The 69,266-nt window shown below is 60.0% G+C and overlaps 1 protein-coding gene and 2 long non-coding RNA genes across 5 annotated transcripts; 2 read left to right on the forward strand and 1 right to left on the reverse strand.

The window, feature by feature from the left end:
* Positions 1-2,458: 2,458 nt before the first annotated feature.
* LOC309850918 lies at positions 2,459-43,818 on the reverse strand. Of its 2 annotated transcripts, XR_014304515.1 has the most exons (9): positions 43,604-43,818; positions 29,366-29,530; positions 16,661-16,976; positions 16,085-16,216; positions 10,490-10,543; positions 9,837-9,983; positions 7,660-8,798; positions 6,476-7,329; positions 2,459-6,330 (listed from the first exon to the last, which is right to left on the reverse strand). It is a non-coding gene; the product is annotated as an uncharacterized lncRNA (long non-coding RNA). The 2 variants fall into 2 exon arrangements; XR_014304516.1 differs by lacking the exons at positions 16,085-16,216; positions 16,661-16,976; positions 29,366-29,530; positions 43,604-43,818 and adding an exon at positions 23,592-23,789.
* LOC309850925 lies at positions 25,004-31,387 on the forward strand. The gene is made up of 3 exons (XR_014304529.1): positions 25,004-28,820; positions 30,287-30,430; positions 31,174-31,387. It is a non-coding gene; the product is annotated as an uncharacterized lncRNA (long non-coding RNA).
* ENPP7 (ectonucleotide pyrophosphatase/phosphodiesterase 7) lies at positions 34,944-41,759 on the forward strand. 2 transcript variants are annotated; one of them, XM_082705487.1, is made up of 6 exons: positions 34,944-35,732; positions 37,004-37,276; positions 38,449-38,594; positions 39,418-40,044; positions 40,694-40,943; positions 41,438-41,759. In XM_082705487.1, the coding sequence occupies exons 2-6, from the start codon at positions 37,024-37,026 to the stop codon at positions 41,518-41,520; spliced, it is 1,359 nt and encodes a 452-aa protein (XP_082561613.1). In that variant the 5' UTR covers positions 34,944-35,732; positions 37,004-37,023; the 3' UTR covers positions 41,521-41,759. The 2 variants fall into 2 exon arrangements, with proteins under 2 accessions (XP_082561613.1, XP_082561612.1); XM_082705486.1 differs by lacking the exon at positions 34,944-35,732 and adding an exon at positions 35,995-36,067.
* Positions 43,819-69,266: the final 25,448 nt, after the last annotated feature.

Consider the following 69,266-nt stretch of genomic DNA (forward strand, 5'->3'; position numbering starts at 1 on the left):
AAGTGCAAACAGTCGTTGCCTGAAACACCAGGCATGGTCAAGGGACACAAAGGAGGTGGGCAGGAACAGGCAGGGGAGGAGGAGACACGAGCTTGGCCACGCAAGCCGGGTCAGATGGGCAGCCCGAGCACATGTCGGAGTCACCTGGACCCTCTCCCGAGGACCCTGACCTGGTTATTCTGGCCTGGAGCCGCGCCTCAATTCATTGCTGCTTTTCTCTTTAAGAAATAACACACGTGCCCCCAAATGCACAGACCACGTGTGTGCTCCACGATTAGTCACGAGGTGGACCGTCCAGGCACACGTCACTGGGACCAAAACACAGAACATCAGAAACCGCCAGAAGGCCCCTAACTCCCCACTCACTTCCCCTTCCTCCTCCCTCAAGAGCATCACAGTCATGACCTTGCCTGTTCCTAAACCCTGTGTGAACAGGTTATGCGGCGGACACCCAACTTGGGGCCTGGGTCCTTCGGGCTACATTGTTTCTGGGAGGTTCACTGGCTGGTGGGTATCCCCCCGGGTGAGGTTTTATCACCAGGTTTGTTTGGCCTCTTGGACACCTCGCTGGCTTCCCATCTAGAGCTATGAAAACAACGGCGCCGTGCCCCATCTCCGGCGCAGGCACCTTGGCGTCCAGGCATGTCCCTCGGTGGATGTCCGGGAGTCGGGCAGGTGTACGCGCAGCTTCAGGAGATGCTGCTCAACGGTTTTGCAAAGGAAGACTGTTCCCGTGGTCCGCCTTCTTCACCGGCCCCGGGGGTCACCAGTCTACCCGTTTTAGGGGCCCTCCTGGGTTTCAGCGGTGTCTCCGTGTGCATTTCTCTGGTGGCAAGTAAGGCCCTTGGTGAAGAACTTGTTCAAGTCTCAACACCCGTCTTCCCACGAACCCCTCGGCAAGTCTGATCTCCAGAAACGTCTCCACCGGTTTTGTGCCTGCCTTTCCGCTCTCTGGATGGCGACGCTCGGTGAACAGGAGCCCTTCGTTTTAACATAACCCGTTTGTCCGTCACCTCCCTTACGGTTAGTGCCCTTTGTGTCATGAGAACTCTCCCGATGGTCTTCTGTATTATCTTCTAGAGGGCAGGACTGACTTCCACGGATGGTGTGAGGTAGGGGTCAAGCTTCTTGGGTTTTTCAGGCGGCGGTCCGCCTGACCCTGCGCCGCTGATGGCAAAGAGCATCCGTGCCAGCGCCTTGAAAGGGCCACCTTAGTCTGATGCGTCGTTTCCCTGTATATGCTGGGTTCTCTGCTCCGTCCACCGGTCTGTTGGGCTGGCTCTCTATTCACTGTTTCAACCTCTCTTGGTGGCCCTAACGTGCAGCCAGGGTTGAGAACCACAGATCTAGGACCTCGCAGTTTATGGCAACAGGTTTGAGTGTCAGTCTAAAGGCAAGTATGTAGATGCCCAACAAGGGATTTTCAGAGAAAAACGGATTAAATTCACAACGTGGGAAGAGCGATGCCAGAACCAGAGGGAGAGGTTCCGTGGCATGGGTGGGGAAACCGGGTAAGGGGCCGGAAGCCGAGATGCTCAGGTCAGGCCGTGCCGCTCCCCACCCCTTCCCTTCTGCCCTCCCCAGACCTCCAGATCCACCCAAGCCACAGTGCAAAACGCCAACAAAGGCCAGAAGAAAGTTTCCTGCCCGGGTCCCCAGCCACGGCTGCAGAAATCTGACCCCACTGGCAACCAGTTTATTCTCAAGTTGCCATGGCACTTCCTGTAATTAATGGCTAGGTTTTAATTAAACATTGATTAGCCACTAATTCGTCTCATGATTAGTCCTAGGGAGGAGACAGGACTGTCAGACCCCATAAAGGAGGCAGGAGAGAGAATGAAAGATTACGGCTTAGGTGGAGATGCTCTTCCTCCCACCCTCCAAGCCGAATGTTTTCTATGATTTTGGTCTTTTATAAACGATGCTTTCAATGTGAATTTTTCTAATCGGTTTGAGTCTGATGAAGTCCCAGGCGGTTGGTGCAAGGAAGATTGAAACCACTCGCCTTTTCATCAGACTTCAGCCTCTTACCGCAGCTAAAGAGCCTTTTCCCACTTAGAGAGGAATCAGTTTCTGTCTCCACAATGAAGTCATCCTGGGCTGAGGCCGTCCCCCTCCCACGTCCTTTGTGGGGTCCCAGACCTTGCCAAGGACTTCTGAGATGTGAGTGCAGCCGGGCTTCTCTCCCGGAGCGGATCCTGCAACGCCTGATGCCCCACGTCCCCCTCCGCTCACTCCCCGGCCCTCCGCCCTCCCCCAGAAAGAGAGGTTGGGCACCGCTCGGCGCCAGCTGCCTTGGAAGCCACCCGGTAGGAGTTCAGAACGCGGAGCATCTTCGCGGCAGACGGGGTGTGATGATGCCGGTTAATGAACCCTAGTGCCCTTTGTAAGTTTGGGTTTATGAACAACAATACAAAATTCCCAGAAAGCCCCGTGCTGAGCACAAAGCTCGGGAGAGAACAGAAGCATGGAAACTGCGAACCCGGGGAGGCCTCCAGGTCCGGGGGGAAGACGCCCAGCCCCGAGAAGGCAGGTCCTGACGAGCAGGACTCGCGAGCCTTCGAGAGCCTCGAACGCCCCAGCCTGGGTCAGGTAAGGCCTGAGAAAGACCTGGAAGCCGACAGAACGCTCACGCTGCTTTTCTTTCTTTCTTTTCTTTTTTTTTTTTTTTAAGATTTTATTTATTTATTTGACAGAGAGAGATCACAGGTAGGCAGAGAGGCAGGCTGAGAGAGAGGGGGAAGCAGGCTCCCCGCTAAGCAGAGAGCCTGATGCTGGGCTTGATCCCAGGACCCTGAGATCATGACTTGAGCCGAAGGCACAGAATCAATCCACTGAGCCTCCCAGGTGCCCCATGCTGCTTTTTTAAAATTATTATTGTAGTAAAATACACATAATATAAAATTGAGCATTTAACCGCGTACGAGCACACAGCTCTGTGGCTCCACATCGTGGCGCAGCCGCCACCACCATCCGCCCACGTCCTTGCGTCTCAGAGCAGAAACTCTGTGTCCATGAGACACCAACCACCTCCCGCCTCCCCCAGCCCGACACCCCCCGCCCACCTCCTGTCCCTACGAATCAGACGACTCCGGGGATCTCGCATCAGTGGGATCTTACGGGACGTGTCCTTCTGCGACTGGATTACTTCGATCCACAGAATAATCTCAAGGCGGCCCGCACTGTAGCCGGTGTCAGAAGCCACTTCCTCTTCAAGGCTGGGTAACACTCTGTGCGTGGCTGTTCCTGTGTTCATGCGGCCGTCAACAGACCCATAGCCGCTTCCACCGTCCGGCCGCCGTGCGGAAAGGTGGCACTTCTCCATCTAGCAAATGTTACCTGCGTCTTCAGGTGGAAGAGTGGGTGACACGGGACCCCGCAAGCCCCCCGGGCTCTGCTTCACTCTCCTGAATGGACAAGAATACCCAAGACCTGTGGCGGCTCCCGAGACACCATCCACGTTCTCACGCCTCCTCTTACCGAGTTTTCTCATTGTGTCCCGAGAGCTTCTGCCACACGAGCACGTGGGACATGTTCTGCCCAGACTTGGTCATCCTGCTGACACCTGCCGCGAGCTGGGGGAGGAGCCCTCTTCATCGGGAAGGGGGCCGGGGGCAGAGCCCAGAGGGAGGGCCTCGCAACCAGAAAGGGGGGTCGGAGCCCAGTCCTGCCCTGAGGCAGACAAGTCCTTGGGCCTCTCTTTGCTCAACTGTAAATTGGGCGCGACCCCAGGCCAGCTCTGGCGAAGCCACATGTGGGGCCGTGGGCCGCGAGCCAGGCCTGACGCGTGGCACCCGTGGGTTTCCTGGCTTTCGAGCCTGGGTCCCAGGAGCGGGACTCAGAGGGAGTGCTCGCTCTCTGGGAGGAGGAACCGGGCTGCGGCAGCACAAGAAGTGTCCTGAGCTGTCACCGGTGCCTCTCCAGGCACTTCTGTCTCCATGAAGCGCTGAGTAGCCACGGAAGGCAGATACGCACCTGGTGCCAAGCCTCACGAAAGCCCCTTTCCCGATGGTGGGACACGAATCCCCAAGATAGTTCTATTGTGCTCACTTCAAAAGTCAGGAAATTTGGGGCACAGAGCTGTCACGTACCGTGGCCAAGCTGAGCCTGAAGTCCCTGGCAGAGGCAGTGAGCGGGCCCCAGAGCAGGCGTCTGGGGGGCCGGCCCTGCCCACACCCCCACAGCATGCCAGCGAGACCAGATATCCGGTGCTGGCCAAAGAGGGAGGATTGGAAGGACGTGCTGTCACTTCCAGACTGAGGTGGCCGCGTCCTGATGGCCTGTCCCTATGTTGCCTCCACAGCCAGCTGAGTCCCTTCTGGGGACAAAGTCAGCTGGACATTGTGAGCAGAAATAAGCAGGCTGTGTGTTGAGTCCGTGGCGTCTGAGGACTGCCTGGCCAGCGGTCAGCAGGACTGACCGATACATCCTGCTCACAGTCAAGGCCACGCTCCCGGGGTGGCCTCCAGCCCTGCTAGGTGAGGATGAGGCATGGGTTTCAGAGGCAGGCTTCGGCCCTGACAGGGAGCACGGCCACGGCGCAGGCCGCGGTCATGCCCGCTCATCGTGGACGAGGCCAGCCCGTCGTCTAGCCTCACACTGGGCTCCGCAAAGGCTGCGCCAGGAACTGGCAGTCCAGAGAGAGACAGAACACAGCCTTTGGCCTTGGAAGCGGACAAGTTCAAGAGAGGGGGGTGAGGTGAGGTCCAGACATGCAGCGCAGAGGCTCAGGATTCCTGAGGGATTCCTCAGTTCAGTCTTAAAGGCGGACCAGCGGCAGAGACAGGGAGCGTCCGGACACACCAGGCAGAGGGCACCGGTGAGCAAAGACGCAGAGGCCCAAGGAGGCACGTGAGGGGCCCTTACTACGGGGCATGGCGGACCAGCAGACGGCAGGTGACAGGGACCCGCAGGCTGGGCTGGGCAGCCAGGACCACCAAGGGGCTGGGTGTGAGCAGAGGAGGGACCCCCGCCGGTTCCCACCCTAAATCTATCCCCTTAGCGGCAGCAGGGAGCATGGCTAGTGGCAGGGGGGACGGGGGGGTACCTGATGGTCCTATTGGCCACTGCAGTCCAGACAAGACGAAAGCACCCCGCGGCTAAGGGGTTGGCAGCCGGCAAAGGCCCGGCACCAGACGCCCAAAAGAAAAGAGGTCAGATCTAAGACTTGGCTTCAAAGTGTTGGCGCCGCAGCAGTATTTCCAGCCGAGGCCCAGAAATGAGGGGACGTTCGGAATCCAACTTCCTCTCAGAAAGAACCCAGACGAGGCCAAGGACAGTGTGCCATGACTGCACAGTTAGTGAGAACAAAAAAGCAGCCATTGTTACTGGAGACCACTAAGCACGCACCCTGAGCTCAGGGAGGAAAGGACCACTTCTAGCTGGAGACAACGGAAGGCTTCCCGGAGGAGGTGACATTTGAGTGGGGTTCTGAAGGATGTGTAGGAAGATTCCCAAGAGTGGAAATATCCAGGCACATGCCCCACACACAAGTCCTGGCCCAAGGGACGAGAAGCTCAGTGACCAGACACAGTGAGAGGGGACAGGACAGCCCCACCAGAAATGCACTCAGTCATTCAACAATCATGAATCGGCTGCCCAGGCCTGGGTTCAAGGCACTGAGACCACAAACTGAACTGAGCCGGTGGGTAACAAGGCTGAGCGTCGCCAGGGCAGGAGCAGATGGAAGGTGAAGCCAGAGGCAGAGAGGCCCCCGGCGGGCCGCTGCTGGAGACACCAGATGAGACGAGTGGCGGTCCAGCCGGGTCTGCCTGAGCTATTTTCCATCCAGCAGAAGCCCGCTGGGGTCCCGTGCGCCGTGTGTGGCTGACCGTCCCTCATCACCGTGCTGATTCTGGGGTGTGGCTCAGGCCGGGGGGGTGGGCTCTCTGATGGCCGGCCCGGGGCTCCCTGCCTCCCACTTCCCTCTGCATTCGCCTGCAGAAGTGCGCGGGTATTGACCGCCGCCCACGACTCATCGGACGCCGATCGGGGGATCAATGGGGTCAGGTCACAGGGCCGGCACCCCGACGGGACCTGGGCAGCGCGCTCCTTGCTGACTTGCATTTTAAGGATAAAGAGGCAGCTGTCCCTTTTGCCAGAAGGCATTTAAGGATTTTAATCTCTTCGCTGGGGGAGAAGAGGCGGGTCTCGGCCGTGGCACGGTTCGGCGCAGCTGCAGAGTGAAGCAGCCTCCTTCTGGGGTGAAGGTCATGGCTGGGACTCACTGCTGCTGGCCGCTCGCTGTGCAACGTGTCCAGCCGGCTCAGCAAACAGAACTGCTCTGGACATTCCCGATACCGTCAGTGCCGGCGAGGACTGAAGGCGGAGCTGTGGACAGAGCGAGGGCTGGGTGGGCAAGAGAGGCGCAGCCCCAGTTGCGCACACACCCCCCCCCCCCAGCTCCAGAGACCCACAGATGCTCCAGCCCCTGGGCACCACTCTGGTCCCTGGAGCCCCGGATACACGCACGCACCCCGTGATCTCGCCGTGCCGGCTGCAATCTGCTAGCGGCCGGAGGAGGCCAAGGCCCTGTCTTGTCTGCAAGGGACTCTTCCACTCAACGCTCCTTCCCCAGCAGCAAACAGCGCCTTGCAGACCAGAGCCTCGGCACACCCATGCATCCCAGGAGCTGGGGCAGAGGGCTCCAGACGTCCTCCTGGTGGGAAGGGTGAAGAGCAAAAGGTATTTCTCTCCGGGTGTCTGTGGCAGGACCCAGCGGCTCCCTGCGTGTTCACAGCCCTCTCAGCCTGGAGGGAAGGTGGGCAGCCTGTGGTGGGGCAGGTGGGGTCTCCCTGGGGCATGGTGCGGGGACCGAGGGCCAGCCCATGCCCATAGGCTGCCTTCCCCAGGCCAGCCCCGGAGCCGTGCCCTCCCAGCCACCCCCAGACCCCCAGGAGTAAAATGGACACTCGTGAACACATTTCCTGGTGCTTGGATCGCACTGGGCACCTGGAAACTGCTTCTGTCCCGGTGGCATCCAGAGAGCTGTTTCCCAGGATGCTGATGGGCTAGAGTGTGCCCTCTGCGTAGGGAAGAGGCCCGGCCCTGGTCACCAGCCCCAAAGAACACAAAAGGCTGACAGCCACACAGGTCAGAGACAGGGTCCAGATTCCCACTGTGGCCAAGGAGGAAGCCCACGGACCGCCTCGAGCCTCCAGAGAGCCAGGCCTCGGGCTTCCCCCGGGCACAGCACCAGCCCTTGAGGAGACACAGAGAACGTCGGCAAGAAGAGTCACCATGTCACCGCAGGTGCCTCTGAGTGCTGTGACAAGAAAACCAAATGCTGCGGTAGGAGGTAGCGGGCCAAGGGCAGAGACGCGTCAGCACCTGCAGGCGGACAGGAAGGAGAGCAGAGGACCGTGGGGCCGAGGCCTCTCCCCAACCCCTGGGTCAGCAGAGTCCCGGGAGCCTGGCCTGTGCACCTACACACACACGTGTACACAGAGAGGTGTGCACACCCACGTAAACACACACACACGTATATGTATGCACACAGAGATGTGCACATGCGTGTGTACACGCAGATACTAGACTCTTGTGCGTTGAGGTACATTCACACGGAGCCGTGTACATGCATGTGTATGCATGTGCGTCTACGCACACCAACACAGACAGACACGTGTGTACACACGTGCACATATACTTCTGCAGGGGTACCTTGTCCCGAGACCCGACACAACCCAGCTGCTCCCGGTCGCACCTCCCGGGGGGCCGATGCTGTGATGGCAATTATCGGCACCTTCCGGGCTGCCCAAAACCTTTGGGAAGACGCCTCGGGGCCTCACAAGTCCAGCGGAGCAGACGCTGGTGACAGTAAGGAAAACCTGGGGATCCGGGCCGCGTCGATTTCTTGTTTTGTTTTGCCCCACGTGGAGGTCATCTTACGGGCAGGGCAGGAAGGAATTATGTCCTCACCCCCCTCCAAGGAGACTCTGCTCTCATCCGGTGACACGAGCTTGGCGCAAGGCTTGGGGCCCCGGCCCCGCCGTGACCGGGGACCGGCGGCCTTGAGCAGCGGCCGCTCCTCCGACCCGTCCCTGCCGCCCCGGCAGACCGTTCGCGCCGATTCTGCGTCGTGTTGGCGGCTCCACACGCCTTCGTCAGGCACGCATCGGACCCCGGCGCTGACAGAGCCAGGCTGCTGGGACGATCAGGCCCGACACAGAGGGGTCAGGGGTGGTGCGGGGCCGCCAGGCAGAAGGCCGGGCAGCCGGCGGGCCCTGGCAGATGGGCACAGGCTGGAGTCGCCAGGGCAGACAGAAGGTTCCGGGAGACGCCCTCCACCCCAGCCTGCCTCCCCAGGCCGCACCAAGCCTGTTCTCGGCTAATGAGCCCTCATTAACATGTTGACGGGGATGTGCGCTGTTTTTATTTGGAAACTGTACCGTCTTGGTTGTTGCTTTTGTTGGATTCACGGGGCCCAGGTTGGACCCTCTCCTCCTTCCTGGCCTCCTGTCCCCAACCAGGACTCTGAGCCTGATCACCTCCCGGGGCCACGTGCTAGCTGCGTCCACGGCTCTTCTCCAGACCGTCAGGGGCTCCCGGCTGCGCATCCGGACTTCCAAGCCCAGCCTGCTTCCCTCCAGGCAACTTGTTGATCCTGGCACCTGCCTCTGGCTTCACCACTCTTGGGCTGGGACGTTAGGGAAGGAGGGTCCTCAGAGACCATTTGGATGAACTGAGGGCCAAGGCACCAGAACCAAGGTAAAACCCAGAGCCTGGACCGGCTCAGAACACTCTCGGGTACCGAGCGCCTCACTGAAACATCCAGGTGTTCTGCGGGGAGCAGGAGGCACCTGGAGTCATCCGGAGAAAAATACCTTTTTCCCAAGTTCTATGGCAATTCAGGAGCAAGCTTAGATACAGACGTCATGATAAGTGGGAGAAGGACTGTGCCCTCGGGTAGGGGATCCTCTCTGGGACCACCATTAGCTCGCACAGCCTGCTGCCAATGTGCTTCTCCAGCTCTGCCTCCACCTCCTCAAACCCTGTCCGGCCTCCCTGCTAACCTCACACACTCAGAGTTCTGCCCCCGTGCTCCCGCACCCCTGCACAGCCCTCCTCTCCCCGTGCTCCCGCACCCCTGCACAGCCCTCCTCTCCCCATGCTTCCGCACCCCTGCACAGCCCTCCTCTCCCCGTGCTCCCGCACCCCTGCACAGCCCTCCTCTCCCCATGCTTCCGCACCCCTGCACAGCCCTCCTCTCCCCGTGCTCCCGCACCCCTGCACAGCCCTCCTCTCCCCGTGCTCCCGCACCCCTGCACAGCCCTCCTCTCCCCGTGCTTCTGCACCCCTGCACAGCCCTCCTCTCCCTCTTCCAGACCCAGCGCCTGAGTCAGCTTCTCCCACTAATGCTGCATAACAAAATTCCCCCAAAGTCAGTGGCTTACAAAAGAGTCTGCCATCATTCCGACATGTCTGCAGACACATCTCCTTTCTGCTGGTTAAAAACGGGCTCAGCAGGCCAGCCCTGTCTCAGGATGGCTATCGCCTGAGCTTGACTCCGGGCTGTGGGCTTGGCCCAGGTCTGCTCCCCAGGTATCTCTCCAACGTCCAGGCTGGCGGGGCCCTGCTCCGGGCATATGCACCGGAGCACAGGATCCAAGCACACACTCTGCTTGTGCTTTGTCCACTGTCATCCCACTGACCAGCACAGGCCACTTGATCTCCCTTGGCATTGATGGGGAAAGGAAATGACCTTTCTTTCTCTGCCCACAGTGGGAGAGAGGCTATGAATATTTGCTAAAGAGCAACCCAAACCATCTCCCCTGTCTAAGTGCCACTTTCCACAAAGCCTCCCAGGCTTTCCTGACCACCCAGCCCTCCTCGCCCACCTTGGAACCTCCTGCTTCATGACAGCCTCCTCTGGTCCTGGCTCAGGAGGTGACGTGCGTCCTGTGGCCTCATCTGGATTGCAAACACCCTGCATTTGAAGCACCTCCCGAGGTCACATTTGCCCTCCACAGCCCGTAGCATAGTTCCTGGAACACAAGAGGTCCTCAGTAAATAAGTGAATGTGAGTTGTGCCTCTGACTCAAAGGTGACTCCACAACCATAAGGCTTTCTTCAAGTTACGTGCAGAAGGGCCAGGTTCGTGGGCGCCAGGCTCCACAAGGGAAGGAGCCTCCCCTGCCTGCTGGGATGGCTTTGACCTGCTGGCCCCACCTCTAGGCTCCCAAGGTCAGGGACAAGGAACTAGGATCTTTCTTCAGCAGCCAAAGATGACCGCAACAAGATGTTCCCTCCCTACAGACTCCTCCGGCCCGGGTACAATTGCTAACCATCCCCACACAGCTTTTCTACCATGGCAGCAACCCACGCTCTCTAAAAGGGATAAACCACCAAAACTACGAAGTCCAATTAACACCCAGGAATGGGATGAATACGCAGTTCTTCTGCTGATGGAAATGTGGCTTCACATCTCCCTGTGTGGGCAACCCTCTCACTGGCTCCACACAGTTGTGGGACACTGAATTGTCAGACTCACCCTGGCTGTGGGTGCTGGAGTTCTGGGAGCTGGAACCAGGAAAAGGAAGCCATTCTATAAGAGTTAAAGCAAATCAGTGAAATACTTGAAGGTCTTGTTAACACACAGTGGTCACCAAGGAAACATTTGTTGGATGGATGGATGGATGGATGGATATATGGATACATGGACCTCAGAGGTCAGATGGATGAATGGGTGGGTGGATGGATGGGTAGATGGTTGGATATATGGATACATGGACCTCAGAGGTCAGATGGATGGATGGATGAATGGATGGATGGATGGGTGGATGGTTGGATATATGGATACATGGACCTCAGAGGTCAGATGGATGGATGGGTGGATGGATGGGTGGATGGTTGGATGGTTGGATATATGGATATATGGACCTCAGAGGTCAGATGGATGGATGGGTGGATGGATGGGTGGATGGTTGGATATAGGGATACATGGACCTCAGAGGTCAGATGGATGGATGGGTGGATGGATGGGTGGATGGTGGATGGTTGGATATATGGATATATGGACCTCAGAGGTCAGATGGATGGATGGGTGGATGGATGGGTGGATGGTTGGATATATGGATATATGGACCTCAGAGGTCAGATGGTTGGATGGGTGGATGGATGGATGGGTGGATGGTTGGATATAGGGATACATGGACCTCAAGAGGTCAGATGGATGGATGGGTGGATGGTTGGGTGGGTACGTAGACGAGGCATTGCCTCTATTGTACTATGATGACAGGCACCTGGCATAACCAACCATCCTAGCTGGCCCAGCATCCCAGAGAGGTTTCCGAGATGCAGAAATCTCAGGACAGTTCCAGGCAAGTCAGGGTAAGTTGGTTGCCTTCCATGAAAAACAAAATCCATCAGGTCCTTCAGTGTAGCTTTCCTGTGCCTGGCCTTGGGGAGAGAGGCAGAAATCAGAGCCATTAAAGTGGGAGGTAGACCACCCCACCTGCACACAATCTTCCCAGGCAGGAAGAAAGGACCAGTTCCTGGAGGAACAGACCATTCCATCAGGGTGACTCTTGCTGATGGCACCAGCTCGCTGCTCCTGAGGAGAAACAGTGGAAACCCCTGGAAGCCAGGGAAGCAGGCTCTCATGGGCTTCTTAACTGCTAAGAGCAGCTGTGCTGGGAGAGAGCAGGCTTGTTTCTGGAAGAGCGGAAAAGCAGAGAACTAGGGATTGCCTCCAAATCTGAGGCTTCTGCCCAGCGCCCTCAGAGGTCAGTTGGCCAGAACCCAATGTTTATAGCAATGCAGGCTGACATCCTTAAACACATGTCCAACCACCGGAAGATGGGGGCTTGTGGTGCATTTGCACGCAGGAATTCTACCTGGCACTGAAAAGAAATGAACCACGTTTCGCATGCGTGAAGCTCAGAAAAAACAACGATGAATTAAAAAAAATAAAAATAAAAATAAAGGTGCAGAAAAAAATACAGGGTGACTCTATTCAACTGAAGTCAGAAATATACAAGTAAATCCTACGCCATTTGGAGTAGGCACAGAGCAGTTAGAACCACAAAGAAAAGCGAGTGAATGAACAATTCAAAACACAGGACAGAGTTCCCCTTCTGGGGACAGGGGATAAAACCGGAAGGGGCGGGGGGCTGGAGGCCAGGACCCCCGCCTGTGCCTCGGGGCCGGTGATGGGCCCACAGACACACAGTGCCTATTTATTATTTACACCTCGATGTCTATGCATATTTCATGACGCAAGCCAGGAACCGAAAGGAAAGGCAAGACGCTAACATGGGTAGACAGGGAGTGAAGGGAAGGTGAACCAGGCAGGGAAGAGCTGCCGACGTGATCTCCCAGCCAGGGGGGCACCCCCAGCCCGCCGATGGGGGTGCCTCCCAGCCCCACACGATGCTTTGTCCTCCTGTCTCGCAGAGGGGGCCATCTCTGAGTCTGACGTCCCACCAGAGCATGGCATGGGCCAACCCATCTGCCTCCGGCCCGGGGCTCCCAAGGTGTGACCCTGGGGCTCTCCCTAGGGCTGAACTGGGCTGGCCAGGGGTGCCGGCCTGGCTGCTGGTGGGACGTGTCCATGGGGGCACCGGCCAACTCAGCCTGGCGGGACCTGGCCTGGCCCCACCTTCCCTCCTTCCTCATTCCCACCCACAAGCCTCAGAATGGGGGTCCCTGCTGCTCTCCCTCCACTTGGGTGCATTGGGGACGGAGGAGCCGAAACCCAAGGCCCTCAGGGGTCACGCCTTTCTCTGCCAGGGGCATGCAGAAATGCCATCCTGTCCCCTTTGGCCCTACCCTAATTCGTGCCCCTCTCCATCTGCCCCAGGACGGACGCCCTAGAAGCCCACTCGGCACCCACATGCACGCGGCAGGAGAACGCCATGGGCCAGTCTTCTCTCTCCCTCTGGCTGGACAGACCCTCCTGACGGGTGCTTTATGGGACCCCCTGGAGGCTGGTCCTGGGAGCTGGGCTGTGCATCCCGCCTGGGGAGGCCCCTCCCCACTCCCCAAGAAACCAAGATCCTGCCTGTCCGGCTCTGCCTCCCTGTGATGCTGGGCTGAGCTCTCCAGGACACCCCCAGAGCCCCCGGCGCCCTGCTCCTCCGCACCCACCCTGGGGTCTAGCCGCTCCGCTGCACTGCAACGGACCCAACTCCGGCACGTGCGTTCGGTTTTACCGAGCACTGCGCGAAAATGCTGTGAAATCAGGTCCTGGCACCAATATCACGCTCTGCCCATCCGTCTGCTTTTATGCCCGGGGGAAGGAGAGGAACCGGGGCAGGCGGGGGCAGGGCGGGGGGAGCCTGGGGCCGTGGCTGGAGTTTCCGGTCCAGGGAATGGGGGAGGGAGGCGGAGGCGCAGAGGGAGGCCACGTGTGGTCCAGCCGCGCGGGGTGGAGGGTGGGGGCAGAGAGCGCGTGTGAAAGAACGGGGCTCTCGGACTCCGGCCCGGCCGGTGCACCTTTGGGCCTGGGCCTGCTGGTCTCGCTAATGCCACCAGCAGAGAGCGGCTTCTCTGGGGCCCGAGAAGGAGGGAAAGGGGAGAAGGGAGAGGAGGAAGGCGGGAGGAGGAGCGGGGGAGAGTGATCGAAGAGGGAGAGGGAAGACTGGAGGGGGAGCAGGAGGGAAGGGGGAAGGGGCGGGGAGGGAGGGGGAAGGGGGAGGGGAAGGAGGGGAGGAACCACCCACGGGCCAAGGCCAGACCCTTTCCCCCTGACAGCTGTTCTGAAGGGGTCCACGGGTCCCAGAAGCCCAGGCAGCCTCCCCTCCCTCACCAGCTCCACTCCGGGGCCTCTGGGCTGTGAAACCCTCCAGCACGAGTCTTCCCACACCACCCCCAGCCCCGGCCGAGCGCACGGGTGCGCAGGAGAACGGGGCACATGCGGCCCCAGCCACGCTCCTCCCACCCCTCGTCCCTCGTCCCTCGTCCCACGGCAGGGCTTCCTCCCCGCTGGCTCCCGCCGGCTGGGCTGGCACCGGACTCGGCCCACGCGGGGGCCGCCCTGCGCGTTGGAGGCGTTGGAGGCGTTGGAGGCGGTCAGTCCTGCTCCGCCAGGGGCAAGCAGCGGAGGGACTCGCCACAGCTCCCTCGGCCTGTCAGGGGTCGGGGTCGAAGGGAGACTCCTCCATGCCAGAGGCTCCTCCTGGCCGCCCCCCAGGAGGCCTGATGGGGGGCTCGTCAGGACAGGAGCGCAGGGATAGGAGCTGGCGGCCCAGCGGGTCAGGCTGCAGAGCTCAGCGGCCGGCGGGGCTCCGGGGTCACTGGGAGGAGAGCGAGACCCCGGCACCGCCGGCCGCGTGCTGCCCACCTCGCAGAGAGGGCGTCCCCTCCAGGAGAGGGTATCGGGCAGCTGGGATGCGGCCATCTCCAGCTGACCACCCCCCCCAACGGGTGTCGCTTATTTTAAGTAAGCACAACTCTGGCCAGCACGACCATCTGCATTGTTTGTCTGACTCAAAGGGAGAAAAAAGAAGCCGGTCGAGGCGGGAGGCGGGTGCCGGGAGTGGAAACCGGCCGAGCCCCACCCGGAGCTCAGGACCGGCCGCTGCCTTGCCCTAAATTTAACCAGCTGGAGATCTTTTTTAAGTCCCATCCTACTGAACCTTTTGAAATAAAGATTTGCCTTTTAATGGGAGATGTGCATTTCATTGTGCAGCGCGAGCTGAGCCGACGCCTGGCTTCGACTGCAAACCCAGGGAAGCTCCCGCGTGGGCACCCCCAGCGCTGCCCCTGGGCTGAGGGGCCGGTTCCCAGCCGGTGGGCACACAGGCTTCCTGGAAGCCAGCAGGGGACAAAGAGAGCCAACCGCGACGGAAAGGTGCCCGCCAAGAAAATAAATAAGACGCTCTTGCTCCTGCGGGACAGGCCCCGCGATCACGGGAGCCCACGGCACCGACCCAGGCCGGACTCCCAACCCTCCCCTGTGTCTCGGGCCTGAGAGCGGGGCCCTCCTCGTGGGCTGTGTGCGACGTGCAGCTGGACAGCCACAGACTGCGGCCCCACAGGAAACAGGAAACGTGCTCTCCGTGGGGACAGCGTGTCACCAAAGCCCATGGAGGGAGAGGTCGCAAGCACACAAGAAACACTCACTGCATTCGACTCCATGAGCTTGTGCGAGAGGCCAGCTGTGGGGAGCAGAGCCCGGCCCTCCCCGACCTCATGATCTCCGCGGAGATCCCCAACAGAAAGGGGGACCCAGTGCGGGGCAACTCCAGGCCCAGATGACACAGGGCAGAGGTGCAGAGAAGGGAAAGGAATGTAGGGCTAAGAGCCCCCGGGCCCTCCTGGCCGGCTCCTGCCTGGGACGGGGCCGCGGGCTCCCCACCCCACCACAACGCCGTGACGGTGTCAGGATAGGAGCCAAACCCCCAAAGCCTTCTTCCCCAAGGCGGCGAACGGGTCTCTCATTAACCACTGGCCATCTGTTTTCTGAGCTAGCTTGCCTGCCTGACTTCCCTCGTCCTTTTGCCAAAAGAGCAAACTTCACCATTTTTATCTCAACGGCCATGCGAGCCAGCAGCCGGGCCACGGATCGGCTGAGTTAGCGTCCTTTGTTCTGCGTCTGTACGTACGTACGACCTGGATGTGGCCGCGCCTGCCTGGCCCTGCAGGGGGGTGACAAGAGCCAGCCCTGCTGCCCCAGGTCCAGGGGCCACATCTGCCCCCCACTCCCTAGGCCCAGCTCAGTGGGACCAGGACGCGCCGTCCGCGTGAGCCGGGATGTCAGCCCACTGAACGCGAGCTGGAGGAAAGCCCGTCCATCCCTTGGACACGAGTTTATGGGTCAGGCCATCATGGCTCCCCCAGGGCCGAGACAAAATGTAGACAAATTCAGGCTGCAATGTCGTCCACACCCACACGCTGTCCCCAACAGTGGGACGATGCTGTCACCCGTCTGCCGGTCCCGCCGTCCCCCAGGGTTTGTGGAGAAGGCAGGCGAAGGGGGAGGAGCCGGCCTCTGGCTGTCCACCGGACTCCTAACTCCCACCCATGGCCTCGCCTCCTCTCTCCCTGCTTGGAACTCCCAGGACGGCCCTAACGTGCCAGGAGAAAGCGGGGCTCCGTGAGCGCATCACAGGAGACAGAGCCCTCCGGGCTGATGACAACTTACCCCCCAACAATGTACTGATCGTTCCTGGAGCTTCCTGCCTCCTGAGTGTGACGGGCGCAGGGGCAGGTGGACTCTGCCCACAGAATCCATCCTCCGTCCATTCAAAGACAAGGGAGCCACGGAGCCACGGTCCTGAGGAAGCAGAGACGCTGTTTCGCTTTGCCGCAGGGGCCCGCACACGTGGAGGCGGGCACAGCCCTGCTGGCATCCCGGTGTTGGGGCTCCATGGGCTGCCGTCCACAGGGCGGCCAGCGTGCGGTTTCATCAGAGGCTCGCCCGGGGAAGGAGCCACTTCCTAGCTCCCGCTGGCTGTCGGCGCAACTCCCTTCCTTGCGGTCACAGTCCCTCACGTCCTGCGGGCTGTTGGCTGGAGCAGCCAGCAGCACCCGGCGGCCCCCCACAAACCCTGCTCTCCCAGCCCCACGCCTCCGCCCGACCGCCCGTCCGGGAGCAGGGTCCTCCTGAGCGTCCTCGTGGCCTCTGAGCTCTGGGAGGCTGCGGGCGGGACGGTCAGGAGGACGGGCTCCAGGGCCCCCTGGACACCCACGCCCTGGGGCTCTCGGAGGAGACGCTCACCTGCTTCACCCCTTCCTGCCCCCAGCAGGGCTCTAGGGACAGACCCCGGGGGCGGTGACAAGTTCTTTGGCTTCAGGTGGCCCCATGGGCTCCAGAGGCCCCACATCACGGGCCCAGTGGCTCCCTCTCAGCCACCAGCACCCCACGAAGTGTAGGTGGGACGTGAAGATTCCTGATGAGCCCAGAGAAGCCGGAGGGTGGCCCCTGGGCCACTCCAAACCCGTCTTCTGTCTTGGGGCTTTTCCGCTAGGCCTCAGGGACCTAGAGCTGCAGCTCCATGAGAGAGCAGGGAGCAAGACGGCAGTCGGGAAAAATCCTATGAAAAAGGACACATTTCAATAAAAGGTGTTAAAAGATAAAGCAGAGATACACTTTTAAACATTTCTCACTTGTTTTCCTAAAGGTCTCCACAACGGGCTTGTAGAAGAGAGGACGGTGCGCTTTAGAAAGGTGATTTTGATTATCTCCTGAATAGCACCCTGGCCCCCCGCAGCCCACCCCCATTTATGGAGGTGGCTTTTCCAGCCCCCACTGGCGGCCCATCCGCCAGGGCAGTGACCGGGGGACCCGGCTTCACAGGCGGGCGACCCGGACATGCGCGGAGCCGCCCGGCCTCCTCAGGCTCATCACGCTTACCCGACGCTGGCCCCTTCGGTTCAGGGGCTGCAGAGCTTCTGTTCCCAGCAGAGGCAAAGGAACCAAAGGAATATTTGCAAAAAGCTGAGTTTAGTAAATATTTTATACCCGCTAATGCGATGGCTCAAAATGATGCGCAGGCTTGGCCCAGGGGTGGGGAGCACATGCCACGAAACGTGAAGAGGGTCCCCAGGGGGTCCCCGCTAGTGGCGAGCTAAACTCGCCCCCCCCAATTCTCAGTGTGCCGGCGAGGACTCACTCACCCCAGATACCCGCTGTGTCCCCTCGATGGCCTTCAGACACTGGCTTGGCTTCCAGGAGAGGCTAAAAGGAACAAAACATGAAGTCCTGGGGCCCGGGGCCCTTCCTAAGAAGGGGAACGTTCCCTGAGTTCCCTGAGTTAACGTGGCTCTCAAAGTGGGGTCCCTGGAGCAAAGGCCAGATGAAATGTGGAATCTTGGGCCGCACCCAAGACACCACGGAGTGAGGTGCTCTGGGCACAGGACCCCACGACTGGGCTGACCAATCCCTCCAGGAGACTCAGACACAAGAGCAGCGCCGGGCGCTGGGGGAGGGGGGCTAGCGGGTCCCGGGTGAGAGTGGTGGGGGCTCCCAGCTGGCGGCCGCCATGGCTGCTGCATGGCTACGAGTGTATTTCATAGCTGGGGGGGGGGGGCACATGCACCCCCCATCCCCAGCAGAGGGGGTTTGGGAAGGAGCCAAGGGATTGTGGCCACTCAGAGCTGGGTGGCACCGAAACTGCTAATCTGGGAGCCCCCACTGCCCTTCCCCACGGCCGGGGGCCTGGAATCTTGGGTGGGGCCGGGCATGTGGGGACTAAGCAGAAAGGCAGGAGCCCCGCTACAGTCGGAGGGAAGGAGAGAGCCGAGTCGACCCCCCAGCGGCCTGCCAGGGCACCTACACTGGGCTGTGTCCCTTCTGTGACACTGTCCTTGGCCTGACCCTTCAGGCAGAAGTCACTTTCCTCAGCAGGAAGCAGGAGCGGCCAGAGGCGGGGGAGGTGGGAGAGGCAGGGGGTCTGCAGCAGAGGGACAGCAGCCCAGCAAGAAGCCTCCACACGCCCCACCTGGCCCCAGGCCCCCCTGCCCATGGGCCCCATCTCAGGGGGCTCCGCCACGCCCCCCCAGGACTCCGAGCTGGTGCGTCCCCGAGGGAGGGGCCTTCCTTGCCGACGGAGGCTTCCCTCCCAGGCAGGTCGGAGGAAAGCCCAGAGGAGGGAGCCTGAGGCCCAAGGCTAACAGGGAGCTGGGGAAAGGGCCTGACCCCATGGTGCGTCCCTCCCTGGAGGCTTCACACCACAAAGTTCCTCTATCAGCTAGATGAGTCCGTTGGTGCCAGTGGAAGAGAGAAGCTCTCCTGGGCCTGGTGAGAAGGGGGCGGGTGGTGGGTGTTCTGCTTCCTTCTGGAGGGCCCTGAGGAGAGGGGACATGGCCTGGGGGAGGGCAGGGATGATGTTAGGAATAGCAGGACCCCAGGAGGGACGCGGAGTTGAGGGGGAGGGCAGGGTGCAGCGGGGGGAGGGGAGGGCTGGCACAGACGCCAGCAGATGTCTCAGGTGCCGCCGTGGGGTGCCGTAGGAGGTGCCCCGACTCTCCCTCCTGAGGATCAGCGGCCAAAGCCATTAGCCATGAAAATGAAATGGAAGAGAAGGGCCTGGTCAGCAATCAAGAGCAGGTTAAGCAGGTCGGGCGGGAGAGGAGCCAGCAGAGGACGCCAGGGTCCAGCCATGGATGTCTCAGAATCTCTCCTGCCCCCACCGGGGCCTGCTCTCACCACCACAGTCGGGCTCAGAGTGGCCCAAGAGAACCGTGGGGGCTCCCAGGGGCGGCTGTGCGGACAGCACCAAGGGAAGGCGGTCCCCAGGGGGCTGGGGGTCCCCAGGGGTCGCTGCAGCAGCACAGGGGGTGGGAGTCCAGGGGGCATGGCCCAGAGGACATGGGAGGCCCAGGGCAGGGGAGGAGCGGAGGAATCAGGCTCAGAAAGGCAGGGCCAGGTCACTGCAAGGGCCGGTGAGCCCGCCTTCCCATCTGAACTCGCCCCCTGTGCCTGAGACTCAGAACGTGCGAGAGGTGTGCAGGAGCCTGCTCCGGGGGCAGTCCCACCGTCGCCGAGAGCGGTAGCCCCCACCAGGGCAGGGGTGGAACCCCCATCCCGCACTTCCACTCCCGCAGGTTCGAGGACACGAGTGCTATATGGCCTCAAGCAGGCCACTGGACCTCTCTGGGCCCCCTCAGAGGCATCTACGAAATCAGTGATGTAGACGGAGGGCTCGTGCAAAGCCCGGCCATAGCGCCGACGCGGCCGGCCTGGCCAAGGGTGCACAGTCTGTTCACAGGGAACAGCGACGACCCTCCTGAGCCAGTGAGAGCCCCTCCTGGATTACTAGGTCTCGGCAAAAAACACATGTCCCATGAAGGAGAGGCAGAGGGCAACCACGCTGGGGCAGCGGACACGCCTCCATCTCTCCATCGCTGACCCGGGGTCCTGGTCCCCTTTCCCCAGGCCCCTCCAAGATCTGGGCAGCACCTGCAGGTCTCCGTCCCATGAGGCATGGACCTGGGTCAGGGGCCAGCCCCCTGCAAGGACTTTACGGAAGCTCTGGGCCACTCTGTCCTCACCTTGAAACAGGAACGGGAACAGCAGAAGAGCCCAGGGAAGGGCGGAGTCCCTGTGTGCCTCAGTTTCCCCCGTGTGCAGCGCAAGGCAGCGTGGAGTCGGCCTTCCCCTGAGAAGGAGCCTGGCGCTTCCAGGATACCAACAAGGAGCTTCGCCGCCATCTGTGGACCCCAAGGAAGGACCCAGATAACAGACCTGCACCAGGACACGGGCTCCAGCAGGACCTGGGCTGAGACTGGAACCCGCGGGACACTCGGTGCCGCCCTGCGCGGGGACAACGCACGTCTCTGCGGAGGGGTCCATGCAAAGAACAACGCAACAGGTGTTCAAGTGAAAGTCTGCGCACACACACGTTCACAGCCCCATGCTTGACAGGAGCGGAAAGGCAGAAGCAGTCCAGATAGGCGTCGAGGCGCAAAAAAAGATGCGAAATGTGGCCCGGCCACACGGTGGACTGTTCCTCAGCCATGCAAAGGCACGGACTCGGACACGTCCTGCAACACGGATGGGCCCGGAGAACACGGCGCCCCGAGGGCAGAACCACACCACACGCTGGACGATTCCATCCACCTGAAACGGCCCGGGCGGGCGGCTCCAGAGGCAGAGGGAAGGCTGGTGGCCGCCAGGGGTGGCCGCTGAGGCCACTCCAGAAGTAGACAGGGGGGGTGCTGGCAGACACAGCCAGGCACGAGAGGCCGCGGACTTTACCATGGTTTGTCTAATGTACGCGGGTTCCACCCCAACGAAATGAAATGAAGACCACAATGCGGTAAGAAAGCGGGCTCCGGCTGGGTGCAGGACGGGGGTCTCAAGGCTACCATCGGGGAATGGTCCCAGCGACCCCACGAAGCACAGATGTTACTGCCTCTCTTTCACACGTAAAGGAATCGAAGCCCAGAGAGGGTGAGCGACCTGTCCCAGGCCACCCACCACTAAGGGATGTAGTAGGATTTGCTCCAGGAGAGATGAGTTGGGGGAGGAGCCTAGGGAAGACGGTGGCGGGACATGGGCAAGGGACGGAGGGCGACCTCCAGCGGCTGAAGCGTGGGACGGAGGGCGACCTCCAGCGGCTGAAGTGTGGGACGGAGGGCGACCTCCAGCGGCTGAAGCGTGGGACGGAGGGCGACCTCCAGCGGCTGAAGCGTGGGACGGAGGGCGACCTCCAGCGGCTGAAGCGTGGGCGGAGGGCGACCTCCAGCGGCTGAAGCGTGGGCGGAGGGCGACCTCCAGCGGCTGAAGCGTGGGACGGAGGGCGACCTCCAGCGGCTGAAGCGTGGGACGGAGGGCGACCTCCAGCGGCTGAAGCGTGGGACGGAGGGCGACCTCCAGCGGCTGAAGCGTGGGCGGAGAGCGACCTCCAGCGGCTGAAGCGTGGGACGGAGGGCGACCTCCGGCGGCTGAAGCGTGGGACGGAGGGCGACCTCCAGCGGCTGAAGCGTGGGACGGAGGGCGACCTCCAGCGGCTGAAGTGTGGGCGGAGAGCGACCTACAGCGGCGGCCGGGCCCTGAGCCCGCACTGGGGCAGACACCGGGATCACACTCTACCCGGCGTCCTGGGGACCTTCTGGAAGGTGACCTGGAGCCTGTCACACCCCCTCCTCCACCCTGACACCCCCATGCCCCGACTCGGTCCCTTCCCTTCTGCCTGGAGCAGGGGAATGGCCCCCCTGGACAGACCTGCCCCCGGGACCAGGAAACCCCCAGCACCCAGTCCACACCAAGCTCTGTGGGGACAGCCATGCGTGGCACTCTGTCAGCAAAGGTTTTGCTTTGTAACTGGTCAGAAAGAAAGGAAGGAAGGAAGGGAGGAAGAAAAAGAAAAAGGTGTTTTCTAGCGTCATTAGCAACAGAAGAACACATAGGATCAATTCTCCCAACCCCCTCAGGCCTAGGACGCAGCCATGGCGCCCCGCACAGGGGTCTGAGGACTGACATCACAGGGGGTGACCCCACAGCCTCCCTGGGATGCCCAGAGTGCTCACGCCCCCCACAGTGGAGCGGACCACCCCCCACCTCCTGCCCTAGACTTCCTCTGCCCACCTGCCTGCCCTTGTCCCACCCTGAAGCCTGCATGGGCTCAGCCACCCTGTCCTCTGTGAAGCAGGGCTGACCCCCCACCAGGGTGATCCTCCCTCCCCAGTGGACCCCTCGTCCACGGTAGTGGGCTGACTGTTGACGACAAGGGAGTGCTTGTCGTCTGCCTGTGCCAGGAGCCCCCGGGCTTCACCTAGTGCCAGGTGCTCTACCTGGGCACCCCCGGCCCTCGGGAAATGCTCGGGAATCCCTCCAGCTCTGTGAGCTCTGGCCCGGTGCCGGCTGCGGGGGAGGGGGCTACAAGACCCCTGAGCAGCCCCAGGCAGGAACACCCAGCCCAGAGCTCTGGGACAGAAGGGACCCTGCAGAACACAAGCAGGCCTGGGCCTCCTCCCAATTCAGCCCCAGGTGGACAAGCAAAGCCCCACCAGGGGCCTGGAGCAGATGGGGCAGGCTCCGGAGCCCTGCCCGGCCCACCATCTGTCCTGAGAGTCGGCCCATCTGCCCGGGCAGCCCCCCCTCCCAGCCCACCATCTGCCGGCCTGCTGGGCCCTCCTCCTGCCTCCTCCAGGGCCCTCGGGAAGCGAGGGGGCAGGAGCCAGAGCCCGGACCTGGCTGCCTCGGCCCGACCCCATCTGGCACCCCTGAGGGGAAGGGGACAGCAAGATCCCAGCCAGGGCAGGGCAGCCTCCCTGGAGGCTGCTCCATGGCTGGGGGTGACAGGAGAAGGACAGGAGGGCCTCGCCCCTGGAGGAGGCAGCAGCCACACCCCTCCTCTTCCCGCAAGGCCTGGCGTCCCTGCTAAAAAGGCCTTGACTGGCCCCTTGTCCAGGCCTTCCCTGCCCACCCGGCTTGCCCACTCCACCCCTGCCCGGCAGCTCCTCCAGGGTCCTTGGAAGCTGGCCAGCCCCTCCCCCTCCCTGAGAAAGGAGAAGAGAAATCTCCCCCAGACCTCCGAGGACAGGCTGGTGACGGCGGACCGGACTGGAAAGCCCTGCTCTGCCTCTAAGGCCCGGCAGCCAGGCCCCCGTGTCGGCGACCCCAAATCCCACTGCGGCTCACTCCCGAGGAGCCCAGTGCCAAGAGGGCCAGGCCTGCCTTTGGCGGGTCACCTTGGGTGCGGGGCCTCACGGGCCCTAGGGGGCAGTGGCTGAGTCGTGGTGACAAACGCACCCAAGAGGTCATGCAATGCGGCCTCGGACCCTCCCTCTGGCTTTGGGCCCTTTGCTCATGAAACCCCCTGGCTCCCCACGTCCTCCCTGGATCCCCTCACAATGTGACATGATCACTCGGCCACAGAAGAAATGTGGGGCGCGTGAGATCTATCTGGTGAGGGGGGAGGGACAGAAGGGCCGGCAGGGATAAGGCAGGGCACGGCGGCCTACCAGAGCCTCTGGCTTCTTCCTGGAGGGTCAGACAGGGAAGCAGGTCCACGGTGCAGCCCAGCAGGGGGTCAGTCCCTCTGTCTCGTCCCACAGCACCCCCCACTCCCCATCCTGCCCTCAGAGCCCCAGGATGGCCCCCAGCAGGGAAGGGGGCGAGGGGCTGGAACACAGGAGCCCCCAGCTGCCCCTGCAGCCCCCTCCCTCCCCAGGACCAAGCAGCCGATCGGGACGTGCCCCACCTTCCATCCATCAAGACCGCCAAGCGGGACCCCAGGAAGAGCTTCCTTTTGCCACGGGGGTGGGGGTGATGCCTGAGCTAGACCCAGAGAGATTGAAGAGGCCCAGCGATCACACAATGTGTGGACCTTGTTGGGAACCCAGTTTAAACAAACCAGCGGCAAAAAGATACTTCCGAGGCCATCTAAGACGTCAGTTACAGTTACAGACAAGGCATTAGCCCATAGGGAGGAATTCCTGCTGATTTTGATACTGTGTTACCAGAGCTGTAATTATGTCACGGAGGATGCCTTCCCAGTGACCCGCCACTCACCAGGCCCCCTGGAGCCAGGGACCCCCCTTCCTGCCGTCCACCACACTAGTCCACCCCCCGCCATTTCCACCCGGGGCAGGAAGCTGGAACCCCAGGTGCACCCACCAGCTGGCCTCCTCACTCCGCGACAGCCACCTGCCCTCCCGGCCTCAGCTGGCTGGCCAACAGACACCGGTTCTCCTTGTAGGAGCAGGCGGAGGAGACCCCCGGCAGCAGGGCTCTGCGGCTGTCACCATGGCCGGCACAAGCGTGCTGGGGTTGGGAACTGCACCAGCAAACTCACATCCACGCACCCTGGGGGGCACGGGGGACTCTGTCCTCCCTTGGCCCCAGGGCCTGGACAGGAGCAGCGGGCCTTGGAGCCAAGCGGGTTCAAAGTGGGGGAGGCCCCAGCAGCACAGAGAGTGAAGCGGCAGATCGGTGGCTGGACGGCGCCACCTGGTGTCCGTCTCGGAGACTACAAGGCCCGGGGACCTTTTTGTTCCTGATCTGTGGTTTTCCCGTGAGGGAGCAGGGCTCCGTGACTATCAGAACGCACTGCCCTCTCATCGGATTCTGCTTAGATATGGCTACTTATCAGAGGGCCCAACCCCGGCACTTCAAACAAGACAGGACAATAAACCCTCCGACAGTCCCCAGGGAGCCTCCTGCATGCCAGCCCCCGGGTCACCAGCCGCCCCAGGGAGTCGCCCTTCCTCCTGTTCCTGGTGTGCCACCTCCGAGCGGGGAGAATCAGAAATTCCCGGCCAACGACGGACAGATCAAGGCTAAAGTAAAGACTATTGGTTAAAACATGCTAAATACATAAATATGTAGGAAAAGAGAAAACAAAATCTCCCTAGAAATCCCCTGGACGTAACAGGCCCCCACCTCTACTTTGGAAAGTGTTCGTGGAAAGAAGCGAATTAAGGCTCTTCCTTGTTGAGCGGCGTCCCAGGGTAATCTGCAAGGCCAGCGGAAGGGGACAGTTCGGTTTGATTAACGGGAGGATTCTAGCTCCTGGCGGCAGATAGATGATGCCATTCGGAAATCGCCATTTTGCAAGCTCTCGTGACCTAGTTATTTCTGGCAACGGCCATGGGCGGACCAGCATCGCAGGTGAGCCTCAGAGGGAGACGCACGCCTGCCCGGGAAGGGGTCTGGCAGAGAGACGAGCCTGCGTCCCATTAGGTTTCCCAGCTAGACTTCTGTTTCCAGGAGAGAGGGGGACAAAGCGACGCCTCAGCTCAGTGGGATGGAGAAGGGGCAGACGCCGGCCGGACAGCGGATCCGGCTTCCACAAGTCACGGCAGAAGGGAAACTGGTGGGGAGGGCGGTGATGCCTGAGCTAGACCCAGAGAGATTGAAGAGGCCCAGCGATCACACTTAAGGTGTGGACCTTGTTGGGAACCCAGTTTAAACAAACCAGCAGCAAAAAGATACTTCCAAGGCCATCTGAGACGTCAGTTACAGTTACAGAGGAGGCATTAGCCCATAGGGAGGAATTCCTGCTGATTTTGATACTGTGTTACCAGAGCTGTAATTATGTCACGAAGTTTCCGCATTTGGAGGAGCAAAACCACAGACTGTCTAATCGGGGTTGGAGGATACCTCAAACCCAGAGAACAGCAAAGCTCAAGAAGACAATAAAGCAAACGTGACCATCAGTGACCGTCCCATCAGGGTGACCTTGCGCAGGAGAGCATACTATCTGTCTCCTGGGGATTCTATCTCCTGGGGATTATGAAATCTTCCATTATACAAATTTTTTAAAAGACATGTCCTGCCTCCTGCGAACTTCACCCAACATGAACGTCCTGGTAGAAGCATCATCACAGAAGCTGACCCATCCTGCATCCTGGAGCCCCGTCTCCTCTCTTTCTCAGGGGCCTGTCTTGGGGAGGGAACATCTCTGGCACCATAGTTTACAGTCCGTGTGTCCCTGAGTCCGTAGGGCTCCTGCAACGGGGCTGGGCCCCTGGGTGGAGTCCCTGTCCCGTCCCCACAAGCTCCAGCACCCCGGGTCCCTGAGCAGCCCGCGCCGGGCTGTTCGTCCCTGGTGATAAGGATTTGATGATTCCGCACCACCTTATCCTTCCCAGAAACCAGCTTAGATATGGTTGGTTAAAAAAAAAAAATTCTCAGCTGGCAAAGCACTTTCTCTAGCCACCAAGACCCTCTGTCCTTCCGCCCACCAAGGCGGGCCATCAATATCCCTGAGAGCAAAGATACACCACCCCTTCCACAGGCCAGGGGGCTTCACAGCTGTGCCCCCAAGCAGGGGCCTCCAAGGGTCACTCCTTCCCTGTCCCCCGCCTACTCTCAGACCCCAACCAACCTGTCCGGGAGGGTCCTGGGTTTCAGATCTCCATCTATGCCCCCAGCCTTCAGGAAGCACCTCTCCCATGGCCTGTCACACAGCAGGTGCCCCCACTCCCATCTGCTGACCAGTGTGACAGGCTGAGATGGAGGGTCACGGAGACACATGTAAATTAAGGTATCCTGCTGTGGCCGCATTTCAGGGGACACAAGGCCGGCCTCCAGTGAGATTTCCTGAACCTTCCCCTGGAGGCTCTCCGCCGCTGGAGCATGCTCTCTCTCCTGCCCTCCCTCGGACCCGGGCCAGGTGGGTCACGGTGGCCGACAGTGTGGTTCTTGACTTCGGCCCTGCACACTTCCCCTGGCCACCGGGAGGGGCACTCTGTGACAACAGCAGCACCCACGTAAAGGGGGTTCTCTGCCTGAAGACCTTTTCTTCCTGAGAAGGACACCATCCTCCCCTAGGTGGGGGCGAGGAGTTGGAGCAGGTGTAGCAGAGACATGTTACCGTCCCTTATCTGCCCGGGCGCGGCCAAAGGTAGCCCCTTATCTGCCTGACATGCCCCTTCTTCATTATCTGGGCACACAGCACCGGAGCGGCTATAAAACAGCTGGTTCTGGAGATAGCAGGTGCTCTGAGCTCCCCGAGGGAAGATCCCGCGACAGTGGCCCTGAGGGACCCAGATGCCGTCTGTCTTCTTCCTGGGGTCAGGAAGGGCCCTGGTCAGGCCTGGCCCTCGGGCAAAGTCAGCACCACCACACCCCCTACCAGGTAGTCGGCCTTGTGTCGGGAGCCAGTGGAGGGATGGGCACCCCTTATACTGTGAAGACAGCCCCAGACACAGCCCCTGGCCCACCCGCCCACCGAGGGCTGCGGGCCCCTCCACACCACCACCCGCCCCCAGAGCTACGGGCCCCTCCACACCCCTGCGCAGCACAGCTCAGCTGCTGGGACAAGATGGAAAACCTTGAAGCCAGCACACCCCCAGCACACCCCAGACACCCCACACACTTGGGAGAGGTTCCAAGCCTGAGTTCTCCTGGAGACCGCGCTGGGGCCAGAGGCCCAGACTAGCTGGAGCTCTGAGGAGAAAGCAGAGGGAAAGATTGAAGCCTGAAACACCTAGGGGACGATGACCAAGTTCCAGGGGAAAAAAACCCTCATGGACTAGCTGTAGGGGGGTCGGGCTTGCAAGGGGGTGGCAGCCGGCAGCGGGCTTCCCCTGGGGGCGCTGGGGAGGGCTCAGCCACAGACGGAACCAAGGGGGTGACCAGCCTGGCCAGCCAAGGCCAGGAAGAGGAGGGTCCTGGACACACCATCCCCTGCCTCAAGACACACGCAGAGTCAGGGTCACGGGGGGATCGAGGTGGGAAGGCAGGAGCGTCCCCTCAGGTCCCCTCGCTCTGGTCCCCTCTGCCTTCCTGCACCAGCCGGCTGACAGTGCTGCTGACTTCCCCACCCACACAGCCCTGCCTTGTCCTCCAGGGGTCAAGGTCCCTGAGAGGGTGGGGAAGTGCCCACCCAGGCCCTGGCTGCCCAGGAAGAAAGCTCATGCTCCAAGGACAGACACGGCGATGCTGAACCCCTCGTTTCTCGTCTCCCTCCTTGGGATGGACCTGCTGGGGTCTGCTGGCACCAAGCGGGGGAGGGAAGCAGGACAGGCCAAGGAGGACTCCCCGGCGCAGATTCTCAGGGTTGGGGCACACTACAGGCCACAGACCCCCCAGCTCCCTCTCCACAGCCCAGCGAGCCTAGCATGACCCGGGGTTGGGCTGAGCTCCGGGGCACCTCCCCTCTCCTCCCCCACGCAGCCCTTACGAAAAAGTCCACAGATCCAGATGAACCAGCAGGGGCAGAGGCACTACTGGAAAGTGTGGCTGGAGGGGGAACCTCCATCCCAACGAGCAGCAGAGGCCGCCAAGGCCGACAGCTGGCAGGAGCAGGAGAGCTGGGCCGGGGCCACCCGCCCGAGGCCCGAGACCCCACGCGCATCTTTCCCAAGCGACTAAGTCCTTCCCTGCTCACCTGTCCTCAGTGGGGACGCAGGGCCTGTGCCTCTCGGGCTAGGGACCTGGGGCCCACCCTTCACCGCCCAGGTGCCAGAGGCAGGAAGGGCTTGGCTGATCCAAGCAAAGCGCAGACTCAGCCCCTGCCCAACCTCCCCAGCCAGGCTCGCTCCCCAGTCGTGGTCAGCGCCCACCCAGCCCCTCTGGGGTCCTCCAAGCCAGGCTGGCGGTGAGGGGAGGGGTCTCCTCCATGCTGATCCAGAAAGTGGGCTGCTTAAACAAGCAGGTGCCGTCGGGCACCAACCAGAAGCACAGGGAGGGCCACACAGAGCCACACACCCTGCCAGAGGCCCCCCTGCCCCCCACCAACCTCTGGGACGCCTCTCCAGGCCCCTGCATGGAGGTCCCAGAGGCGGGTCCTGCCGAGTCTGGGCGTCCGGCCAGCCCAGCCCCCTACCAGCTCTCCAAGGTGAGCAGACCTCACGCTCTCCAGACCTGGGAGTCTGTGTCGTGTGACGGCAGCTGGTGTCCCTGAGCAAATGGTGGAGAGCGGTACTCAGTGAGGAGCGCGCCGGGGGACAGCGGACGGAGGGCAAGAGGAAGCCGGGAGAAGGTGAGCGCAAGGACGGGCGCCAAGCTGTCGGGCAGGAGAGCCGATGGGGGGAGCAGCGTGGGAGGGTCACAGGGTGATGCCCTGGATGGCCCAAGCAGGGTGGTGGCCCCAAAGAACGGCCGGCGCCGCTCAGGAGCAGCCACCGAGCCTCCTCCTGCAGCCCCCAGGGGAGATCACTGGCCCTGGGAGCCTGCCTGGGGCGTGGGGTCCAGGGCGCAGCCCCCCGCCCAGCCAGGTGGGGAGGAGGTAGTGACGGGTATGGAGGGTGGGGGATCCCCGACCCCCAAACTGGCCTAAATTCAGGGCCTTGTGGCTGTGGACCGTCTCGCAAAGGCCACTGGTGGGCAGCCAGAGGTCCCAGGCCCGCGAGGCTCAGCAGACTCTCCGAGCTCAGTTCGGGGGCCCTGCTGGCTAGAATCCCCACATCCCACGCCCGCACCCCAGCCCCCACGGGCAGCGAGTGCCCCGCACTGGCCACTGAGAATGTTCCGTTCAGCAGCTCATCACTCACTAAGCACTAAGAGGAAGACAAAATCAAAACTAACCTTTAGGGGCGCCTGGGTGGCTCCGCGGTTAAGCAGCTGCCTTCAACTCAGGTCCTGATCTCAGGGTCCTGGGATCCAGCCCCGCACTGGGCTCCCTGTGCAGCACAGAGTCTCCTTCTCCCTCTGCCTGCCCCTCCCCACTGCTTGTGCGCACGCGCTCTCTCTCTGAAAAATAAATATTTCAAAATAAAACTAACTTTTCTGTCACACTCGACCCACACGTAAGTGGACGTTCATGATGCTCGAGGAAAAAGAGCCCTGGCCGCTGTCCCTCCGGTCGGGAGCTTTAAAATTATGCTTATTTCCCTGTCTAGGCTCGTCTGTATGTTGCAAGTGTTCCGAAATGAGCATGAACCACTTCCAAAATTATCTTCCTAGCTACCACCAAGATTCTAAAACTATTTTACTTATTTGTAAACAGGGGTGGGAGCGGATAGAGGTTTTCCGGCCGTGATTTCGGTTTGCGGGTCTGGCCTCCACCGGGGCGGGGGGGGGCGGGAGGGGGGAGGGGGGACCCCCGTCCTTCTCCTCATCAGGAAACCGCTGACACAGCAGCTCCCGCTGGGACTGTCCACCGACCAGGCAGCATCTGGAATTCTCCAGCCGAGTGCTGAATCCCCCTTAATATTCTTGGCATCTCAGAAAGGCCCCAGGGTTCCAGGGTCTTTTTATGTTTTTAGTTTTTACTTGTAGTGAAATACCCAGGAGATCCGCATTCACGCTCTTGTGCACGGGACCTGCGGAACTTTGTCATCGCCCCAAAGTGAAACTCTGTCCCTGTTGGACACTAACTGCTCTTCCTCTGACCCCTCACGCCCCCCATCCTACTCCAGGAAGCTCCCAGAAACGGACCCTACACTCTCTGCCCTTTCGCGACTGGCTGACTCCACCTGGCTCCACGTCCCCCACGCCCATGCACAGGGCGACAGGTGTCCGGACACCCCTCCCATCTAAGGCGGCGTGACATTCCACTGCGGGGACAGACCCTCATCCGACGACAGACTCCCAGCCTGCCTCCGTGTTTTAGCTCCTGTGAATCACCACTATGAACACGAGTGTGCCAAGGTCAGCTCTGGTCCCCCATTCGGGGAGCCAACCTCCCTCCCTCCTCCACGCCTCAGTGGTGGGGAAAGCAGACCCACAAACTCGGAATTTACACAGGTGACAAGCGGTTCCACAGAAGAATCGTCAAGGTCGCCTGGGGCTCCCAAGTTGGGGGCAGAACCTTCCTCCAGCTTGGTAAGGAGATGGTGGCTCTGGGGAAGGAGACCAATGCAGGGGTCCCCCGACACGGGAGACCCAGGGGACCCGCGGGGTCCAAGCGCCCAGGCCCGGGAAGCCCCACCTGAGAATCTGGGTTTTGTCCTTCCGTGATGGAATCGGGAGAGGGACGGGACCAGTCTCGCTTTTATAAAATGTGGGTGGAATTGGAGTAGTTTTCCAGGAGAAAGCCCAAAAAGGCCGGATACATTAAACTTAGAGGCTGTGCCACTCGGGGGGCAGAGACACGGGGGCAAGTGGGCACCCCTCCGGCCCTCTCTCCCCCCACCGCCGCTCCCACTCCGTCCTCCTCCCTTCTCCCCCTGGTGGTCCGGTCTCTTCAGGGACCTCGCCCCGCAGGGCCATCCCTACCCTGGGACAGCAGGCCCCAGCACGCCCGCCCCCGACCTCAGGACCCCGTCTCCCCGCACGCCCGGAGGGAGGCCAGGGAGGAGGGAAGGGCAGCGAGGGAGGGAGCCCCGGGAGTCCCCAGAGAGTCCTGCTAACCCACAGCACATAATCCTGTTAAAATATTAATCCTCATTGAGCCGGAGGCGAGGTGGCGGCGGAGATAAAGCTCCTGAGCAGGAGGGAAAGGCAGCAGCTCCTGCCGGAGTGGATGGTCGTGCTGATGACCTGCGGTCGTGAGGTCGGGCCTGGCGTCGGGAACAACCAGCAGCAGGCAGGTCCCCGTCGCAGTGGGCAAGGGAGTCACCGCTGCCCGCAACAGCAGAGGGAGGGTGTTCACTCGGGGGGGGGGGGGCTGCTTCCCTCAGCTCCTTCTTCCCCCCACAGAGCCGCTGGACAGCTGGACACTAGACAGCTGTGGCCCTCTGAGAAGGAGCGGCCAGCCTCAGGCCACTGTCTCTCCCCACAGGAACGCCACCGCGGCCAAAAAGATATGATGCCTCCCGGCGGTTCACCTGCCGAGCCCAGGCCTGTCTGCGTGTGGCTCCTGATGGCCCCCCACGGCCCCCCAGACACCTGTCCCAGGCTCCACGGCTCAGGCCTCCCAGGGACACGAGGATGAAGCTCCTCGGCCAGCCCCCAGCCAGGGGTTCCCAGGGACCCCCTCCCAAGGCGGCTGGCATGGCAACGGCGGCATCAGGTCCCTGTCAGGAAAGGGTCATCTGCCACGCCCGCAAGTCAAAGTGTTTGTTTACTTCCATGCAGACGGCAACGCTCCTCTCCATGAAACTGTGTTGGCAACACCACAGCCTTCGCTCCAAAGGGGCATGGACAGGACACTGGGAGAGGCCCACCAGACCCAAGTTTGCCACCTGTCACCGTGGACATGGGGAGCGTAGGGGACCAGGACTTCCACACGCCTTCAACAGAGGGGATGGCCTCCGGCCGGAGCACCTGCTCCCGTGTCCAGCCCCCTGGCCGGGGTGTCGGGGGCTCCCTGGCAGGCCGCACCTGCCCAGGACTATCCTGGTTTGGAGACATCACTCTTCTGCTCACGCCACCCACACCACCTTCCTGCCTACTGCGTGCCGGGCACCGTACCAGGAGACGGTACGGCCAGAAACAAGGGCACTGTCACTTGTCACACCCAACTCTTGGTCTCTAATATCAGTGCCAAGAAAAGGAACCAGGGTCCTTGAGAAACGCCTGATTCCAGGGCTGGGGCGGCAAACACGGGACGGGAGCCTGGACACCCTCTGGTCCTGGAGGACAAGGATGGGCTTGAGGACACAAAGCGCCGGGCGTGACAAGGGACCCGGGAGCCCACAGAAAGAGCTTCCGGTGGCCAAAGAGGAAGCAGTTAGAGCAAGGGGATGGACAGGGAGCCGCGGGCTATAATCCCCGGTGCAGAAGAGACACCCGTGAGCCCGCGCTGGCATCACTCGCTGAACGGATGGGCCAGCCGGGAGAAGAGACGAGTCTCCCGCTCAGAACTCCAAACAACCGGTGTAGACCCTCTGTCCCCACGGACGTGGGGCACGACCCCTCACCCCCAAAGTGTGCGGGGCACACGGTGACCTTCCTTCCAAAGAACAGAGCGCGAGAAAGGAGAACCGTCCTGCGGAGACACCGGGTTAAAAGTTCATGCCGCAGCGATGAGTCACGGTGATAGGACGTACCTCTGATATGATATAATGGCAGCGACACTTTATCTCTGTGACCCTCTCCCTGAGCCCCATAACCCCTGTGTAATCAATGGAAAGAGAACAGATAATGCCAAAGGAGGGACGCTCTACAGAACGCCTGACCAGCACTTCTCCAAACCGTCCATGTCATCAAAAACAAGCAGAGTCAGAGGGACTCTCGCACCCAAAGGGACACGGTGATGACCTAACAGGACCCTGGAACAGGGCCAGGGCAGCAGGGCAGGCACGGAGTAACCTGAGCCTAACGAGGACTTGTCAACATCGAACAGGACAATGGTTTACCCACCCGCTCACGCCGCCGTGCAAACACCGTGTGTGTCACCAGCGCAGGAAACCAGGCGGGCGGCGGGCGGGAACTCGACCATCTCCGCGATGTTTCCACAAGCCTCAGCTTGTCGACAAATAAAGAGTTTAGCTTTAAAAAATGTTCTCCCTAACCAAAAGTATGGTAGATGTTTGCACAAATCCTCCTTTTAAGCAGCATGTTTACTTGTCCGACACGTACCGGGTGAAGCCTGCTCTGGGCCGGTCCTCATGCCAGGCTCCGGGGACGCGACGTGAACAGTATGGCAAGCCCCGTCTTCGGGGAGTGCTGGGTCTACTCAACTACCTGAAGAATGAGCCGTGTGCGAGAGGGCGGCGAAAGTTACGAGTGACAAACAGAAATGACAAATGCCTGTGAAAAACAGATTCCAGAGTGCGGATTCCAAAACACACACATTACAAAATACACACAGAACCCATGAGGCCCCAGAATGCGATGGCCGCTTGCACCCCCCGCTCGACGGTCCGAGAGATCGGCACTCTGCCCGTGGGGAGCAGAGCTAAGGAGGTGGGGCGTGGAACATCTCCGAGCCTCTCTGAGGTACGCTTTCAGACCTCACTGTATGTTAAGGATGCAAAAGGAATAAAAAAAAACCCAATAGACACCGTGGGGCAGAGGAGATGGGACAGCTTGGGGCCAGTGGGACCAGCGACTCACAGCCTAAGCCGCTCCTGACAGCAAGAGCACTTGTCGCACCAAGCAGCCTCTCCCTCCTCGTCCAGGGCCCTTCCCGGGCAGTGCACCCCAAAGAAGTAATGTGAACACAAGGCGAGAGTCGGTGATAGCACCATGGTGACAGCGGCACTGGGTTTAAAAGAAGTCAGAGGGACACCTGGGCGGGGAGGAGGTCAGTGGGTGAAGAGTCTGCCTATGGCTCAGGTCATGATCTCAGGTCTGGGATCAAGTCCTGCATCGGGCTCCCTGCTCCGCGGGGGTCTGCTTCTCCCTCTCCCTCTGCTGCTCCCCTTGGCTGTGCTCTCTCTCTCTCTCCCAAGCAAATAAGTCAAAGAAAAACAAAGTTAACAGCCTCAAAGCCCGACAGGAGGGTCCTCAGCGGCTGCTGCCTTGATGGCATTTGGAGGGTGGTGCAGCCTGGCTCCTCCTCTATGCCGGGTGCGGGCTCGGCTCCCGCACCCATACCGCGAGCCTATTACCGACTCCGCCTTCCAGAAGCACCCGGAAGCCCGGATGAGCTCGCGGGAAAGCCGGGGCCTGGTCTGCGGCCATGCCCCGGCACTGCTGGCTTCGGGCGCGAGTACACCCTCTGCCTGCGGTCGCGCTCTCGGAGGCCACGCGGGGAGAGGGAACCGCCCGGGCAGAGCCTCCCCGGAGGTGCAGGGGGGATGCGCTCTGAGCCGCGGAGGAGGCCGAGGAGAGGCCTTTCCCGCCATCTCCAGGCCGGCCCCAGGCAGGCAGGCAGGCGAGGGCAGCAGGACTTGAATCCACAGCCAGGGCCAGCGGGGGGGGGGGGGGGGGGGGGCGGTGACACCGTGTCCCCGGGGCCCCGCTCACCCTCACCCCTGCACGCACCTACTGCCCGGAGCAGCGCTGCCCCACACCCACGCCAGGTCTGGGCACGCGTGCCCGAGCCCGGGTCTGCCCCCGGGCCTCAGCGCCGGCCCGACTCCTGTCCTGCCCGCCCCCGCCCCCGCCCCCCGCGGCCTGCCCCTCGGGTCCCGCCCGCTCACACCCCGCCAAGCCGCCCGGAGCCCGGGCCCGGCCCCGCGGAGCCCGACGGAAGGAGCAAGGCAGGGTGCGTGCGCGTCTCCCTGCGGGGCTGCCGCCCACGCCATCTAGGACGCCCTCGGGGACCGGCCCTCGGCGCACACACGCGCTGCCCGGGAGCCCCTCGCCGTCCAGCCCGGGGCAGGCCCGCAGCGGCAGGCGCCAGAACCTGGCTGTCGCGTGACATTTTTCTTTCGTCCCATTGGTCAGAATGCGTCACATGACCCAGCCGCGCTGAAGGGGATGCTGGGAAGTGTAGTCTTTATTCTTGGCAGCCATTTTATTCTATACTAACCTACAAAATCCAAGCTCCTCCATGACCTACTCCCTTGCCTCCAGCCCATCCTCCATTTCACCGCCCTTGGGAACCCGGTAGTTCACCTACACGTCCGCCCCCTACCTGGAAGGCTTCCCTGCCCACTGCTGCCCGCATCCATCCCGCAGGCCTCCTGGGATGTCAGACCCTGGTCCTTGCCCCCCAACACCGGTGTAAACGCGGCTCCGCTGTTCCCTCCCAGAGCACAGCCGTCCGGTCGTTCCCTGAAGCTGGGGCCCTGTGCCGTGGGAGGGAGGGTGAGCACCTCCACGGTCCCGCACCTGCTGTGCCCTGGCCCACCACCTGACAGCCCAGCCCAGCCCAGCCCAGCCCGCTCCACGCTGGTTGTACGAGCCCCGCTGTCCGCCTCTCCCGGGTTCTCAGGGCCCGCTGTGTTTGAGGATTCCTCCCCAGGGTGTGTTTCAGCGGTTTCCGGGGAGGGCCCGAGAATCTGCGCCGGTGGTCCCTGGGCCACACCTCCGAGGAGGCTCTGATGCACTCGGTGGGGCCGAGGAGCTGGGAATCGCTTGATGACCACATCTGCTTGCTGCAGCCGGTGGTAAGGCAGAGCCCCTGTGGGCAGGTTCACAGATGAATCGGGTCCTACCACCTACTGGCCGCCTCCAGGTGGAATGCTTGTTTTGTCCTTCACCGTCCCCCTGGGCTCTGACCTCCAGGTGCACACACAAACCCCATCACCCCGGCTCCTGGGGGAGCAGACCCAGCCCTCCCCCACCTGCAGTCTGGCCCCAAGCCCTTCAGCACAGCACCGCCCCCCCCAACACCTGTGGCATCTGTCACTGCCCCAGCAGCCACACTGGTCTAGGGCCACCACACCCTCCGGCCCTCCCTGTGATGGGTTCCACAGCCCACCAGGAGCCAGGACCTGGCCCTGACCCCACTCCCCGGGTTCCTACCGGTGCCATCCTGACTCGTCGCTGGCTGTCACCACCCCTCCCCGGGTACTGCCCCTCCCCCAGCCTCACTGTTTTACTCTTTTACTTATTCACTCATCTGTCTCATTCTCTGCTGGGTCCCCCAAATTGAGAACCACGTCTGGCTCACGGAATGTGCTTCGTGGGTTCCGAGAGAGGGAGAAGGACAGAGACAGTGACAGGGGTGGGAGAGGGTGCACCCTGAACTCAGGGGTCTCTTTCCCGTGCACACCCACCCCCATGAGCACAGGTAACAAGGGACCCCCCTCTTCTGAGCCCCTCACGGATGAAGTCCACAAGTGAGATTACCCACATCTGTGTGGTTCTGAGGTTCCATGGGACCCCGGGAGGCAGGTGTGGTGGTCACTAGCCCGGGCTACCAGGCTGTAGCAAGCCCAGCGCATCCCTGGATGCCCCTTCATGGGCATGGCAGGAGGAGGAGCTCACCTATGCCGGGGCTCCTGTGGACAAAGCCAGGCTTGGGCTGAGCTGCTGGTCCTTGGCTCCCAGGTCCTGGAAAGCCCAACCCAGAGCCTGACTGAGGCAGGCCTGAGATCCAGGGACCCTAGAGCTCTCCCTAACTTCGAAGCTGGAGGGGCCCCTCCCAGTGCTCTGGGGTCGGGGTGAGCAGGGCAGAGACCGAGAGTGGCTAGGAGAAGTGGAGTGGGGACCCAGGCCTGTGGGATGGAGTAGCTCCTTCTGCTCTCTAGGCCTCTGGGACTGGTGCCCATCCTCCCCGCAAGGACAGGTGTGCACAGGGGTGGGGAATGGGGGGGGAGGAGCAGCCAGCCCAGAAGACTCTGCTGGCAATAAAGGCAGATGCCACATGAGGGCTGGGCTAGGGTGGCAGGCACACGGTGACCAGGGCCGTCTCCTGAGAAGTGGATACGTGCATGGTCTCGTGTTCACAGAGGCGCAGGGCAAGACCAGCCCGGCTGACCCTGGGACTTTGCTCCTCATCAGGAACCAACCCGAACATCTTCATGTCGGGGCGCTTGGCTGTCCTGGCCCTGGCTCTGGCCACCCTCCTGGCTCCAGGGGCAGGGGCTCCGCTCAGCAGGAGGGGTTCCCGGAATAAGCTGCTGCTCGTGTCCTTCGACGGTTTCCGCTGGAACTATGACCAGGACGTACACACCCCGAACCTGGACGCCATGGCGCTGGAGGGAGTGAAGGCCCGCTACATGACACCGGCCTTCGTCACCATGACCAGCCCCTGCCACTTCACCCTGGTCACGGGTGAGCGTGCGCCTTGGGCCGGGGCCTGGGGACAGGGAGGGGGCTGAGGAGGGAACCCAGTGCCTGCACAGAGCCCAGTCCTCCGGGCACTGCACAGGGACAAAGGGGACGATGCTGTCCTTAGGAGACACAGCACGGCCGGGGGGGGGGGGGGGCATCAGCAAGCCTCACTGATGGCGGGAACTTACACAAGGCATCAAAATGCCCAGTGGTCCCATTTTAAACAGTGACCCCCCAACCAAGGTGTCCACGCAGGAGGGCTTCTGGAGGAAGTGAATGTGGCCGGGCTCCAGACGGGCGGGAGAGACGAACCTGAGGTTCTTGCTGTTCCCACGCTGACCCTGGAGGTGCCCTCAAACCACGGCTTTGTTTGGGCTGGACGTCTGGCACGCAGATGTCAGTCTCCCTCGGGAGACTCTGGGGGACCCTACCTGCCACGCCCAGCCTCCGTGGCCCTTCCGTGGCCCGTCTCTCCAGCCCCAGCTGTCTCCTCGTCTGGTGAGGGTGTTTGTGCACAGACGCAGGGCCCACGGTGACTCAGACCACCCTCAACCTAATCTAACTCCTCTCATCGGCAATGACCCTATTTCCAAGCAAGGCCCCATGCTGAGGCTCCAGGTGACTGTGACCTTGGGGGGAGACCCGATTCAGTACAGACGTTCATCCACGTGCCAGCGTTCTGTGACCGGGGCCCCCCGCCGCGAGCATCTTCCTGCACGGCACCTGTTTCCTGACTAGATCCCGGAGGGGGACGCGGGGGGAGGGGCACGCGGCTTAATGTCCCTCCTGCTGTAGCTTCGGGCACGAGTGACCGTGCATCCCACACACAAAGTGAATTTTAGAAAGGAGCTCGTGGATGGAGCTCCGCGTGAGACATTTAATGCCTGGGATTCTGTTTCTGCCTGGGCTGAAACTGTGCATTAGTTCCCTCCCGATAGCCATCTGGGTCGCTCCCGCTCCCACGAGGCTACAGATGACATCGGCACACCTGTGTGCACGTTCAGCTGCAGGAGAAGCCGCTGGAAGGGGTCGTGGAAACCCGGGGCTGGAGAGGATGTGTCTGGGACCCCGAACGGGGACTCCCCCCACCCCCGGCGGCGTATGGGAAAGCCCGCCCGCTTCCCTCCTGCCCCCTCACCTCCTACCTCCCCTCTGCCGTCTCCTCCCCACAGGCAAATACATCGAGAACCACGGGGTGGTCCACAACATGTACTACAACACCACCAGCAAGGTGAAGCTGCCCTACCACGCCACCCTCGGCATCCAGAGCTGGTGGGACAACGGCAGCATACCCATCTGGATCACGGCCCAGCGACAGGTAGCGCGGGCCCCGAGCCCACAGACGGTCGTGGGGGGGGGGGGCAGGGCACAGGAGGACCCGGCCCAGAAAGGCTGTGACCTTGTGAGACCCCGGCCCCACGGTTCTGGGCTGACAGCACAGAGGGGTATTAAGTGGGGCCCGATGGCAGTGGTCGTTTCGGGTGTGGATAAGCAACTGCCCACGGCTCTGTGGCCCTGCCCAGGCCTCCCTGCAGCCCCAGCCCGAGGGGATGGCTCCACCCTCCCGAAGGGAAGGAAAACCGCAGCCCGGGCCCCGGGCTCTGGGAGAGGGCGTCCACACAGCAAAGATAAGTTCACTCAACAAAAGGGCATCTCACAGTAAAACAGCTTTCTGCCTTCCCCCTTCGGGGGAACTCCTCTCGGGGCTGCGCCGCCAACTCCCAGGGGCGAAGGGTCAGTAAAAGGCGGATTGTAGTGCCGAACCCAGGAACCTCTCCATCCTGCAACGCTCTGGGGGATCCCTGGCCCCGGAGGGGTGGCTGCTCGCCCACAAGGTCAAACGCAGGTTTTCAGGATGGCCCCGGAATGAACTTCGGAGCCTACACCCATCCTCTGGGCAGGGCGTCCACTCAGGTCGGGGTCCCTTCGCTCTGGAAGGAGCTACGCGGACGTCAGGCTCACGCTCAAAGTCAGAGCCAAGAGCCGGTGCCTGCGGCGGGAGCAGGGCTGAGTGAGCGGGCAAGAAGAGTGGCGGCAGGCGGGGGGGGGGGGGGGGGGCAGCAGCGACTGCGGCAGGAACCGGTGGGGGCGGGGGGCAAGCCCAAGGAGGCCTGTGGCTTTAATGCCCCCTTCCCTGGCAGGGCTTAAAGACGGGCTCCTTCTTCTACCCGGGCGGGAACGTCACCTACCAAGGCACGGCGGTGACCCTGAGCCGGAAGGAAGGCGTTCTGCACAACTACAAGGACGAGCAGGAGTGGAGGGCCAACATCGACACGGTGATGAAATGGTTCACCGACGAGGGCCTGGACCTGGTCACGCTCTACTTTGGGGAGCCAGACTCCACGGGCCACAAGTACGGCCCCGAGTCCCAGCAGAGGAAGGACATGGTGATGCAGGTGGACAGGACGGTGGGCTACCTTCGGGACAGCATCAGGAGGAGCGGCCTGGAGCGCAGCCTCGATCTGATCATCACGTCTGACCACGGCATGGCCACCGTCCACAAGCAGGCCCAGGACCTGGTGGAGTTCCACGCGTTCCCCAACTTCACCTTCAAGGACATCGAGTTTGAGCTCCTGGACTACGGGCCCAACGGCATGCTCCTCCCCAAGGACGGGATGCTGGACAAGGTGTACGAGGCCCTCAAGGACGCCCACCCCAAACTCCACGTCTACAAGAAGGAGTCCTTCCCCAAGTCCCTCCACTACGCCGGGAACCCCAGGATCACCCCACTGCTCATGTACAGTGACCCTGGCTACGTCATCCATGGGGTGAGCTCCTTGCCCGACGCCGGGCCCGGGCAGGCTCCTCCACCGGGCGCCTGGGTCTCTCCCTTGCTGTAAAAAAGCTCCCCCATACCGCTCACGAGTCCCTACTTGGAGAGGCACGGGCCACCAAAGGGACACACCCATCACTGTGCAAACGGTATGACTGTGTGCGCATGTACGTGGGCGTAAACGTGTGAGATCTGTGCGCATGGGGGCGACGTCCATGCTTCGTGTGCGTGTGTGTGTGACAGCATGGACGTGTGTGTGCTTGCGTGCGGGGTAAAGCGTGGGAAGACGGGCTGTACGAAATGAGAAATGAGAGGGGGGGCAAGGAGCCTGGCCCACGGCCGGCGGGAGAGCCAAGGAATGCCGAAGGGGAAGGAAGAGGCGGCGGGGCGGGGAGAGGGCCTCGGGGAAGGACATGCCACCCCGTGAGCCTAGGGGCACACCTGGGTTAGCAGGTCTTCCCGGAGGCCCTCCCTCAGGCCGCAGGTCTTTGGAGGCTCAGAATTCAGAGACACCCTCCTGCCCCACCCCTGCCAGTGTGAACCCCTCCCAGGGGTCTTCTGCTCCCGCAGGGGCGCTGCCGGTGGGGAGGGCAGGGGTGGGCTGGGAGTCCCCGTGGAGGCTCAGGACCACCCCTCCCCGGCAGAGACTGAACGTGCAGTTCAACAACGGAGAGCACGGTTTCCACAATGAGGCCATGGACATGAAGACCATCTTCCGGGCCGTGGGCCCCAGCTTCAGGAGGGGCCTGGAGGTGGAGCCCTTCGAGAGCGTCCACGTGTACGAGCTCATGTGCCATCTGCTGGGCATCGTGCCCGAGGCCAACGACGGGCTCTTGAGCACCCTGCTGCCGACGCTCCAGGAGGCCAGCAACGGGACCCAGAGCACCCCCTCGGGTAAGGGGCTGCCGTTCGGTCACAGCGCCAGCAGCCTTTCCTTGTCCTGCACCCCACAAACATCTCAAGCCCCTGGCAGCGACAAGGGGAGGGCAGGTGGATGTGAGCAGCCTTGGGGAGCCCGAGGGCCAGAGAAGCAGGCGCTTTGCCCACAGGACAGGCCCCCTGGTGAAGTCCACCTCGGGGGTCCTGGCTCCCCCTGACCTGCTCTCCCACATGGCCATGGGAGGGCTCCTTCCCGGAGTCTTCCTCTATGGGCCTCCCCGAACACGCCCTCACCCCCACCCTGGCCCATGCCCAGGCCAGAGGTCACCTGGGAGCTGACAAGACAGCAGACCCCAGTGGGGGCCTGGCTGCAGGGGTGTGGGCCTGGTGAGAGCCGAGGTCAGGGGGCTTCTGGGAAGTTGGGGGAGGGCACCGGGCCCAGCGTCGCGGAGCAGGGGTAGTGACCTGCTCCGCTTCCCTCCCTCACGGGGTTCCCGGAATTTCCTCAGGCTCTGCTCTCCTGCCCAGCGGCCGGCCCCCCGTGGTGACAGGACTGCTGGTAGCCGTGATGCTTCTGGCCAAGGTCGCATAATGCTCTGTCGCTGGAGGTCAGAAGCCCAGGAGGGGAGGGGAGGTTGGACCTGACACCCCCACTAGTGACCTGCCCCCCCCACCGCAGCAGAAGGGAGTCCGTGCTCAAGAACCCCCCACAAGTCCCTTCCAGCCGCTCTGCTCTAGGCTTGGAGCGGGCCTTTCCGAAGCAGACAGACAGCCCATGAGACTCAGACCCTCCCCAGCCTCCTCCCTGCCTGCGTGCAAGGCCTCCGTGCTCCCCCGGGGACGAGGCAGACCCCCGAGGCCGTTGGGGTCAGGTGTGTGGGGAGAGCTGCAAGGGCGGACGTCCCGGAATATTCCAGAAGCCAGCTCGAAGGACCGGGCGTGCCGTGTGACAACCCCATCTTGTTTCTGCCCTGGGCGCCAAGGCCCTCCAGCCGAAGCAGAAGCAAATCATTCATTCCCTCTCACGCCACACGGTGGGGGCCGGCTGGGCGACGGGGCTCTGGGCTGGGCTCTGGGGATCTGCAGTGAATGACGCGGCCTGGGCCCTGCACCGGAGGCTGTGATCCAGGGGTCACGGAGAGCGGACAACAGGGACAGGACAAACCAGTGTGCAAGATGACAGACCAGGGAGGGTGTCACGGCAGAGAGAGGACTGGGCCACAGCGGGGAGCGGGAGGCCGGAATGCGGAGGCTAAGCCCGCCTAGCCCAGCCCAGGGATGAAGCTCCTGGCAGGGGTGGCGAGTGAGAGCCCCCGGGGGCAGCCCTGCCCCTCCTGTTTGTGGACAGGAAGGGAGGCCCGGGCTTGGAAGCTGGTAAGGGAGGTTGGGGACGTATAAGCTCTCTGTGGTTGGAGGGAGCAGTCTTCCTGGACGGGCCATGGGGACCCCCAGCCAAGTGACACGGGGATACACCTGATTCGACACCAACGATTGAAGGAGCATAGGACCGCCAGGCTCGGAGGAGGGACGGCCACTTGGGACAGTCCCCCGGGGGTCTGGGCAGAACATCTCGGGAGCAGAGTGGAGATGGTGCAAAACGGGTGGTCTCGAGAGACCTCTCAGGGCTGCCTTTCTAGGGAGACACAGATGGGATACGAAGGCTGCATGGACTGCCTGGGGCCTGGGCTGCCCGGGGAGGGACAGAGCTGCTCACTGAGACCCGAGGAGAGAGAGGGACATGGCAGCCCGGGGGGGACGGAGGCCAGAAGACAGAGGGGCTGCAGGGCTCTCGCCACCAAACCGTAGGGCTGGACGGGGACCAGGGAGATGATTTGGCGGACCCCCTCTGACCCAGAGGGGACGCGACAGCCTAAGAGGTTAGCTGGCTGGCCCGGGACCCTAGAGGTGACAGTGCTGCGTCTGAACCCTGGTTTTAACCCCTCGTCTGGAGTCCTTTCGGCGGTAACCAGCAGCAATAAAAGACCTGACGTGTGACCTTTCCCATCTCTGCTGTGTAAATGCTCCCACTGAGGCCAGTTTCAAGCTCCCAAAGCAAGGCCACAACGGCCAGATCAGGAAAAGACCGTAGTCGGCCCTTGGGCCAGAGCCCACGCCCAGCATGGAGCTCAGAGGCGTGGGGACAACCTCCCCCGTGGGGTTGGTCATCGCGGCTGCTGAACCCCGTCCGAATGAGGGCTGCTGCCTGGTGGGCCCCGTTCTTCCCTCCAGACACTGCCCGAAGGACTTGCCCTGGCCTGAGAAACAGGGCAGCCCTTCACCGTGACCTAAGATCCTCCCTCCCAGGCGGGAGCGGGCAGAGCGTCAGGGGAGACAGAGGCGCCCTTGGGCTCGCCTCCCTTCCGGGTCTGCAGTGTGCATGGCAAGACCCCCAGCCAGGCCCAGGAAAGTGCCCCGAGCCCGCGGGAAGGGTGTAACCCCCCAGCCATTCCCCCACCCCACCCTCACCCCACCCACGCGTGCCCTCCTGGGTCCAGCGGAGGGTCTGGAGTCCCCACAGGGACCCTCCTCAGCCTCCACCCAACGTGAGTGTCCGCCCCTGTCTGCCCAGCCCGCTTCCCACCACTCCCCACCTCCCCGCACCCCTGCTTCCTCTCCTCCCCCAGTCCCGGCCTCAGCCTCGGCCTGCCCAGCCCTTCCCCTCAGCCAACACACACTTGTTCTTCCAGGCCCGCCTCTTCCAGGAAGCCTCCAGAAGCTGCCCTCTCGCGGTGTGAGTCCGCTGGACACGGATGAGCCTGTCTCGGCACTTGCCCGCAGCCCTCAGCGTCCCCCAGCCCCGGCCCACGCTCAGTCGTTGCGGGGCGGGCCGTTGGGCCGCGGTCCAGGTTTAGGGCTGGGAACGCACAGGGTCCAGCTCTGCCCGCCCCGCTTCCCGCAGGCCCCGCCCCAGAGCCGTGCTGTCCGCGGCCACGCGGGGGCGCTCGGGAGTCCTGCGCGCGAAGGTCCGGATCCGACCTGGCTCCGACCCACCCCGACCCGCCCAGAAGGCCTTCGGCTCCGGCGGGGGCGCAGGGCAGGCGGCGGGGACGCTTGGCCTCGTGGAGTCCGCACGCCTCTGCCCTGGTGGCCGCCCCGCCGGGCTGCCGCTGCCCCGGGGGAACGAAGGGGGCCGCGGTCACTTGCAGGCCTTCTGCTCTGGAGCCTGCGGGGATTTCCAGCATCCTTAGCCGCTGGCCCCAGGTGTGACGAGTTCCCCACGCCTCAGGCCGCCTCACAGCCCCTGGGGAGCCCCTGCTGGACCTGCCGGGAGAGGGGACAGTGGGGGATGGGAAGGCTCTTTGCAGAGGGACAGGGAACCAGAATCCCTAAGCCACGTGGTTCAAGCGAAAAAATGAAAATAATAAAACAGGTGCAAACACCGCAAACAGGCCACCCTGGGTAGGGTGAGGGAGGGGAGGGGGAGTGTGTGTGACCCGCGGCTCTAGGCATACAAATGCGGCTGCAGAACCCTCAGCACGGGAAGGGCAGTGACCAGCTGCAGAGAGGGCCCTGCGGGCCCAGGCCGGGAGCAAGAGGGGTGTCCTGCGCCCCAGGGTCTGAACACGGAGCCAACCAGAGCATCTCAGGGCCACTTTATTTATTTGCCAGAGAGAGAGAGAGCACAAGCAGGGAGAGCAGCAGGCAGAGGGAGAAGCAGACTCCCCAGTGAGCAGGGAGCCCCATGTGGGACCCGATCCCAGGACCCTGGGACCATGACCCAAGCTGAAGGCAGACGCCTCACCGACTGAGCCACCCAGGCGCCCCTCAGGACCACTATCTAAGAGCACGGGCTCTGCCGTGCAGCCGCTCCTACTCCAGTCTGTCCCCACTCACGGGCTGCAGCCTTGGGGAGGAGGTTAGCCCTCCCCAGCCTCAGTCTGCTTATCCGAAGACGCTGGGCAGTAAGGAGGGCGCACCGCCCTGAGATGGGCCCAGGATAATGCGTGGAGGCAGGTGCCGCGTCGGGGTAGCCACGGGCAAGGCTGAACTGACGTGGGAGCCGCTGACCAGTCCAGGCAGCTCTCAGGAACAATCCAGGTGCAGCAGCAGGAGACATCCCTCCAAGGCTCGAGGTCCGCTAGTCCCCACCGGCGAATCGCCCCTCCCCTCCCCGGGCCTCTTCTACCTGTGACTTGCTCTCCACCTCCTCCTCCAGAACCCCACCCACCCTCCGCAGCTGCCTGACCAGCTGCCCAGACCTGCAGTCCCGCCTCGCCTTAACAGCCCTGGGTCCCCGGCCCTACAGCCAGTGATTTTCCTAGAAGGAATGTCCCACCCCCATGGCAGCCTGTTCCAGGAGACCCAGACCAGCCTGCTCACACCAGCTTCCCACTGGACGGGCCCGGTCCCATCTTGGCCTTTGGGAATCGGCGCCACCTGGCTGGAGGGGCCCAGCAGGAGTAGCCACGTGCCTTCACACCTGGAGGGCAGTGAGCACACACCAGCGCCCGTGTAACCACCACGACCCACGGGTCTCCAGACGACGCCCTGCCTTCCCCCAAGAGCCCACCGTGAGGTTGCTCAGCCTCGTCTACTTTCCAGGGAATAGGGCGACAGTTATCTTAAGAATCGCTCGATGACTTTTTCAAAGAGAGGAACACTCAGGGCTGCGTGCTGGGAGGCTGAGTTTCCCATCTGTGCAGCTGCGGGGCTGACGTGTGCACGGAGGGCCCCCCTGAGCTCCCCACCCCGCCCCCACCACGATCACTAATGCCATGCTGTGCAGCCCCAGGCAAGTCGCTAACCTCCGGGCCATTTCCTCACTGTAAAATCAGGAATGGGAGCTGTAGGGTCTGCTAGGCTGGTCCTAAGGATTAAACGGGTTATTATTTGCAAACCTCTCAGAACCGGACCTGCAGAAGGCCCTGCGTTCTGCTTTAGGACTTAACGAAGAGACGGCAGTGGCTAGGGAGAAAGTCACAGCTGCTCTACTCTCAGTTCCCCGCCACACCAAGTTCCCCGCCACACCGTCTTGCTTCTCTCACAGGAAGTGTCGGGTCCGTGACACAAAGCCTTCAGCACCTTGCCGAGGTAGCACAGAGAGGGCCCGGGCTCGGAGCTGGGGTGGGCCACGTAGCAGAGGGTGGTGCCTTGTGACAGCCCTGGTCTCCCTCTCCCTGCCTTGTCTTCGTCTTCAGGATCACCTTCAGTCTGCAGTGAAAACTACTGATTTTCCATTTATATCTGTTATTTCCCATTGTTTCCTTTGAAAATTAACTTAAGTGCAGAAGGGTGAGTTAAATTTTTTAAGATTTTATTTATTTATCAGACAGAGATCACAAGTAGGCAGAGAAGCAGGTGGGGGGACGCAGACTCCCTGCTGAGCAGAGAGCCTGACGCAGGGCTCCATCCCAGGACCCTGAGATCGTGACCTGAGTTGAAGGCAGAGGCTTTTTTTTTTTTTAAAGATTTTATTTATTTATTTGACAGAGAGAGATCACAAGTAGGCAGAGAGGCAGGCAGAGAGAGAGAGGGAAGCAGGCTCCCTGCTGAGCAGAGAGCCCGATGCGGGGCTCCATCCCAGGACCCTGAGATCATGACCTGAGCCGAAGACAGCAGCTTAACCCACTGAGCCACCCAGGCGCCCCAGGGTGAGTTAATTTAAGGGGAAAATGTTGACCACATGCTAGCGGGGTTGGCGGGTGGACAGGACAGAATGTATAAATAGTAAGGGAGGGGCCAGAGATAAACCTGCTGGAGGCCCCCCGGCTCCGGCCTGCTTCTTCTCCGCTCCCACCATGCGGCCAGCCCCGGAAGCTTCTGGAGGGCAGCACTCGGTCTCCCGGGGGCAGGGGAGACTGCCCCCAGGGGAGTTCAGGACACTCCTGAAAACTAACATTGTAATTCCCCGTACAGAGGTCATTTTACTCTCAGTCCGAATAAAACGGTCGGGAGAAAAGCCCAGCTGAAACAGAGCAGAGCACTGATTCTGGAGCACACCGAGGTGACTGACACTCAACACGGGCCGCATAGGGCGGTCTGTCCATGGGCTCAAAGCCTTTGTTGAGTTTAGCCAGTTCAAGTGCTGGCAGGAATGGGCGGGGGGGGGGGGGGGACATCCAAGTACTGACTGGCCAGTTCAGGAGGGACGGGGTGTGAAAGCCGCCTTTGTCGGGAGGCCTCGCCCCCTTTAGAGCCAGCTCCGCACGCCGTCACCAGGAGGCGGCGCTCTTGGGCTCTTCAACTCCCTTTGAAGCCTTCTGCAAGCAGTTTGTGAAACCGAGAGGGATTCAGAACCTGCGGACTCTTGTTCCTCTGACTTAACCACATCAGCCTTAGGGGGGTGGTCAAAGAGTATTCGTCCCCCCAAGTTTTAGATGGAGCCCCAAGCAAATGCCGGTAGTTCAGAGTAGTAGAACTTTTCAAACCAGATTTGTCTTCGGATCCGTTGAGGGAAGGGACCGCGTAGCCTCATGCTGGGCACAAAGGCCACTCTGGATCTGCCAGCCTCCGGATCGCTTTGTTCAGTCAGACGCCGTGCAGGCGAGCCTGTGCACACGCACACACGCACACGCGCGCGTACACATGTCGGCATCGGGAGGTCTGGAGTAGGCCCGAGAACCTGCATTTCTGAGGCGCTCCCAGGTGATTCTCGTGCTGCCGGCCACAGGATCACACTTGAGAATTGTCGCCCTTCATCAAAGCCATGAGGCACCTGGGTGGCTCAGTCGGTGAAGCACCTGCCCTGGGCTCAGGTCATGATCCCAGAGTTCTCGGATCGAGCCCCACATGGGACTCTCTGCTCAGCGGGGAGCCTGCTTCTCCCTCTCCCTCTGCTGCTCCTCCTTGCTTGTTTTCTCTCTCAAATACATAAAACATGTTGCAAGGAAATAAAAATAGGGGCGCCTGGGGGGCTCAGTCGGTGAAGCGTCTGCCTTGGGCTCAGGTCATGACCCGGGGCCCTGGGATCGAGCGGGCATCGGGCTTCCTGCTATGTGGGGAGCCTAGTTGTCCCCGTCCCTCGCCTGCTGCTCTGCCTGCTTGTGCTCTCTCTCTCTCTCTCTGTCAAATAAATAATAAAATCTTTGTAAAATAAAAAATAAAAATAAAGGTTATGAAGGAACGAACAGAAACTGGTCCGGCCCAAGCTCCTCAGGTTAACAGGATTACAAGTAGGGCCCGGCGAGCCCCGAGCGGAAGTGGGAGGCGGCGCAGGTATCTCCAAGTTCAATCCCAGGAGGGCCAGCCCAGCCCCTTCCCTCCGGCGCTCCCTGAGGTCGCAAGTCGGTCTGTTCTTCCAGAAGCCAGTGCACCGCCGGCCCAGACCCTCTCCCCGCGCTGATGAGGAGCCTGGGTCCGAGGCGGGGGCTCGCTCTGGCGCACCGGCCTGGGCCCCAGCAGGCGCACGGCCGCGCTCGCCGTCCAGGCCGCCTTCACCACCCCAGGAGCCGCGGGCCGCGGGGCCATCGCACCCGACGGCACCGAGGGCTTTGCGCGTCCACTGGCCGCAAGGCGGGGCAGCGGGACTCGCTGGGCGCCCAGCCCCAGGCCCGCGGGGGACCCGGGCGAGGGGGTCCAGGTCCCGCAGGCCAGCAGCAGGGGCGGAGGCCCGGCCGGGGCGCCCCACCAGGCGGGGCGTCGGCGAGAGCGACTCGCAAGGGTGTGTCCGAGGGAGCCCCGCGCGGCCGCGCGTTGCTGGGGCGAGCGGACTCCCCTCCCCCACGCCCGCCGTCGGGGTGCGCGGCGCCCCTCACCCGACCGCCGAGCCGCGGGAGCTGCCGTTTCCATGGTTACGCGCCGCGGGAGGTCCGGGCGCCGCAGGCGGTGCGCGGTCGCCCAGCCCCAGCCGGCGACCGGAGCGACGGGACTCCCTCGCGCGCTGCCCTGTCCCACGCCCCCCGCGCACCCCGCACGCACCCCGCACCCGGCAGAACACGCGCCGCTCACAGGCGCGCAGGCCCCACGCGCGCACACCCGCCCGCACCCCGCGCCGGGAGCGCCACTTCCCAGGCCAGCTGTAAACACTCGCACAACACACACCACCACACACACCACCCAGCCCACTCGGGCCCGGACACCCGCAGCTCCGCGTCTACACTCGCCGGCACAGCCCGCGGAGGGTCGCGGCCGGGTCCGCGCACGCGCAGCGAGCTGGCGCACCCCTCCCCTTTGTGAGCCTCGGCGCGCTTCCACCTTCTGGTCCCTCAGGGGACGGGCGCCCTCCTAGGCACGCCCCCCTCACCTGGAAGGTCACCGCGGCCGCCGCGGACCCGCCCCCGCCAGTCCCACCACCCCGAGCGCCCAGACACCTGCCACCCGCGGGACCCCGGCAGGCGCGGCCAAAGCGCCGCGGGCGTGTCCGAGGGTGTCCGGGCGCGGGCCGCTTGCCCTGCGAGGACCGCGGGGGGCTGAGCCTCGGGACCGCGACGGAGGGGGACCTGGGGACCAGGGAGCGACCAGGGCCCCTCTCAGACGGGAGCGCAGAGAGCGCCCGGAATCTCGCTCATCCGCAGGAGAACCTAACCCCGCCGGTTTTTAAAATTTTGTTTTTGGTGCTAAATGACTGTGTGGCTTTTGACTTAACTCTCCAAAGAGGTTCAGAAAGGGGCGTCCGGGGGCTCAGTCGGTGAAGCCTCTGCCTTCGGCTCAGGTCATGATCCGGGGTCCTGGGATGAGCCCCAGTAGGACTCCCTGCTCAGGGGGGAGCCTGCTTCTCTCCCTCTCTCTCTGCCTGCCTCTCTGCCTGCTTGGGATCTCTCTGTCAAACAAATAAATAAAATATTTTTAAACATTTTTTTTAAAATAGTTCAGAAAGAGGAGGGACATAGCCTTAGCAAAACTCAAAAATTCATGTGTGAATTTATATAAACAAGTTTTCCCATAGATGACACTAATAAATGAAAAACAGGAATGAACCAAGTCTCTGGAAAATAAATAATATTCATCCAAAGACACATGAACCATTTGAAACATGCAGCCCCGTCCATTTCGTTAAGAGATGCAGTTCAACATTTTAACTTTCATATACATTACCTTTACATATATTATATATAATATTATATATTACATATTACATATATAATAAATATATATCACGATTTAATATACTTACGTTGGTTTGGTCATTGATTAATTGCATTACTCAATCCAGAATAATTTTTTTTAATACCAAGAGTCTTAGACACCTGTTAAATTTGAATCATGTTCTTTTTTTTTTTTTAAAGATTTTATTTATTTATTTGACAGACAGAGATCACAAGCAGGCAGAAAAACAGGCAGAGAGAGAGGGAAGCAGGCTTCCTGCTGAGCAGAGAGCCCGATGTGGGGCTCGATCCCAGAACCCTGGGATCATGACCTGAGCCGAAGGCAGAGGCTTTAACCCACTGAGCCACCCAGACGGCCCCTTGAATCATGTTCTTGTTGCAGAAAACCATGCTTGAGCGATTAGTGAATTACTTTCAAACAAAAAGTGTTTTTATTAAAAATAAAATTCAGGAGAAGAGGGAAACAAGCCCCCACCCCAGGTGGAAGAGGAAAGAACCAAGAAGAATTTGTCCACATTTTTGGTACTGCGGGGTCACATCCTACATTTCCTTTGATATAATTAAAATAATTGCCCAAGGGAAATGGGAGGCAGTTGCATTTAGAAAAAGAAGAGAAGCCTTTCTTGCAAAGAGTGCAGGGGAAGTGGATTTCGACAAACAAAAAACACTATCACGTTTTTAAAAGGCAAAAAAAAAAAAAAAAAGTAGTCACAAGAGAACCAAGTTTCCAGCGGCCACTTTCTCCCGTGATTCAGCTAACCCCACGGTCAGGACACATGACAGGAAGAGCAAAGGTCAGGACTAAAATTCTTATTCTCAGAGGTTTGCAGGAAATAAACAGGTTTTTCTTATTAGGGGACGCTAAGATTTGGGGTTATCTCAGATGCAAAGCGGTTTCCTGGTCCGGTTTGTCTGTGACTGAGGCCAGGACTTGCTCCATGACCTTGAAAGCGGGACAGAATGTCAGGTTTTCCTTCTATAAAGGGAGGAACGGTTTTATTTTTTAAAAGCTGGTATTTACAATACACCAGAAACCCCATCCTTTGCATCCTTGTGAACTTAATTACAAAAAAAAAAAAAAAAAAAAAATCACGGTATGTACCGACCTCAAAAGGTGCCAAAAGGGCATTTTCCCAAATTCTTGCAGGGGCTCCATGGACAAAGCAACTTGGAGGCTGCGGACCTAGTTCCCCTTCCTTTTGGACACAAGAGTTGGAGAGGGTGTTGGTGACAAGCAAGTCACCCAGAGCGCAGAGAGGACATTCGCCTGGAAAATGCAAGTCCAAACCACGCAAGATGCCACCTCACACCCGAAGGAGGACTATTGCAATACAACAAGAGAAAGAAAGAGAAGCGACAGGTGTCTCTGTAGACGTGGCATGGCGAGCCGCCAGAGTCCCACACAAGGCCAGTGGCCAGAAAGCAGGTGCAGCCACAGGGAAAGCAGGCTGGTCCTTCCTCGGCAGGCGACAGGCGCAGGCACGGGTGACCCAGCGATGCCACGGCTTGTACGTGCCCCGAGAATGAATATATCCAGAGCGGCATTCTTGAGAATCGCCGAAACGTGAGAATAGCCAGAAGACGCGTGCATAGACAGAAGCAGAGGTCCCCGAAGTGTGGTGCGTGCCCACGGCAGGACACAACGTGGCCTGGAAACGAGGGAAGCAGCCCCCTTCTCTTGCCCCTGCCCATGCTGCGTGGATGGGTCTTGGAAACCTGTCGAGGGAAAGGCAGCAGCCACAAAAGTCCACATGTCATAGGATTTCTTTCCTTCGGCATGTGCAGCATAGACAAATCCCGGAAGGCAGAAAGCAGGGGAGGGCTGCTGCGGGGCTGGGGGAGTGGGGGCAGGGGGTGGTGGGCGACGGCCCGGTGAGTACAGGCTCCCTGTGGGGAGATGAAAATGTCCAGGAACCTGAGAACGGCGGCGCTGGTACAGCCTCCGGATTGTACCAAGTGCTACTGAACTGCATGCTTGAGAGAGTTAAAATGGTAAATTTCATGTCGTGTGTATTTTAGCACAATTCTTGAAAAAACAGATTCCAGGACCCCATCGAAAACCAAAACAAAAAGCAGGGAGGCTGCAACAGGGTCTGTGTTTCAGCCGGGGAGCCTCCCCAGCACGAAGGGTCGGCTGGGCGGGCGGGCTTCCCCAGAGCTCCTCCTCCGACTGGCGAATAAATGTGCTGCCGGTGAGGGACCTGAAGGCTGGGCTGGGGGCGGGGAGCCAGGAGGGGCAGCTTCGCTGTGCCCCCAACACCCCTGAAGCCTGGCTGAGTCCCCGTCCGCTATCAGAGAGGCTCAGCAAGGTGGTCGGGACACTCCCGTGAGCACCAGGCTTCTTAAGGCTCTGCTGGGGCTGCCTTGAGGGTCTGGGCCCGCCCGCTGGGCAGGCATCCCTGGTACTGGAGGGGAAGGCCCAGAGCCTGTCCACACCCGCCAGCTTCCACACAGTGGCCAGGTCTGCTGAGCCGGGCCGGTGGGGCTGGGATTCGGAGCCCAGACTGGGTCCTGGGAGGCGAACCAGCCCTCGGGAGAGGCGCCTGTCCATCGGGCCAGCCCGAGCTACCCCACGAAGCCTTGGGGGGTATGCGTGTGGTCTTCCTGTGCAAACCCAAACTTGGGTTTACTATAGCTTTTCTCTGGGCCATACGGCGCGTCAGTCCTCTTAGAAGCATGAAGTCCTCCTCCCGGTACCACAAGCAGATGCAGGGAGGCAGATCCAGAGAAGACCACCCTGATGAGCGAGACCGTCGCCCTAGAGATGGAGCCCCGGACACCACTGAGAAGGACAAAGCCAGCATCCGGGACAAGGAGAGCACCCGCCTGACCGCTGCGTCTGATTTTTGCGGGCAAACGGCTGGAAGACAGCTGCGCGGCCAGACAACAAAATCCAGAAGAGTCCGTCCTGCGCTTGGTTCTTCCCCCGTGGACCCGGGAAATACAGCTGCGACCCGACAATCTGCGGCAAGTGTTTTGCTCGCCGGCACCCTGGAGCTGTCAACTGCGGCCACACCAAGAGCCGGCGCCCCAGAAAGGTCACATAAGGCCCCTCCACAAGCTCTTCCTTTGCCCGCTGGGTGACCTTCTGCCCAAGCCCTGAGGCCCTGGGACCTCAGTAAAGTTTCTCTTTCATTGACTAGAGCAGGGGGAAAAAGTCTTTGCCGGGCCACATCCCAGTGGGGTGACTCCTGCTGGCTCACTTGGCAGAACGACCCTTTTTAATCATCAGGTTGAAGCAATCATCAGATTGCCTGTTTCTTAAGCAGAGAAAACACCTTCACGGATACCTCTCCCCTCCTCAAAAAATATACACAGGTTGAATATAGTCCCCATCTGGAATTAACTAGGGAAGGGGCTCTCTTGACCAGCAGCTCCTTAGGAGGAACTCATTCTGGAAAACAAACGCAAGAACCAGCCTTTCTGAGCCAACCATGCCGCGGACAAAAGCCGTCTGGAAGGCCGGGGTCTTGCATGAAACCCCAGGTAAACGGGCAGGCTAGGGCAGGGCCGCGGGCCCAGAATCCGTGGTGTCTGGCCCTGGCAGTGGGAAGGGCGGCGTGTGGGTCAGGTATGAGTTCTTTCTCCTGCCGCACGCACCCTCGAGGGAGGGCCGGCCTTGAAGAGTCTCTGGCTTGGGGCTCCTCTTGGTCACGTGGTCCTTAATGTTGCTCCTCTTACAACTTCGTTAAACAATTAGTGTTTTCTACTTAGGTTCTTTTCTGCTTTCCTGCCAAGGTTTCCTCCTCTTCCAGCTCCCTGTGACTGCCGCACCCGCAGGCTTGTGGCGGTTCACGCCAGCCTCTGCCTCTGTGGTCACGTGGCCTCCCCTCCGGCCTGTACCTTCTCCTCGTTCGTCTCTTGGAAGGACCCTTGTCATTGGACTTAGGACCCACACAGTTAACCCAGGATGATGTCATCTCAGACCCTTAACTGCCTCTGCAAGCAGACTTCCTCCGTAAAGGCTCCTGTTCCGCGGTAAGGAGTCAGGACTCGTGCGTGTCTTCCCGGGGGCCGCCACTCAACCCTCCAGGCCTGCCTGCTTTCTGTGCCTACCAAGTTCGTGGAGGCCACGGTTAGGATTTCGCTGACCAGAAACCAAACCCACGATTAGGATATCATGACCTAGATGACTTAGTAACCCGCTAGGAGGAGCCGAGCCTCACCCAGAACCCAGAACTCCTTGAAACCCCAGCCAGAGGCCCACTGAAATGCCCTCCAGGAACCAAGACGGGACCTGTTCGGTGGGGATGAAAGAGAGCCCCCCCCCCCGAAACAGGAGTGCTCGTCTCTCCCCGAAACACGGAGACCTTTCCACCTGTTCCCTGTTTCTCACGTTTGATAGAGATGCAGGTAATAGAAATATTTTGCCCTTTTCTTAACTCGACTAAAAGGAAAACAACAAGGAAGCACGATAACATCTAGCGGTCAGCCTCTGGTCTGTGTCCAGATGCCACCGTCCCGGGATAAGGGGCTGCTCGCTGCCGGTCACTGGCACACAGGACCGCAGCCCAGGGTGGCCCACGGAGCCTTCTTTCTCAGGAGAGGCCGGACGCTGGATATTCCTGGAGGGTGAAACCTCCCTGGCATTGAGTGTTGACAGTTCAATACACTGAGAAGCCCGGTTGGTATGTGACCCTCCCGTGTCCACAGAAGCACCATCACCAACAGTCATAGGACCCCAGGTGGCCATCAAGGGATGAACGGAGACGCACTATGGCATCTGTCCGCACGCAGGGATCCGACCCACCCGCAGAAAGGAAGGACACCCTGACACCGACCACGCCTGGAGGAGGCTGGAGGACCGGAGCTCGGTGAGACCAGCCAGTTGCAAAAAGACAGATCCTCTCGGATTCCCCTTGTGCGGGGTTCCCCAGGGTCGCCGAGAGGTGGCCTGGGACCGGGGCTGGGGCCGGGAGCTGGTGTTTCACGGGGTCACTGTCAGTTGGCGAGGATGAAACACCCGGTGATGGTTGTAGTACAGTGTGAATGTGCCTCGTAGCTTTATGCTATGTACATCTCATCGCAATTTAAATTAAAAAAAAAAAAACCTACCCCCACCCCCCGGGCTCTGCATTGGCCAAGCGTCACATCTGGATGTCAAAGGACGTCTGCCAGTTTGGGAGTGGGGCGACGTTCCTTGAAGGCAGCGGCCCTGTCTTATTTGGCGGCGTGCCCCTGGCGTCCAGCCCACCCCATCCCCCCCACCCCCGGTCCCCTAGCAGGTGCTCAGGGCTTGACATGTAACACGGCTTTGATGGTTTGGCTTTTCGGGGCAGTGTCTGTGGTGTACGTTCAGGACAAAGGGACTGTGGGCGCAGAGAATCCTGTGACCCTGCGCGCGCACACACACAGACACACACAGAGGAGATGCATGGGTAAGGAGGGTCCGGGGCGCCTAACGCCGCCCACTGAGCCACCCAGACATTCAGGGTTCAAGCTCTGGTCACCTGGACCTTAAAATCCTTTCCTCAGATTATGTAGAAACCGCTCGTTGTTCAGGGAATGAGTAAGGGGCGTTGAGGGAGCACAGAGCCAGAGAGCTAGTTGGAAGGATGCACGAGGGGCTGTGGGAAGAGGCGTCGGCGTGTCCAGGTTCAAATCACAAAGTCACCTGAAGCCGGAGGGGGAAGCCACTCTTCACAGGAAAGAGAAGAGGAAAATGTCATTAAAGATCCTCGGCCTGAAACACAGGGTATGGGCAGCATCTGCCCCCAAGCCCCGGCCAGCCCAGCGCAGAACAAGACCTCGAAGACTTTGGGGAGGGGACAGCAGTGCTCCCCACTGTCATCCTGGCCCCCACCCCCTGCCCTTCTCTTTTGTCCTGGGGAGGCCCCATCCTTGCCGCCAAACTTACCCGCCTGCCAACAAGCACGGCAGGAGCCAACGGACGAGGTCCACACAGGTCTTGCTCCAGTAACTGGGTCTCCATATTTATCATGAATCCTCTGGGCTCCCCCTGCCCCCCTGCACGCCCCTCTTCAACCCTACCACCTGCTCCCCCACACTCCTCCCCACCTCTACCCTCTCCTCAACACAATAGCAGGTGACGCGCCATCATGGGGGGAGGCTTGCTCTCACAAGTATGATGGTGCCTTCTGGTTCTGGGGGTTTTATTCTAAAGCGGTTACCAAAAGCAAACAAATGTTTCGTGTGGACACGGTGCGTCTGTAAGCAAAGGAATGATGGGGTTGAGCATCGGAGTCTCAAAACCACCTACCTGTTGTGCCGTAGATACGTGCCTTCCAAATACGGGGTCTTGATTTCTCCAGCCGCCCGTCGGTCAGGGTTTCGGGAGGAGCGGCTGGCTTCTGCCACCCTCCGACCCCCAGATCTCACATCTGGGAAGTGTCTCCTGCGTCCTCGCACACCTGCTTCCTGCGTGGAGCTCACCGCAGTGCCACCTGTGCTGTCTCCGACGTGACACTAGCCAGGTCCCGTCGACAAAGCAAGGAGCCGATCCGTGGTGTAGACCCTCAATGGAATACTACCACGCGGGAACCAGGTGAGTTCTCCAAGCCTGACAGATGACGGCAGACAGAAAGGAGCACATTCTGTACAATCCCATTCACACAGGTTTCTACAACGGGCCGGCCAGTCTGCGGGGTTGCCCGTGAGAACAGAGGCGAGCTCCGGGGGCTGGGGAAGGCCTGCTCCATACCACTGTGCGTCTCAGCGCGGTGGCTACGCAGCCAGCAACGGACGGGAAATACGCCGAGCTAGTTCCTTCCGATCTGTACCCTTGATCGAATGTGCGTTAGAGCTCAACTTTAAGAATTACTTTTCCCGGGAACGGATGTTTTACCTATATGGAGAGCGCGCTATACAAAAGCATTCTTAAACTATCTTAAATATATATATACGAAAACACGAAGTATAAATATATTTGTTGACTGTGAGCATGTATTATTGTTACGGATGTGGACAACGCAGTAGGTGAGGGAAATAGGAGACCGGCCTCTTGGAGAAGTTTATCTTGGGGCACCTACGGGGCTCAGTCGGTTGAGGGTCCGACTCCGGATTTTGGCTCAGGTCGTGATCTCGGGGTCCTGGGATCGAGCCCTACATCGGGCTCTCGGCTCAGCGGGGAGCCTGCTTCTCCGTCTGCCCGCCGCTCCCCCTGCTTGTGCGCTCTCATATAAATAAATTTAGGGCAAATAAATAAATAACATACTTTTAAAGTAATAAAAAGTAATAAAATGGATAAGTAAATCTTTAAAAAAAGAAAAGAAAGCTTATCTCCCGGCCCCTCCCCGGGCCCAGGGGTCCCCGCTCGGAGGCTGTCCGCAGCCCCTCCCCAACGCCTCTGTCTTCCCTCTCCCCGCTGGCACCTGGGCACCCCAGCTTTGGGGCGGGAGACATTCCTAAATACTTGCACTCCAGAAATTGTGAGGTCCAAGGAAGCTTTACGTGTGTTTCCAGAAACCACCTCCAGGGGCAGGCCTTGGCCCCGGGGGGGGGGGGGGGGGGGGGGGCGACATCTCCAGCCCCAGGGCTCTGAGTTGCCGAAGACCGAGGGGAGGGCTCTGGGGGGCTCCCGCGCCGCACCCAGCACCTGGGAGGAGGTTCCCCGCGACGGACTGCAGCGGAAGGCAGGAGGGCTCAGGGTGAACCCAGGCAAGGCTCCCGGGCTGGCAAGACAATCCTGACTTTTCCTTTACGGCAGCGGGGTCAGGGAGAAGGAGGCGCCCACGGCTGTGCTCCGGGGTGACTACCGCAGCCCCCCACAGGCACCTGTATCCATAACCAGGAAAACAGGGTCCGGCAGGTGTTGGGGATGGAGTTCTCTGGTTCGGTCCAGGAGGAAACGGAGAAACAGAGGGAAAAGGAAACCAGGAGATACTCCCCACGGAGGAAGCTTCCAGACTCCTGCTGTCACCCAGACGCGGCAGTTTCCTCGGTGAGCCCACTGGTGTCTCCAGGCTCGGGTCCAAGCCGCGGGAAGGGGAGGGCCCCTTGGCAGTTTGGCCTTCAGCAGCATGGTTCCACCGGAAGCCGGGACACCCGTGGGCTGTCTGAGGGCGAGGTGGAGGCATCTCCTCTTTCCAGAGGACGGGAAGCGAAGATGTGGGGAGGGGGGGTTAGCACACCCCCAAGGACACACAGGGCTGCTGAGAAGGCCACGGGCACCCCCTGCCCTTTCCTAGCCCCTGGTATCAACGGTCCACTGAGCCAGAAGGCCCCGAATACTAGAGAACGCTGACGTCGAGGGACAGACCGGGCAGGAATCATGACGTAGAAAGTTACCAGTCGTGACCCAGAGAAACCCCAAATGCCGTGGGAACCGGAGCTAGCTCATGGTTTTGACTTGAGTTCATATAATACGGCAGGCATTGCAAAGGCCGGGTTGACCAGCTTTCCTGATGGGCTGGGGATTCTCCCGGCTTTCGCATCGAAAATCCCTTCTACGGGGCAGCCACGTGTCCTAGGCGGCGGGAAGACCTTACCACAATTTGGAGGGCTTTATGAGGGGCATTCTCTCCCCGTTCTGGGGACCAGAGGTCTGAAACCGAGACGTCAGAAGCTTTGGTTCTTTCTGGAAACCCACAGAGAGATCCTGTCCTTGCTTCTCACAGCTGCTGGCCGCTGTCCCGGGGCCCTTGGCGCATCCCTTGACCTGCAGACATATCCCGGTCTCTGTCCCCATCCTCACGTGGCCTTTCTCCCTGTGCCCGTCTCAAATCTTCCTCAGAGAAGGACCGGCTGTCATCGTAGTTGGGGTGGCCCTGATTACCTGGGGGGTCCCACCTTGAGATCCTGGCCGTAAGTACATCTGCAAAGACCCTTTCTCCAAATAAGATTGAATTCACACGGGAAACACAAGTCAACCCACTCCAGCAGAAGAAAAACCGGGACGGAATCAGTCCCAGAGAGACCGGGATGACGGCCGCCACCTCCGCTACTAAGGAGGACCTTCCGCAGGAGGCAGAGGCGGGGCGCCCCGATCCGCTCCTGCACTCACCTCAGGGAATGGACACCTCGCCATCATTGCTGGGCGAGGCCTGTGTGGCCAGTTCCTGGGCAAAAGATCCTCTTCCCTGGGGTAGAGAGAGAGAGAAGAAAGCCTCTTCATCTGCCTGCAAGTGTCCGGTAGCCTCTCTGTTGGGATGGAAGGCCTGTGACCCCACACGTGCGGCTTCTCTTCTCTCTGTCCTACTCTCCGACATTTCCTCACTACACCCCACTCTTGGCCTCTGCTCTACGACTCAGGCTGTTCTGGGAGCAGACACATAATGTCAGCATCTCCTACCGGCCGGGGGCCCAGACCCACACCTGCTGGACACCCAGAGTCCGCAGGCAGCGCCCCTCCTTCCCGGGGGCGTCCATCCAGAGGCCGGGAGCTGGGTAGGCCCCCACGTCCAGAACAGCAGACGGAGTTGGAAAGAGAGAAAGCAGGCGCACACAGGAGCCCTCGTGGGGAACCAGCCCCCGCTGACCTGTCTTCCACGGGTGTCAAGGGATGACAACAAGCGCAGCTTCAGAATTATCCCACCGCTCGGTGTCACCACCCCGAAGTCATGACCTGAGCCAGGATCCTGAGTCAGACGCTTCACCGACTGAGTCACCGAGGCGCCCCAGAAACATCCCGCTCTCGGAACCGCAGCTCCGATGCAAAGGAACATGAGTGGACGCTGAGCGGAGGAAGCCAGGCACCCGGCCCCGCGCTGTGTGGCTGCACTTACAGGACACGTCCAGAATGGACGCACAAAGTAGACCGGGGGCTGTCAGGGCTGGCGGGCGAGGAGGGACAGCTCCTGGGCACAGAGTTTACAATTCAGCCTCTTGTCCATCTGATTTCTTTTTACTTTTGTGTTGGCGTAAGGAGTGCGACTTTATTATTTTTCCCCTAAAGGATTATCAATCAATCTAACACGTCCTATGGGCGATGCCTACCTTCCACCGATCCCGACATCACTACCCTCAGACGGTCAGAACCCTCCGTGTGAGCCTCCTGGGGCTGCCGTAGCCAAGGACTGCAAACAACGGGACATTAGTCCCTCGGGGTTCCGGACACCAGAAACCTGAAATCAAGGCATTGGCGGGGCCACGTGCCCTCTGAAGGCTCTAGGGGAGGACCCTTCCATGCCTCTTCTGCTCCCGGTGGCGTCCGGCGTCTCCGGAGGTGACCCCTGGCAGGGTGTGACCTCACAACCGAGATACTGTCCCTACACACCACAGACCTTGGATACGGATCTCTCTGCTTCTGCTAATTTTCCACTTTTAGGGGTACAGTTTCCACACAATAAAGCACACCCGTTTACAGTTAGTGTTATCAGTTTGGGGAAAGGTACGCAGCCGTGTGACCACTGCCATAATTAAGGTTTAGATATCGAAGATGAGGAGGAGGAGCCCAGACTGGCGGGTCCCCGGGCTGCTCACAAACACCTTCTGTAGGTTTCCATCATGGAAGCAAGACACACTCATGGAGCGAGACACTATTGTCTTAAGTAAGCAGCAGTTGGGCGAGCGTATTTCCAGACTTTTGTGTACATAGATCTAGTTCACAAACATGGAATCGTGTGGGGTACTTAGTTTCAAAATTTGGTGTTTTTTTTTTTTTTTTAGAACTTAACATATCTGTCCACCCATGACAAGAAAAAAAATCAGGACGCCTGGGGGGCTCAGTCAGTGGAGAGTTGCCTTCGGCTCGGGCCATGATCCCAGGGTCCTTGGATCCAGCCCTGCACTGGGCTCCCTACTCGGTGGAGAGCCTGCTTCTCCCTCTCCCTCTGCCCCTCTCCACTGTGCATACTCTCTCTCTCTCTCTAGCAAAAATAAATAAAACCTTTAAAAAAGGGGGCGAAAAAGTTTTATAACTTTCTTTACAGCGATAAGGCATTCTGTTCCAAGGCCCGTCCCATGAGGAAGGCCCAGAGAAACCCCTGGGACAGCGAGGCAGGACGCCAGGACCCCAACCCGTGGCTCAGGTCTGTAAGTTTTGCCTTTTCTGGATTTCGTAGAAGTGGAAGCGTATAGGCTGTCACGCTGCGTCCGGCTTCTTCCGCGGAGCAGAGCCGTCTGAGAGGGACCCCGCCGTGGCCGTCACCAACACCAGCCGCCATCCCCGTCATCTCTGTGGCTGTCCCCAAACTTGTTTATCCGTTTACCCCCTTGATGGACGCCTGGGCTGACTCCGCTCTGGGGCCATCAGGAGGGTCGCTGTCCTGAGCGTCCGGGGACAGTTTTGGGCGGACGTCTATTTCCAGTTCTCTCCGGGAGGTACCTGGGGGATTTCAGGGTCCTATGGTAAGTGTTCATGTCGCTTTTAAGCGACTGCTGACCTGATGCCCAACCTGCTCCCCGGCGGTGTGTGGGGCTCCCGCCTCCCCCAAATCGTCACCAGCACGTGGTGGCCCCGGTCTTCCAGCCCGGGCCACTTCACCGCCTGCGGCCTAATCTCACGTCGGCCTTGACCTGGAGCATCCCTTGGGCTCCACGTAGGTCGGAAGGTGCCTGCGTCTGCATTTGCAATGTGTCCGCTCGGTCTTTCTCCGCACCGCGCCCCCACAACACCCTCCTGTCCTGTTGCATCGTGACCCGAGAAGGGGGCCCACAGGGTGTCCATGCGGGGACTTTGATACTGTTTCTGGCCTAGAACCTCGGCGAGTTTTACAAACATGCGACAGGAAGTTGAAATGAAAACACGGTCTCCCGTTGACAGAGGGGACAGAAACTCAGCTTAGACAGAGCCGAGCCACCAAGTGGACGTCCCAACCAAGAAGGCTCTGGGTGCGTCCCGACACTCGGGCCTGCCCCGGGTTCCTGCGGGTCTCTCTGCTCCTGCCCTTCTATTCCCACCCTGCTTCTCCCCGTGGGCTGTCTGGGCGACTCGCCGCGGACGCGCGTGTCCGGAGCAGGGACGCATGACGGACAAGCCTCCGATTTAGCAGAGGAAGCAAGACGCTCCTGCACGGTCCTCGGTCCTCGGGCAAATGCCCAGGGGAGGGCCCAGACCCACCCCCTCCCCCAACACTGGGCCCCACAGAGAGGGGAAGGGGGAGGGTCCCGTCCTGGGGAAGGTGGGCGCTCTCTCCAGAACCAGACAGAGCGAGGCCCCCAAACACACACATGCCTCTTGCAAGACGCACAGCAGAGCGTCGGGAGCGGCAGACTCGGGTCCTGGGAGGCCGGATGTGTTCCCGCGCTCTGCGATGTCTCAGAACAGCGCGCTCACGTCCCCACGGTCCTAACGGGTGCTCTGTGCTGCGTCTTTCCTGTATGAAAATTCACGAATAGGAACCCTGGGAGGGGTTGTAACTTTGAGCTGCAAAAACTTCCTTTCTGCTCTTTCATGATTTTTGTGGATGATGCTTTTTTTTTTTTTTTAGGATTTTATTTATTTATTTGACACACAGAGAGATCACAAGCAAGAGGTAGGCAGAGAGAGAGGGGGGAAGCAGGCTCCCCGCCAAGCAAAGAACCCGATGAAGGGCTTGATCCCAGGACCCTGAGATCATGACCTGAGCCGAAGGCAGAGGCTTTAACCCACTGATCCACCCAGGCGCCCTGATGCTTTTTTTAAAAGATTTTATTTATTTATGTTAGAGAGATAGCAAGAGGGGACACAAGCACAGGGGAGCTGGAGAGGAGGAAGCAGGCTCTCCGTCGAGCAGGGAGCCCGATGTGGGGCTCGATCCCAGGACCCCAGGACCATGACCTGAACCAAAGACAGATGCTTCACCAGCTGAACCACCCAGGTGCCCCCCTAATTACTCATGTAATGTTACACTTGGTTTCTACCGTGTCGTAGCAAAGACCTTCCACAACTTGAATCATAAGGGTAGCACTGAATGTCCTTGCATGAACACAGCGTACTTGATTGAATCGGGTGCCCACGGAGGAAGGCTGAGCTGTTTCCGACGCATGGGCCAGCTCTGCTGCGGGGAACACGCTGGTACACAAATACATCTTTCTGTGCCTCTCCGGTTCTGTTTTATTTCCTCCAGATATTCCCTATGTGTGGAATTGCCTGATAAAAGAGGCGGAGTGGTCGAAGGACCTGGGACAACTCCGGCGAGCTGCTTTCCAGAAGCGCGGAACCCACTTGTACCCCCGTGCACCTGCACGGGTGCTGGTTCCCCACATGCTCCCCCAACCCTTACCAGGGCCTTCACAGCGGATTTTTAACTTAATTGGCAGCACGAGGTTTTAAAATTACAAAGACGCTCTGTCTGGGGATGAGTGTGCCCCGTGCCTACCTTCAAACTACTCATTTTTAGGGATCAGGCTGGGGTCCCAGTTCTGTGGCCAGTGTTGAGGCCAACGTTGCGAACCCACTGTTGGGGGTTTCCACCCTGATGGGAGGAATTCAAACCAAGAAACAATTAAAGAACAACACGCCAATTAACTCAAGGAAGAAACCCACATTCACTAGCAGGAAGTGATCAAGCTGGAAGGCGGGAACGAGCCTGTAGAAGAGAGAAGGGGAGGGCACAGCTCGGCGGGGAGGGTAAGACAGAGGATTCTCTCCACGTGGCAATTAGGCAATTCATGTCAGTCATAAAAATGCTTGGGTGTTGTAATGAGATTTTCACAACAAAATCAGTGATAAATTTTGATCAAAAGGAATCATGCTGATGAAGCCACAAGGAAGGCAGGCATTCTGGTGCACACTGAGCCCTGGCGCATACTGTCCCCTACTGCATACTGACCTCTGGTGCAAACTGACCCTGGTGCGTACTGTCTCCTGGTGCACACTGTCCTCTGGTGCACACTGAGCCCTGGCGCTTACTGCCCACTGACCCCCACTGCATAGTGACCCCGGGTCCATACTGACCCCTGGTGCCTGCTGACCCCTGATGCCTACTGACTCCTGGTGCATACGGTTCCCTACTGCATACTGACCCCTGGTCCATACTGTCCCCTGGTACATATTGACCCCTCATACATACTGTCCTACTGCATACTGACCTCTGTTGCACACTGACCCCTGGTGCCTACTGTTTCCTACTGTAATAGTGACCCCTGGTGCCTACTGACCCCTGGTGCATACGGTTCCCTACTGCATACTGACCCCTGGTCCATGCTGGCCCCTGGCGCATATTGTCCCCTACTACATACTGACACCGTCGTCCTTACTGTCCCCTGGTGCATATTGACTCCTGATACATACTGTCCTACTGCATATTGACCTCTGGTGCACACTGACCTCTGGCACACACTGAGCCCTGGTGCCTACTGACCCCTGGTGCATACTGTGCCCTACTGCATACTGACCCCTCACACACACTGACCCCTGGTGCATACTTACTCCTGGTGCATACTGTCCCCTGGCGCATACTGACCTCTCGTGCATACTGTCCCCTACTGCATACTGACCCCTGGTGCAAACTGACCCTGGTGCGTACTGTCTCCTGGTGCACACTGTCCTCTGGTGCACACTGAGCCCTGGTGCCTAGTGTCTCCTGGCGCACACTGCCCCCCGATACAAACTGCACCCACCCTCTTTTTGCAAAGCCAACGGCAGTACGGAAGCTCCCGTACTATTGTCACAGCCTTGGGACCCAGGACCTGGTGCTTATCTCCTGCCCGTGAGGATAATGTGTGCTCAAGTACGGTGGCATTTTCAGAGGTCAGCAGCAATCTGTTGTCCCCTCTCTTCCAGGTAAGGGACCCGGGCTCAGTCGCAGCACTATCCCACTGGCTTCAAGTCGCCCCTGCCTCAGCCTGCCATATCCCAGTCCCTCCCTGGCCGTCTCCACATTTGAGTAGCAGGCACAGCCTTCTGCATTCATCCTGCAAGTGTTGGAGGTTCCGCTGTGCCCCGGGCCCTCTCTAGGGGGGCCCCTGAGCGAACCAGCCGGGCCACACTGCCTGGCCTCTCGGACTTCACTAGTCCACACCGCACCACGCTGGTTCCGTATTTACGGCAAATCCTGACTGGGGGCTGTGGGTCCTCCTACCGCGTTCTTTTTTGAGATTGTGTTGATGACTCAAATTCCTTGGTATTTCCCCACAATTTTTTTTTTTTTAAGTGTGCGGAGATTATGAATGGGATTGTGTTCCATCCTTAGATCGATTTGGAGGGAATCGACGTCTTAAAAATAGCAAATCTTCCAATCCATAATCAGAATCTTCTTTATCTAAATCTTTAATTCCTCTCAGCAATAAAGAAATCAGAATTTACTGAGGGGAGACCAGGACCTGAATACTTTTATTATAGAAAATGTTTATAAAATTTAAGTTTTAAAAACTCGATTAAATGTTCTCAAAACTCAAAGCAAGCCAAGAGCTTAAATACTAAGTAACTCGGGAAACTACACTTTGTGTAAATGTATACATGCACAAGGGGGTGCCTGGGTGGCACTGCCTTCAGCTCAGGTCCTGACCCCGGGGTCCTGGGATAAGCCCTGATGGCTCCCTGCTCAGCGGGGAGTCGGCTTCTCCCTCTGCCTCTGCCACTCCCCCTGCTTGTGCTCTCTCTTGCTTGCACTGTCTCTCTCAAATAAATAAATAAAATCTTTTAAAAAATAATAAAACATCGCACACAGTTCATGAGGTCAAAAATGGATCATTAAAACACTCTTCACTGCCGGCAAAAGACAGCAACGGTCTCAGCGCCCTGGGTACCCTCGGAGGAAAGGCGCACACACCCATGGACACACTGGTCCCTTTTGGCTGCACAACAGAAGTAAAACCATGTATTATTTGTAGAGGGTCGAGTAGTGGCCCCCAGAAAGACGTGACCAAGTTCTAGTCCCTGGGACCTGTGGGTGTGACCTTTTTGGGAAACAGGGTCTTTGCAGACATGACTGAGTGAAGGATCACAAGATGAGATCCTCCTGGGATGAGGCTGAGCCCTAAACCCAATGCCTGGCGTCCTTAATAAGGCTGAGGGGAGGGAGGTCCGAGACACAAGGACCCAGGGGAGAAGGCCCTGTGAAGATGGGCGCCGAGAGTGGGACGGTTCCCTGTGAGGCCAGGAATGGCCGGCGTCCTCCTGAGGAAGCTGGAAAAAGCAGGAAGGCTTCCCCCCTCGAGCCTCTGAAAGAAGCAGGCCCTGCCGACACCCTGATTTCAAACCAGTAGCCTCCACAACTGCAAGAAAGACTTCGGTTGTTTAAGCCCCCACGTTTGTGATGATTGGATATTGCGGCCCTGGGGAACGCAAGCGATGTCGTTCCACACTTAGGGGTTTTTTTTCCCACAGAGTAACACGCCACCTTGGAGATCTTAGGTGTCCACTCGGCTAGGCTATCAGCGCCCCGCACTCGATCAAACACGAATGGAGGTGTTTCTGTGAAGGTATTTTGCGGATGTGACTCACATCCACAACTGGTTGACTTGAGGTCAGGGAGATTGCTCTGAATAACCCCGGTGGGTCTGACCTAATCCGTTGAAAGACCTTAAGAACAGAGCTGAGGTTTTAGAGGAAGATGGCAGTCTGCCCATGGACAGCGGCTTCGGTACCCAGAGGTCCAGCCCGCCCTTCGGGACAGCCTGTCCTGGGACTTCCAACCTATCCAGGAGGCACCCCGGTGATTGTGTAAACCAATTCCTTGCAGGAAATCCCTTTATGTTTGGCATTTCTGGTCTTGGGGAGCAAGCTTTCTGTGCTTTCTGTGCTCACATTTCCCTGCCATCATCAAAGAAATGCTCTGGCATCATTGATGGCTCGGGTCACCGCTGGTCCCGCTCCTGGGGGCTGCCAGGGGCCACGGCTCTGTCTTCCTGCGGCAAGACTACCTAAGTATACATTTGCTGTGTGAGTGGCTCCAACCCCGCAGTCGCCTTGCAAATTCCTATGTGGCGGCCTCCTCACGACACGGCAGGTCCCAAGCCACCTGCTGAAGCTCTGAGGACACAGCCCTGCCATTCTGGGGCACGATTTCTCCCGTCAGCGAGGACGGGAGCCTCTGAGAAGCGGGAACCCCAGGAAGCAGCTTGCCCTAAACCCCGAGGAACCGGAAGTGGTGACACGGAGAGCAGCCCGCTGGTGTCTGGAGCCAGGACAGGGAAATACCAGTGCTCAGCCCCAGGGGGGGGCTATCCCATCAAAATACCCCAAAGACCATGACCACCACGGTCGGCGCCCGGAGCTACTCCTGTGTACTTGCGGGAACCCAGCCGGGACAGGCCAAAAGGGGCCGGGGCTAAGGACCACCCGCGCTCTGTGGGTTCAATGATGAGCCTTCTCACGGCCATCCCAGACCTTCGGGGTAGGCCTGCGTCTCTGCAGAGAAACTTGGGATCTGAAGCAGGGCCACTCGCTGCAGCAGGGGCAGGACACCCACCGGGGCCTCTCACCAGCTGTCCGTCAGCTTCTAGTTCAACAAGCCACCATACACCCAACCGCGGAACCACAGAGAAGGTCAAAGGGACAAGGCGGGTCTATGGGATTGATGGGACGGAACTCTCAGGGCACCTCGTTAGGAGAAACAAAGCCGCGTAGAGAACCCCGTGCGCAGGACCAAGGGGAAACCACGGGAGGGCAGGAGGGGAGGAAACGCTCTGGGAATCCTTGCGGGGGGGGGGGGGCGGGGGGGCACCGAATGCCCCCAGGAGGAAATCTAGGAATTTTCTAGATTGCTTCCAAAATGGAGAACCAAGTTGTTGGGGACCGGATGGAGGGAGGTTTCTCCGTCTGTATCTGCTGAACTTCAGGACTTGGCACCCCTGGGCCCGCCCCACTCTCCTCGCTTGGTTGGCAGCCACGAAGGCAGAGGCTGGGGTGGGGGCTGGGGGCAGGGCTCAGAGGCAGCCGTGAGGCAGGGGGGTGCACTGGCCAGGCGCTGTTCTTCACTAGCGGGAGCCCAGGTTCACACCAGCGAACCCAAACACGCCTTTGGTCCTCTGAGCCCCTCTGGGCTCTCTTGCAAAGTGGAATTTCCACAGCACCTTCAGGTTCAAACACTCCCGACACCGAATGCAATTCTAGTTCTCACTGAGATGTTCCCCAGCAAGTAGCAGAGAAAGGGGCTTTTTAAAAAAATGTATCCTGGGGTTCCTGGGTGGCTCAGTGGGTTAAGCCACTGCCTTCGGCTCAGGTCATGATCTCAGGGTCCTGGGATCGAGCCCAGCATCGGGCTCTCTGCTCAGCGGGGAGCTTGCTTCCCTCTCTCTCCCTCTGCCTGCCTATGTGCATACTTGTGATCTCTCTCTGTCAAATAAATAAATAAAATCTTTAAAAAAATAAAAATAAAAATAAAAATAAAAAATAAAAAAATGTATCCTTTGGGAGCCCCTGGGTGGCTCAGTCGGTTAAGCATCTGCCTTTCGCTCATCACGATCCCAGGGTCCTTGGGGGTCTGCTTCTCTCTCTGCCCCTTCCACTCACTCTCAAATGAATGAATAAAATGCTTTAAAACATTAGAATAACATACAAATTAAAAGTAATTGTGTCCTTTGGATGTATCTTCATATTCTTTCATCAAAAAACAGCAGGACTGGTCGGTTGAGGGACCAAACTCTTAGTTTCGGCTCAGGTCAGGATCTCAGGGTCGTGGGATGGAGCCCCGTGTCGGGCTCCCTGCTGGGGCAGGAGTCTGCTGGAGGTTCTCTCTCCCTCTCCCTCCGTCCCTCCCACCCGGTCATGTGCGCACGCTCTCTCTCTCCTGCTCTCTCTCTAATAAATAAATAGATAAATATCTTTCTTTTTTTTTTAAAGGCTTTTATTCATTTATTTGACAGAGAGAGAGCACAAGCAGGGGGAGCAGCAGGTTCCCCGCTGAGCAGGGAGCCCGATATGGGGCTCAATCCCAGGACCCTGGGACCACGACCCCAGCCAGAGGCAGACACCAATGAACCACCAGGTGCCCCTAAATATCACCTCTTTAAAAAAAAAAAAAAAAAAAAGGCAGCAACGTTTTAAAAAAGGCAATGGAAATCTCTTGTTTTGTGTGAACTAAATGTCTCTTTGTTTGGGTTCTTTCAGACAAAAGGTGTCTCAAGACATTGAGATGGGACGTGTGTTTGACCCAGAGGGGGATTTGCAGCCCAGGTCTCGGACCCCGTTCCCCGAGCCTGTGGCGAGCTCAAAGGACTGATAGAGGGCGCTGGAGATCACCTCCGGCAGCCAGGAAGAACAATTAGCAAACTCATAAATGGGCTTTCGCTTGCCGTTTTGAAACCCCAAACTAATTAATGGCTTTCGAGTAAGTGCTTCACCCCAGATTCTAGAACTTTGTTAAGTGTAAGTCATTTTTAAATTTGTGAGAATAACGCGTTTCGCACTGGAAAAAAAAAAAAAAACTGCGCTCATAAAATCGTTTTACGTACGAACAATTCTGCAAAAAAAAAAAGCAGATGTGAGACGTGCGACAGACGTGATAGATCTGTGTTAGGAAACCACCGAAACCCAAGCGTCGAGCACTTTTGGGTGAACTTCTAGCTCCCAGGTCTGCCGTTCACACGG

This window comes from Mustela nivalis (assembly GCF_964662115.1).
Source record: "Mustela nivalis genome assembly, chromosome: 17".
Classification (NCBI taxonomy): domain Eukaryota; kingdom Metazoa; phylum Chordata; class Mammalia; order Carnivora; family Mustelidae; genus Mustela; species Mustela nivalis.

What these genes read in the sequence shown, in the direction of transcription:
- ENPP7 (XM_082705487.1), top strand. Translation starts at nt 37,024, where the DNA reads ATGTCGGGGCGCTTGGCTGTCCTGGCCCTGGCTCTGGCCACCCTCCTG. An exon ending in CCACTTCACCCTGGTCACGG is followed by an intron (nt 37,277 to 38,448) that starts GTGAGCGTGCGC and finishes TCCTCCCCACAG; the next exon opens with GCAAATACATCGAGAACCAC. An exon ending in GACCCAGAGCACCCCCTCGG is followed by an intron (nt 40,944 to 41,437) that starts GTAAGGGGCTGC and finishes GAATTTCCTCAG; the next exon opens with GCTCTGCTCTCCTGCCCAGC.